The sequence below is a fragment of the Dipteris shenzhenensis genome, chromosome 27 (genome assembly GCF_047967505.1).
Source record: "Dipteris shenzhenensis isolate YYH24624 ecotype China chromosome 27, Dip_SZ_1.0, whole genome shotgun sequence".
NCBI lineage: Eukaryota > Viridiplantae > Streptophyta > Polypodiopsida > Gleicheniales > Dipteridaceae > Dipteris > Dipteris shenzhenensis.
The window spans coordinates 30,800,993-30,873,081 of record NC_141622.1 but is presented as its reverse complement, the minus strand read 5'-3'; the positions used below and the strand labels follow the sequence as shown (position 1 = coordinate 30,873,081).

The 72,089-nt window shown below is 43.2% G+C and overlaps 1 protein-coding gene across 1 annotated transcript; it reads right to left on the bottom strand.

Annotated features, from left to right (window-relative positions):
* Window positions 1–23,998: 23,998 nt before the first annotated feature.
* ETL1 (SNF2 domain-containing protein / helicase domain-containing protein) lies at window positions 23,999–63,575 on the bottom strand. The gene is made up of 12 exons (XM_087398429.1): window positions 61,964–63,575; window positions 61,610–61,727; window positions 58,995–59,035; window positions 58,643–58,893; window positions 58,342–58,522; window positions 58,023–58,235; window positions 57,721–57,897; window positions 57,464–57,622; window positions 56,413–56,490; window positions 56,185–56,321; window positions 25,025–25,243; window positions 23,999–24,879 (listed from the first exon to the last, which is right to left on the bottom strand). Exons 1-12 carry the CDS (start codon window positions 62,597–62,599, stop codon window positions 24,705–24,707), a joined length of 2,385 nt encoding a protein of 794 aa, XP_087254555.1. The 5' UTR covers window positions 62,600–63,575; the 3' UTR covers window positions 23,999–24,704.
* Window positions 63,576–72,089: the final 8,514 nt, after the last annotated feature.

Genomic DNA, 72,089 nt, shown 5'->3' with positions numbered 1-72,089 from the left:
ATGACTTCTTTGAGTTCAAAACAGACGTGGGACTCCACCCTCATCCTATCCTAGAGGCCACTAGCCCATCGAACTCCCAAAGCACTCCATCTGCCATGATCTGCATGCTTATCAAGATACCCTTGGAAGACTTACAAGGCGAAGAAACATCCACTAGATAGGCCACTCAAGAGGATCCAACCACGACAAGCATGCCTCCCTTGAGAAAGCACACCTTGGTGCCAACAACAAGCAAGTACAAGGTCGTGCGCTCCTAAGCACACTCACCACTTGGGGAAGCATGGCTCCAAGAACTAAATGCTTGCATGATACACTCGCGCTTTGCTTACGAGGGCCAGTACTACACCCTCTTCTACCATACAACAGTAGCATACACAACTTTCCAGGACCCAGTAGTGGAGGAGGCACTCAACTTTGCAGGCTTGAGCAGAATAGCCTCTCGTCTTCCATGCCACCTCAACATGACACTACTGGTAGAATTCCTCAAGGCATACAACAACAACACCAACATTGGGACCACTAGTTGCACGAATTCATGCACCAATAACTATGACTCCAGTGGGCAAATCCTCAAAGCAAGGGCAAACGGGTTCAAGAGGAGCCCATTCTCATTGAAGACCTCCAAGGCGATGAGACAATCGAAATCAGCCTCCATACAGGAGCCGAAGCTACGCTGACACCCCCGCTATGCCTCGAAATCAGCCTCCATACAGGAGCCAAAGCTACGCTGACACCCGCTCCATGGGTAGGCCTAGCGGAGACCTTACCATTTTGCAATGTGCCCTAGTATAAGGCATCAGGTGGCTATAGCCACATGACAGTGGAGTAATTATCACGTGCGGACCTGATGGAACTAAAACTTTTTGAAGCCATGGCATAGCTCCCATAGGTCGCCCGCACGATTTTACAGTGGAGGTAAGAATAAGCCTCACAACTCTCTGCTAGTCTCATCCAAGCCCAGCTCTATGCACATGAAAGCCAATCAACAATGGTTGCAGCCCAAGCAACAAGCCATGCTGCAATACATAGAGCCAAAGAATACCGCGCCAAAGTTGAGGAGCTTGAGCTCGTGCTCTTACAAGGCTCAAGGATGACCTCACCACCACAAGCGAATCCTTGGTCTAGACGCTCATGGACTAGGCCAACAAGGCAAAGTCAAACCTACACACAACGCTGGAACAATAGGCACAGGCAGAGGAATGGTACGCCCGAGCATAGGAGTACCACAAACAATAAGTACAATCTTTATAGGATCTCTTGGCACAAGAGAGTAACCTAACAGTCTCCCTCCAAGAAGAAAACGAACGCTAGTGCACCACCGACCAATCAAAGGATTCAGGATTGGAAGATTGAGTGCAACAAGAGTTCCGAATGTACAGGGAGGTCTCCACACAATTAGCCACATACACACTCGCACCACGCACCATCCCCCAAACCCTCCAAATGCACTTTGATGCAATATGCACACAAAATCTCATCTTCCACCTAGACCTCACTACTCCACTTCTGCCTAACATCCTCCAAACTATCCTTCGCCCGTAACCTCGACCATTGCTGCCCCATCTTAACCATGTCATACTTATCCCTTGATTTCCAACCCACTTCTCTATCTCTTCTTCGCCCCTCCAATTCCAAAACACTATCTGCCCATCCCACCTCCTCAATTTTCAAGCCTGGTGCTACATCATCACACTGAGTCCCTTAATTATCCCACGGACGATGAAGTGATGCAACTCACAAAGCCCAAGGAACTCACACCATGGGTTTGCACACCTGCATGTCTGCATGTAGACATCAATTGGATGCAGACCTATGACTGAGCCTCAACCGTCCAATCTCAAGGGAACCTTGCGGCCTACTAGTCCACAACCTACCACCCCCTCGGAATAATAATCCTCTTCAATAGGGTGCTACAGGCTCTCCAAGACTCACTTGAGTCTTGTGAGCAATTTTGAAACAATTCACATATCCTACCTAGAGTAAGTCATTGAGGAAGAGGGAAATGAAGCAATCACCCTCTTTAATACCACTGCCCCTTGTAGAAATTCCACTATCGCCTCCTCTAGATCCCGCCCTACCCACCCAACAAGTAGCCCACCCTCCCCTCCCTCGGACAACACTCCCCAATTACTCATCTAATGCCTCTAACACCACCATTGCACAGCATGGACCCCATCTCCTCCAATGCTCCAGTCGACCTTCCTGACGAAGCCTTCAACACGCTGCTCAAAGCAACCAATTTTGTACAAAGAGCTGACGCATCAACACCCGCAGGCACAATGGAGCCGAAGCCCATACGATTGTAGATGATGACGCTCTGCCATCCCCGCTAGTTTCCCCCCTTGAAGATGTCCACTAGTGCCTAGACATATAGTCCTTTCACGAGCTATCGGATAGCGCACTAATGCACCATTGGAAGTGCCAGCTTGAGGGCTGACACCTCCACCTCTATGAAATTCTTGAGGTGTGCCCCCTCACACAGTTCATCACATAGTCCTTCGACGACTAGTGCTGCACGCATCCAAAGTGCATGAGAGGAGGATACAGCCTTGGCCTCCGACACCCCAATCCCCGCGATCGATGCTGATGCTGGTCTACATCCATAGTGGCGGCTCCCCTTCTTAAAGATGGAAAATTTTGGCGCTACTACCATAGTGCATCCATTGATCCTCGAGTCCACCCACTCTACATGTCCATGGAAAGATGATGGACTTGGGCCACATTTCGATACCTCCAGCAGAAGGACCCAAATGTGTTTTACAAATTTCCCAAGTACAACTTCCCCAAAGAGATGACTCAGGAGGGATTTTGCTTTCACCTCCAGTCATTTAACAACACATATGACTCAGTGCCAGATCTTGCTGTTGTTGTTGTAGTATATTTCAACCAACTCCTCCTCTTACTCCTCTGCAATCTTCCTGCCCACAGTGACCCCATCGATGACTGCATCCACAATCTGAACAACCAGATTGTCTTCAACCTTGATATTGATCCGACTCAATTCCAGGACCTTCACCTCTACCTCTGCATCCGTCGCAATCTCCACAGGCATCACCTTCGCACATATAAGGATATGCATGCCACCCATTTTCGAAAGTATCGCTCGTACCTCACTAGCCTCACATCATGACAATTGGATCGCTATGCCATCCTCCAAACTGTCCTCACCAGCATGGCTGAAAGACGGATCAACGATAGGAAAGGGGGCATGTTAACATCCACAGAGTATAGCCGCCGAATGCAAGGTAATTAGTAACCAAGCCGCGTGATCTACTTCAACAGACAAGCTCAGGGAGTTTGACCCTCAAATACCCCAAGGCCAGTGATTACAAGCAATGTGCACACGGAAAGAGTATAGCTCAAACTCTGGGAGTTGTCCCCAAATACCCAAAGTCCACTCCAAAGTCGAAGGATTCAAGGATTCCAGGCACAGTTGTATGGTCTAGCTAACACCAATACCAAGGAGTGCAAGCAACATGTACATTTTAGGTCTACATCCACGAAAATAACCATGAAAGGAGTACAGCTCAAACTCAGGGAGTTTTATCCCCAAATATTTTGAAGCAAAGGATTCCACGCAACATGGAGGGTTGTCATGGGGTGTCTCACAGAAGTTAAGCCTCGCCACTCCAGGTTTTAAGTCACATTCACAAGGTTCGAGCCCCAAATGGTTTAAGGCGTGAGGAAGCTGAGGGAGTTTGAGCCCTAAATCACTTAAGCCTAGGAGGCGCGACGTTAACACAAGTGCTATTTGGAGACTAGTTAGGACCACCTCCTAATTCTAGGTTGGTCCCAAGCGCTTTAATATGGTTAACACAAGTGCTATTTCCACTAGTAGGGAGAGATGGAAAGAATAGCAATATGCCTTGGCACCCTACAGGCCCTAGAGCCCTTGGTTGTAAAGAGAGGGAGAGTGCTAAAAAGGAAAAGGGTTGGCCCTCCCTTCAAAAGCTGACTTGTATAAAAGGCCAAATGGTTGACTTTGGTCTTCATTGTTGTTGCACAAGTTGAATACAAGCTCCCTCTTCTCTTCCAAGAGAGTGTTTTGGGTGTTCTCTTGTTTCCTTCATATTGCCCTTGTGGTTTCCACTCTATCCCCCTTCACTCCCTTCTCCCCTTCCCCTCTTCCTCTCTCTTTCTCCCTCCCTTCTCCCTCTCCACTCCCCTCTTCCCCTTCCCTCTCGCTCGCGTGGAACCACATTACAACAATCCGGAGGCCGCTTGCATGACACTTGTGGATGACTCGTGCTATGCATTGCTCCCACAAGGAGTAGCTAGGAGTGGAGACTCCATCGGCATATCTTCAACATCCCCACAACACATGAGTCATTGCCGAGACCCACTACAATGTCAAAGGTCAACCATGGTAAGACTTGAATTTTTGGCACAAGATCACAACCACCAAATACTCTGCTAGCAATGAGGTGCACAATAATTTAAAAAGGTGAGGTTTTCACTTGCTTGGAATCCCCATGGGCTTCAAATGCTCAAACAAAAGTAGGTGTGAATGGGTCATTCAAAAAATCAAAGAGAAGATTTCAAAATGGCAAGGTCTTCAACCCACACTTGCCAGGAGAAAGTTTGTTTATGAATCACTACATCTACCCTTCAATAATTTACTTTATTTCTTGCTGGTTCCCCTCAAAGAAAGCACTCAATCAGATCAATACACTTCTCAAAACTTTCGTATGTAGAGGTGACATGGGGCAAAGAAAGATGGCCAAGGTGCACTGGAGATTTTACACAATGACCAAAGAGAAAGGAGGATTGGGTATAGTAAACATGGAAATGTCAACATCAATTCATGGCACAATGGATCATAAAGAACTTTGAGAAACCCCAGACTGACCAGGCCTTTCTGGTGAGAAAAAACATTGAAAAAATCAAACCTGCTAGATGCAAGCACTAGAAAGATCTCCCTAAACGCACAACGCTCTTCAGTAGGGAACCCTTTGTGGCTAATGGATCTAAATTATGGAAGGGAATGTGAAAAACATGGGAACTTCTCAAGCCACATCTCCTTTGGAAAGGTTTTTCAAGGAAAACAGGAACCTTTTGTAGCCAGGACTCTGCCTGGTTCTCGTTCATCTTGAATTTATCCCCTATAGAAGAACACTCCATCAAAGGGGCCACAGTAGCTACAAAATTCAGACTAAACCGGTTCTATGCCAGCCTAATCAAGGAACGATAGAATTTGTGGGATGTGGAATCTCTAGTATGGATGGGAGGAAGGGCCAAGCCTTTGATTAGAGAATTTAGATGGGCAAAGAAAAACCAACTCTGCCCGGTGCCCATCATTCAGGAGCACCGAGAGGAACTAGTTGCACATCTCAACCAAAAATGGATAAGACAGGACTCAATGGCAAAATGGGAAAGGAGGTTTGAAAAGATGTGGGATAAGGAAATCCCAAAAAAATAATCGTGCTTGCTATGGCTCATCGTGCACAAGGGAGTCTATATAGTGGGGTAAAGCCCGAAGAATTGGGCATGGGGATGGGAATTGTGCACGATGCAAAATGGAGATAGAGGATATTTCTTATCTTTTGATGAACTGTGGACACAGAGCAAATAATGGGTGTTCCTATGCATTATGCATACCTGCTCTTTATCTCACCAGAAGGAAGCATCTCGTATGTGCAATACAAGCGACATGTGGCCTGAACCGATCCAAGAAGTGCTACCTATAGAGTTTAGAATGAGACTAACTTGCAGAGCCAGTAGCAGCTCAATGCTTCGGCTCAGGAAACGCTAGTGCAATGTGGCACTAAGAAACACACAACAAACACACCAAGCTTGACACTATTGTTGTATCTATTACCCCTCTATTACCTTTCGTCTTGGCATGTTTGTCCCAAAGGAAAAATATTAGATTCTCTGAGCAGTGATGGTCATAGTTTCTAAAAGGAACAATTGTATTTACTATAGCAATTCACTTTGACTTTCTAATATAAAACCCTCCTTTTTGGAAAAAAAAGTAATATAATATGAGAAACATACTATATAAAACTTCTGCCTCTTTTGTCAACCTTTTAGTGCTCAAACAATATAAAACTAAATTTTACTATTTAAACTCTAGATACACTAAAATGATGACAAGGTCCTTTCCAAAGCATAAAACTAAGAGTAAGAAAATAAGAACATATGAAGAGCAATTGAGCGGGTACCTATGTTAATTACGATGGATTGTTTGTTGCTTGGGAACTAGGTATAGTCTCTCATGACCAACTTAATATGTATGAGGTCCCCAACTGGCATGCCGGACAATCCTACCCTCCAAACACTTATCGAAGGGGAGCAAGCCGTTGATCATCTATGGAGACCTGTGCCAAGAAAGCCCTATGAAGACTCTTGGATATTCTCTCGAGAATCACAAAACAATACCATACTTGGCTCTTGATGGGGAAGCCACATCCAATACTAGGAGCTGAGTAGGCCAATGCGGCAAAGACCAGGGCCATTCCTTGAGCTACTAAACAAAATCCATGTTGGAATACAGATAGACAATGACATTTCAATCTTAAACTAGACACACATGAGGTTTATACCACAAAGAGAAACAACACTGCACCTATTCTACACCAACGCTACAAAAGATCTGCACAACGACTTTGTTTTCGAAGCAATATCCCCGATGTGTCAATGAAGATTACCTATCCGACTTGAATGTGGGCTCGAACTCTAACCCCAAAATTGTTTGTGTCAGTATCCTACTTACTTCTAAATTCCATTGTTATATTTATGTTGAATTGGTGGGTGATAACCTAGCACTTTGTTTCAAATCATATTTGAATGTTAAAATAGTACATGACATGTTTGTGGTGGCAAGATATCACGCACATGGAGTACAAATCAATATAAACTAACTAAAAACCTAATTAGAACACTTTAAATTATATTCTCTATAGATAATCCAAGGAGTTTTCATTTTCTTGGCAAACAAGAATCAATGGAGACAACTATGTAGGTGACATCAAATCCATAGCATTGTCATATCATATTTTGAGAAAAGGACATCGTCTAATTCTAAGTAAGATTCCTTTTTTGACACAAGAAATGTAGTACAGACCAATCATTTTATTATAAAATTTGAGGGATTTATCCTTTGTATGTTGCTTCAAAAGATTTGAGCATCCAGTCATCCTCTCTAGCATCATCTAAGCTTTGCTCTTGCCACATTTTGTCTCCTCTTTATTTGTCATGAACATCTATAAAGTTGTGTATTGAGCAAAGGAATACATCATATGATCCATAAAGAGTAATTAAATATATCAATTCCATGATGGAGAGAGAATAGTAGAGGTAACATCATGACAAACTGTGACAAGGAACAATTTTTACTATAAGTAGAAAGAAAAATAGTATGTGCAAAGCCTTCATTACCATGCTTTCAACCATTTTGATTCAAAAGTTTTGAGAGAGAGAATAAAAAGAAGAAATAATAATAGAACAAGAAATGAAATTACAATAAGAGAGATAATCCCAATTACGATCATATATTTTTGTGATGTGCTTGGACAATAATAGCATGTAAGCTACCAAAACCAATGAGTTTTTACATAGAGATATCAAATCATAACTTAAAGATGAAAGTTTTTTGGCTAGTTCTTGCTAATAAAAAAGGCTTTTTTAGAGTCAAGTACAAGACAAGCCAACATGTATTGTTTCTTTTTCTTGTTTTCCTTGCTTTTTTTTTCAAATATTATTTTGAATAATTGATCCCATGGTTATACAAATTTGTGATAAGTCAATTACAAAATACTAGGAAACAAAGTATGCAATTTAGATCCAATCTCTATACAATTTATAAAAATTATTGACTACATAATAGAATCATGTAAGATAGACAACATCTACTTTTTGGAATCTTTATTTTTTAATTTTCCTTTCTTCTTGCCAGACATAGAAAACTACATAATATCATACAAACACTTCATACCAACTGAGGGAGTATTATATTTAGTTTAATTGTGATTTAGCCACTCATTGTCTTGAGAATCAACATGTATTGTTGCAAGGTAATGTGCATAGTGAGATAATGTGTAAATCATATAGGGACACACCCATTTTCATTTTTTTGTTATAGACCATTTTCTTCAAGGGAAAAAGTCAAAATTGTGAGAGATAAAGACTTAGCACATTTCTATATTATGCCTTTTATATGGGGAAAGATTTCGACTCTTGTGATAGAGAAAATGTTCCTTCTTACAACATAGAATCAATTATTTATGCAAAGGCTAATTCCCTCTCACATTTGTTCACCCTATGAAGGATCTTTGTTTTTGTAAAGGATCCTTTGCATCGAAAACCCAAACCCATGAAAAAACAACTTTTCTTTTGCAAATATTTGGATTTTCTTTTCCTTACGCTCAAAAGTATCATTGTCTATCTTTGTCCCTACAAAGGTGCATGTCATCACCAAGTAAATGTCATAGTGTTTGATTACTTTTGAACCAATCTTTTCAAAGCTCATGCACATAAATGCTACTATATGCCAAAACATTTAGTCTTTTTTTTTATAGCTAAGCATACTGATAGTGTCGTTTGAGAATTTTAAGACTTGTAGTATGTACCCTTATCAAAATTATCATCTTCAAATTCCATGATGTCATCTAACACAATTGAGGATAACTCTTTTGCATGGGCCACCTCTTTAATCAAATAACTCATTTTGAGTTGTACTATTATCCATGGTAGTTGCTAAAAATAGTTACAATTCCATGTGAGCAATTTGTCATATCTTGCTCTTATTGAGATAGACTATTTTCCTCCATGTGCATGCTACTTTTATTGTTTGAAGCCTTGATAATTCCCTTTTTCCTTTGACATATTTAGCAATGTGTCTTTCTTTTCCATATTTGTAGCATATCACATTTGGCCTCTACTTATTCAAATTTTGATTGTTGTAGTAGTTTTCCTTTGATGATTATTGTGGTCATAAAAGGGTAAGAGTTTTAAAGAGGAGACAATATTAAAAAGGAGAGACTATTAAATTGGAGCTAAATGAGTGTGATGTGGTGGTAAGGATGTAAGGCAAGCTTGTTAGACAACCTTTTATAGACGGGAATTTATGGATGGTAAGTGGTAGATCTAGCATTATTGCATTCAAAATTGCCTGAAATCCCATTGGCATTAGTATGAATCCCCCTCCTATACTCTCTTTTTGGCTCAAGTCATTGTAACCCCAGTACAGACTTGGAATCCTTCAAAGCATTGCAAAATCAAGATATGGAGACTAGTTCTAAAAGTGAAGAAGAAGTGGAAATTTATTCCAACTCTTAGATAGCTGAGAATTTTTAGGAACAACTTCATGCTTTTGACAAAAGCACAATACAACACATCTTAGCAAAGAAGTCAGTTGTTACACATAGTGACCCTTAGAATGTTGTCAAGGTCAAAACTAGGGGTATTCTATAAAAGAAGGTTTGGCATCTACAATAATTTCCACCATAGAGGATATGGTAAAAAGACTTTTGTGTAATTAATGTCCACCAAAAAGGCACGAACTAGGGTGTTCTTATAAAGAACTTTTGGAGCTACAATGAGACTCATCTTCCACCATAATTATGTCTAGTGATACACGTCTCGTCACTTTTAATGCTCATCGAGCCCATCCCACCACTCATCCTTTATAAATTTTATTCAAAATAATTTAACTATCTCCATAGAATTATTTTTCATGTAGTACTTTGATCATCATTCTTTATTTTACATGAATCTTTAATGCAAGAAAAGCTACATGTTGGGTTTTGCCTAGGGATGCCATTTTAAGACAATATGCCATGGAAGAATTGCAAATTTGGAGTCATGATTCCCTTGGTGCATCCCAAATATGCACTCATCAAGCCCAAAACTTGTGCATTATAACCACCACAAACTATATCACTAAATGGGCCAAAGCCAATGCACTAAGGTACAACACCATAGAGGGAACAAAAATGTATTTGTATATGAATTACTATGTAGATTTTATTACCCAAAAAAAATTTGTTTTGGACGAAGGATTCTTAGAAACTTGATAGTTCAACAGCTCACCGAATATTTTCAATCCAATGTACATCTACAACAGATGACCCAAGATGCAATAATGACGAGGAAAATTCTACTTATCAAGATTATAGAGGCAATATTGATAAATTGGCATCCAATCCACATCTTACAAATCACATGCAGCATAGTAATAATGGACCTAAGATTTGAATCATTGATTCAAGAAATTGTGCAATGAATGAGATAGAGTGTCCTATTACCTCAAATATTCATCCAACATCAAAGAAAGTATGGCATGAGTGGTATACCTAATTGAGGAATTTCATTCTACATATGGTGATATACAATACAACGTAAACTTGTAACTAAAGAAACGAAGCCTTTGGAAGGGTTGACTAATCCATGTAATATAGTGCACGTGCCTAACAATGGCATCTTATCCTGAAAGACTTAGAATGCAAACCATTGCCAAAGAGGATGCTCATTTGTTTAGCACCATCTTGTGATGAATACTTCCTCAACTAATATATACTAAGGCTAGGAAGAAATTTGATGCAGATAATGTTTAATTAGGTTTGTCTATAATAATGTGAGGTGCATTAATCCACATGAGTAATGAGTGCAATTTTATTCTAATGACTTTTCAAATTAAAAAAAATATAGATTGAAAATTTTGAAATTAAAAAAACTGTAGATCCCTTTTTAATACATGTGCACTCAATCATCCCCTAGAATACCACCTATGAAAATGAGTTCACCTTAAATCTCATGTTTGAAGCATAAGACCTTGTCTCATTGTAAGGGAATGCAAGGGATCTGACCCTGATAAAATTGTTTTTGGACCTAGATTGTTGATGGCACTTAGAAACACTTGTAATCTAGAACCCATAGATGCTCAATGCAAAGTACTTGACATTTGTGGATTCTCAACCTCAAAGAATTATCACTTGAGCAATATTTGGATAACTACAAAGAGCAATTGGTAGCCCCAAACATAGCAAAAGATGTTGCAACCAAGTAAGGGAATCATGCAAATTATAGGCTCCTACTAATAAATAAAAGAGGATAGAAAGGCAAGGATTGATGTTTTGCATGAGGGGAAGGATTCAAGAAATTGGTTCAAAGGATCAAGAAAGTATTGAAAGTTTGATTAGTTGAACAAGAAATTTGTCAAACAAACAATCTTGTTGTGACATAGGGGCGATCTTGGTTGACCTCAAGCAATGATGAGAACATTGAATTTACTAAGGTCATTTTCAAAACATATTGGTTGAAACAGAATTAGTTATTATAGAAAGAGATTATGCTTTAGAGCAGACTGCTACTTAGGTGCCAAGAACATAATTCTTGCCTTTCTACTCCCTCTTGCAAGTAACTCTTTTCTGGAGCTTCAAGAGGTTGAACTATAATTAGTTTTTATAGAAATAATTATGCTATAGAACAGATTGCTTAGGACCACAAGAAATAAATTATTGTCTTTCTACTCCCTCTCATAAGTACCCTAATTTTAAGGTCCATTTTTAGAACATTTTGGTTAGACCACGAATAGTTTGTATAGAAAGAAATTATGCTTTAGAACAGATTGCTTAGGTGCACAAGAGAGTACTTCTTGTCTTTCTACTCCCTTGTGCAAATAACTCTTTTCTCTTGAGGAGCTTATTGAGGTTGCTAAAAAGATGCCCAATGGGAATACCCTTCACCTTGATGACATGGTGTTCAAATTTTATAAAATATTATAAGATGGATTTGGTCCAAATTTACTATGGCAATTGTCCACTACTTGGGCACTGGGCCATCACTAAAGGGGGAGATAACTCTAGAATAAAAAATACAATGCCTCTTCTTATACCAAACTACTCATACAACAAGGTTTTGAATTAAATAAGAGACCATTGCATCAAAATGATGACTACTTCCAACTATTTTAACACTTTTCTTATAATTCGCCATCACCATACCCTCAAAATTACAAGTTTTCAAAGAAGGTACAAATTTTAAAATATTTTGAAGATCTAATCTTCTATTTTGCCTCTATATTATCTAGAATGACGCATAACTAACCATTCAATTTCTTTCTCATCTCATCTAATTACAATGGTATTGTTCTATAACTTGCATCATTTTGTAATATTTTGGCAATTTAAAGTTTCAAGGAAAAAAAGTATCCAAAAGCAAAACACAAAAGATCTACTAAGCAAAATCTATGATGAGTTGCATTTCAAAAAAGTATAGGTTTCATGTACCCCTAAGAAGCAAACCCATTGAACATATATAGGCCTCACTATGGTTCATACACATCTCTCTTATAATATATTTATGCAAAATAACACATAAACTAGGGGGCACATATGCAGTTATCACTATGTAGGGAGATAGCAAAAAAAGTTTTAAAATAAAAAACGGACAAACAATAAGCATCGAGAACTTGCAACAAAAGCATCAAAATCCATCAACGTCCATTTTCTAAATGGACCTAATACCAAAATTTGGAAAGTTCCATCATAGGAGAGTATCCTTTGATTGGATTATGGAGCCAACTTTGATAGGCCCATAGGATTCAATAATGCTCTCTCAAGAATATTGATAAGTTGTGTAGGACCCATTGGTCCTTCACTTGGGGTATGTAGCATTGATTACTCCATAGAGACCATCTCAACTTATCTAATAGACAAAGACATGGCCATCAATATAGGTATTTAGAACTTCTTCTCTCAAATTCTTTGGCATCCCAGAAATGCCTTATAGTGAACATAGCAAAGCCTATAAACTGTATGACCCAATTAACAAAAAAACAATTACCTCAAGAGCTGTAGTAATTGATGAAGAGTTTGATTGGAAATCATCAACTTCGCAAGAGATAATTGTATCCGCAAGCCAAATACCCACAGAGAAATAAGGGCTTCCAATTACATGGGCTACAAAAGTACAAATGCTGAGGAGAAAGAGGACAACCACCATGATTGACAAGCTATTCAATTTGAAAGTATCAACCATGCTCTCATGACAACTCTACATCGTGTCAATCTTAAGATCCTTTTTTTAAAAGTAAGGTATTAAAGTCTTTGTTATAGTGGTCCTATAGGAAATATCATAATAAAATAACTTTATGTTAGGAGGTCCAAACGTACTAAGTAAATACAAAGTCTTTCTTCCTTTGTAGTCCTTTTCAATAAGAACTCTACATAAATCCGAAAAAAATTCAAGGTGATTCATAGACTTACATGAAAAGGTAGCATACCTATCCTTTTCTTTCATTTACATTGTATCATATTCCAACACATTCTCATACATTTTTGCCTTGGCATGGGTAGACTTTTACTCTTAAGTTTCCTCCAAAAGGAACGTAAAGTACCCCCTTTTTTTTAAACTCTTTTCAAGTAAGAATTCTACATAAACTAACATTACTACTCAATAATTTCCACCTAGGAGCTTTAAATCAACAAAAATGCTAGCATTATCTCACTGAAATCAATCAATCAAATGAATTAATTAAATTGATAACGCATACACGTGTGCTTCTATTCTTCTTCCCATCAAGTTATGTGTCTAAATCTTCCAAGTTACAAAATGGGACATCATGTTGGTCCTTTTGAAACTAGCATAAATGTATTTAAAAATCACAAAAGGTATACATGTGGCACTTAAAAAGGCCATTTACTAATTATGCCCCCATTATTTGGGTACTTTAAATAAATATGCTAGATTGCAAAGTTTTTCAAGAATATCTCATAATAATTATCTTTAAAAATAAGGATCCATATGGCAAATCTTCTTGGAGACGTTGCACGATACAAAGTTGGACTTTACCTTAAGCTTTTTTCAAAAATAAAGTTTTTTCTTAAAGAGAAGTTGTTTTCTGATAAAACAATACTACTCCTCCATGAAAACCTAAACTTTCATTCTTAATTCAATTGTCAATGTGCGGTATGTTTATGTGTTCAAGAATGCATTCAATCCATCAAGGATAATTATACAATGTGAGGACTATATATTGATGAATTTGAAATATTCATGAGGAAAAAAATACACATACAAAACCATTAATTGGGATTAGTTGGTTTCACCACCTTAAGTCCACTTTCATCGGCGAACAACCGAACGCTTGGGACCTTATTCAACCCCAGGATGTGATGAGTCGAATAATAATTATGAATTAAATGCCTTGATGATTATGTTCATTTAGACCATGGGCAAACCTTCTCAAAATATACTCCAAGGTACAAATTAAGACTTTTAAGTTTATTCTTCCCACTTTCTTTTTTTTTTATTTATAAGTTTATTCTTCCCAAAAACTTATGAAAATACAAACAAAAGAAACGATTGCGAGACAAAATGACATCCACCCTTGCAAAGAGACCTAAAGGATCATTATGCCATATGAGCAATACTTATACTTATACTTAAAGCATAAATTATCCCTTCTAGTTGATTGAAGTGATTAGATTTTCAAGCTTCATTATAGTTTTTCAAGTTTCATTACCTTATTTTAGCTTCACATTCATGGAATTATTCATCTTATGAGTTTTCCAAGGTTTCAAGGTGAGTTTTCATTGTCATGATCGCCATGTCCTAGAGTTATGTCTAAGCATGCTTTACACTTTTCAACATTCAATTATAGATTTATCATAGTTCTTTGGTTGAAAAGACAAAGCAATATTCATATTTAAAATAGTCATAACATAGGTAAAGCTCACACTACACCACAATTGAAACCACAACACAGAGGATCAAACGTAAAACAAAGGGGCATGCTCATCCCAATGCATGTGAGCCAAAAGTTACCAATTGAACAAGACACAACCATACTTTACTAAATGCATACTAAGAATCAGATAGAAAAAAGTTATCATCCCACATATGAAAGGAAGGAAAAAATAATACAAGAAAAATTAAAAATGAAAAAAAGAACTGTTAAAATACGATGGTGTGGACGTCGTATTATCAATCTTGTGACTAGAGAGCTCAAGGGATCTCGTGGTTGTATCCATCGAGATGTGATTAGGGAGGATAAGCACAAAATAGGTTGAATAAAATGCAAAAAATGCTAAATGCATAGATTAGTTAAAGGGAAACTAGGGTCTAGGGTGTAAGGCTATAGGATGACAATTGGCCTTCCTTAAGAGTTTGCATTACTTTAAATAGCACCCCCAAACTACAAAAATTCACGCATGTTACTTTTACGGCAAAGGAAGGACACCGCAAAATCGAATGCCAACTTTCTGAAAAACAATTAAACATACTACAAAGAGCATGCGACCAAGATGACCGCACAACCACTGCTAGAATGGTGCTAACAAAACTTGATTGGCTAGTCACCCCATTTTTACATCCATCAACTTCTAGGTACATCTCTCCAATCGATTCCTTAGAATCATTTGCTTCCTCTAAGCACAAGTTATCATTGCAGTAGGAGGCAATGCCTAGTGCTCATCTCTTCGTCAACATGTCAACCACCATAATCTAAATTTGGATTATAGGGGTCACCACCTTCGTAATCATAATATGCCTACCCCAAGATGACCGGCTACATTATACATTAAATCAGACACCAATCCAAATACCAATGATACAAAAGTATTAAGGGGTAATGACATGGTGGGAAAAGGGTTCTCATGGGAAAAACAAATTTCCCACGTTGAATGTCATACTAATTAGTAAAAACGTGGAATTTGTCGTTTTCACCCCTTAAACTCTTTTTCCCACAAAACCATTGTGCTCATGTGCTTCTTAGTTTTGTGGGGAAAAAATGGGAAGAAAAGGTAAGGGACCTTTTGCCACCTTGGCACCACAATGTCATAAGGATATGCCAACATACCAAAAATACCATGCGTCGCTTGCTCCTAGCTCTGTTGACAACCGAGAATTAGCAAGTAGGAAAACGATGAAACCAACTCTCGTTCATCTTCGTTACCCAGTCTTTACGTTGGAATGATACGACTGCCTATGCCAATTTTGCTCCGTCGATGGTTTCGATCCCAACCATCTGATCTCTCCTCTTCGTAATGGGAAAAGTGCATTGACTTTGACCGACGACAATCACTAATTGACCAATAACTGCAGCAAATCTTAAATGTGGTGGCAGACCACAATAGCTCCAGCTAAATGCATCACCATCATCGGATCAAAACAAGATCTAACGAGTCGCAAATCGTGCCCTTTAGCAACCGTTAAATCCTCTCCATGCACATCCACAAGCGCCACGATGGCACGACACGAGCTCCAACGTGGCACGGGCCACGAGCCATCAAATGTCACACCAAACATATCTCGGAAACCACGGGGCAGCCACCGACCGGGTGGCCCCAATTTCCTTCCGAGAATTGGCTCCACTCTCTCTTGAAGAGGTCGATCATGCATGAGTTTTTTTTACCCCTTGGCATCATAATTGCCAAAGACGACCTATTCTCGATGGCTTTGTGTACACCCTCAACATCATCCATCGAATAAATGCTGCTAGCCTCCATCTTGCCGGCTTTTGCTGAGGCAGGGATGCAAGAATTCATTTAACATAGTCAAATTGAGGTTTCTCCAACCATATCCCATCCTCCACTGAAGAATAGGTTAGCACCTGCTCATGCAGAAAGCGCAGCTTGCTCTGGTGGATGTGCGCAAAGCTTCAAAAACTTACCGATCACGCATTGGACCATCTCAAGATAGCGTTCAATACGAAGGTACCTTGCAAGGGCGGGGCGAACAAACAGAGACAAGTTTTCAATGTATCTGGTTATGGCTGCCTACCACACAGACCCAATGCAGACAAGGCGACTTTCCTATCCTATCCTATCCCGATCGGTAGAGAGTTCTAAAAACTGGAAAAATAAATCAAATATTTTTTAAAATTACACAACACATGAATAGGCGTCCAAGTCTCCACTAAAGCACTCTCCGGTGAAGTACTGGCAATCTGTATATTCATCTAAGTTCATAAAAGAATAGCATTCTATTAACTCATGTAAGGAGGCGACATAACAAATCAAAACCACAAGAGATATAGAGCTGAATAAGAAACCAACATGGGACTTTCTAAATCTAAAATTGTCACCCTTCCCAAGCCCTCCTAAGGAAACAAGAGGGCATGAATGCTCATGGGCACCCACATAGAAATCTTCACAACCTTTCAAATCTCAAACAAAGCACCGCTTCACCAAACAAAGAGGAAGGGATACGTGTGCCAACAACCAACAAGGCCACATGTGATTGCGATTGCGATTAACCTTTCTTTAATGGGCAAAAAATATTATGGAAATGATATTTGAATAATTTGTTGAACTAGAGTGCTTGGCCAGCTGGGTTCTTGATGAATACTTCTCTCTTTTGCTATCTTGTTGAGGTTCACATGAGTCACATTGTCGAAAATGATGCAGAAGATTGATGTTCAATTGCATGCAACCTTTTCTAGAGATTTCGTTATCATCCAGTCCTTCTTGCACTTGATGTTGTTCATGTCGACAGTAAAACGTAGTTTTTATTTTTCTATTGTCATTCCACTTCGAGCGAACGATGGGGAGATGGATTTCAAAAATGTATAAATAATAAATGAAAACCAAATTGAGCCAGAAGCATGCAACTGTGACAGGAAAAATCCAAACCGAAAGCTGCATTGCATGTACGACAAAAGTTTCAGCACCATTTGCAACTTCATTGGATCCCTTTTTTCGAAGGCACAAATGTTTATTTTTTGGGTCAAATTATGTTCCTACGCTTTAGGAAATAGTACTTCCGCGCTCTAGCCGAATGGCCCTCGAGCGTGTTGTAACCTAATGGACCTACTGTGTTGTGGCTCCTTATGTAGTACTGCTCTAAAGTTTGTGCTTTGTCTACAGTGTCTGTTGTTTCCAAAACTTTGATTTCGAAATTTTCTTTGAAGGGCTTGTAACGCTGCAAGTCCTGTTTCATTTTCGCCGGTGGTTTTTTATTGTGCTGTTTGATCCTCCGTGGCAGGTCCGTTGTGCTCCTTATGTATTTTCTGTTGTTGGTGGGCTTGCACGTGATGCAGTAGACGACAAGGCTCGCGCGATTCCCTTGCGCGGGCACTTCAGTGGAGGCTCCTCCTTCATCTCGAGGCTCGCGTCTTTCAATGTCGTACCTGCGTAAGCATTGACAATTACGTTAGTCATCGAGGTTTTCGGTCTTTTTTTTTCCGTTTGAGGTCCGTAATAGAATGCATTTATTTACTTGCCCTGGTTTTTCTCTGTTGGCGTGAAAGGATCGTTTCTAGTACCGAAGCGCTCCTCATATAAGTCCCTGTTGAAAATATACATAAGCTTCTCCATTGTCGTCACCGGGTGCGTCGCGTCGTGCGTCCCTCCAAATTGTTCCATGAATTGTTCGAGTATAGCCATTCCTTGATCGCACGTCGTGTCCCTCAGCAACTCCAAGGATACGTTGTACCCGTAATGCAGCAGCTCGCACGCATACGCTGTGATCCCTTTCGTCTTCGTGTCTAGTAGCTTTTGCCCCTCCAAACTTTCCATCATCCTATCGGTCTCATCGAACTCAATGTCAAGCTCGACAAGGATCTCTTTGAGAAGTCCTGCAGGAGAAGTGCAATCCATGATGAGTTTGTTGTTCTTGCAACTCGTTAATTCTTTTTCTCAATTGTTGGGGTTTTTTTAAATTTTCGGAAGCATTACGCACCATTTGCGAATCTCAAGCCTCCCGGCTCTCTTTTACCTGGCAAACGCCTATTGCAGTTGTCAATGAAGTCGCGTAGTTCTGCATACGTGTTGAAGCCATTGATGTAAGCTCCCGGACGTTCTCCTGCATTGTTTGCTAGCCGGAATTGCTTTGTGGTTAGGAAGAACCTCCTCTTGTGGAGGATTTGTTGCCTTCGCGTTGCTTTTGTATAGCTCAAATAGCTGCTTGCAAGCATGACTTATTACACCGTCTTTTCAAATGAGCCGTCTTTTTAAATCTTCAAGAAGAAAAGATTCTTTCATGCTCGTGGAATTTACCTTGTCTGCATCCATGTCTTATGCTACAATGTCTTGAGCTTTCTGATTCTCAGCACCTGTTCTCGACAACAGGCAAGATATTAAAACCATTTTCCTTGCACGCATGTTTGACGTAACATATTCATGACTTGTCTCTGCCTTGTTCAATCTCTGGTAGTGAATACCTTTATGCTCGTGGTTGTGTTGTCGGCTGTGAGAACTCTCGTGGAATTGGTCTGAATATGTCTTGATGTGGGCAATGTAGTATGCGCAGCCTCGTTCTCTCAGTCACTCTGGACAACATCACGTATGCTAGGCCAGAACACTCCTCGGAATATGAGCAGCGCTTTGTTGGACCTTTAGGAGAAGACACTCGTTTGAAGGCTGCAAACATCTCGAAAACAGAAGTGTTGCAGACATGATTAGTATGTTGGTCGAACCAAGCAAATGTAATGTTCCCTTGCGAAAACAGAATGTGCGAAGAAGTGTGCGTGCTCAAGATGAGGTGTAAAAAAAAAAAAACCATACGTAATGTATGGTGGAGAGCCGGCACATGTCTCTCCAAAAATTATATATCATAGGGGAACGTGCCATCCCCCCGTTTCGAATAGTCACCTCCAGTGTTGGAGGTGTAGCGCATTAATGCGGACCAGAGCAACAGACGGTGCAGAAACATTTCAGAATTGAAATGACCATACATTCTACTTACGTGGAGTATCCTTTGTGACATCCACAGCTCGATGAGAAGTCGCCTATTTCTTTGCTGGAATGTTGGAATCTGAAAAACAATCATGATTAGTCAATATGCATTCCTCATGTTCTGCATGTTTGGATATGTTAGTTAGCATATGTGCAATTTCCTAAAGATGAAAAATTCAAGCAGAAAAGCTATACACAATTCAACGATCAAAGATGTTCAAACCATCAAGGTAATCATCTTCACACATCTTCGAGCAGTTGTAGTTACAATTTTTGCCTTTGCAAGATTACAATCATTTAATGATGGTGAGGTCACTTAGCATGCCCAGGTTTACATAAAGGCATTGATGACATTATAAAGCTAGACCATTCCCATGCCGCCACAACTCAACTAAACGAGGGAGGCACAAAAGACATAAAGCCAAGGTCGATATCTATGTTATCATGCATCCTACAACGAGAACACACATGCAACGAATTCTGGACATGAAACCCAGAAAACAAGTGGATTCGCATTGAAGCTTGAGGAGTTCAAAAAGGGCACTGCGAATGAGATGGAAGGGCTTCAAGTTTGGGCTAGAGGCAGCAAAAATTGTTAGCTGAAGTCTGTTGGTTGTGCACTCAGAGAAGAATCGTTCACAGAGAGTTAAAGAAATAGTGGGAGATCAGGGAAGTTGCAACAGTGAAGCACTAAAAATCTGTTTACGATTGGCTACTTTGAATCCAAGCACAAACAACGATTGATGATCTAATAAATGAGTTGAAGGCAAGTAAGGAAGTAGAAGCAAACCTGATGGTGATGATGAACAAATAGCAACACACTTGAAATTACAATGTTTTTTTATGTTTCGCCTATATTTAAAGGTTTTGCCTTGGCTTTTTACGCAGCTTTTCAAAAGCTTGCCAGCACTAGAGGCTTTTGTAGAACTGTCAAATCCTAGGAATGCATGTGGCACATCCTAAGCCCTTAGGTCCATTGGCCTATTATTAGCTATTTACAATATACTTAGCAGCTCCAAGCATCCAATGTAAATATACTTAGCAGCTCCAAGCATCCAAGCATCCAAGCATTCTACTTGAATGAGTTTTCAATAGGATCTTGTGGGAATTACGAAGCCTGTGAGGTGATATTCTCATCGTGCTTGGAGAATTGCTTGTCGCGTGTGACCGGCCGTTAATAAAATTCGGCATCTCTTCTCTATATACATAGAAGCCTGAAGCTGTCCTCCATCGCCATAGCTGCTTTATTAAACCCCGCCATGGCTCTAGTCTTTTCCACCTCCGATCCCTGCCAACAGCTGCCTCCCTCAGGCTCCTTCCACTGCCCCCGCTCTTCCTGCTAATGCTGCTTCTCGCTTCTCCAATGCAGTTTCACGATCCGCAGGACCGATTGTATGCAGAACGACCAGGCGCATCAGAAGCAATATCATAAAAAAAAACACAGCATTCTACCCACCAGTACACTCTCTCGACTTCCTCACTCCATCTTACACATTCTAACCGGCTCTAAACTCCGCATGCTGAGTAGAATCGGCAACTCTCACTCAATGTAGCAGCGTGTCATCGTTTCTTCAGTACACTCCACTATTATATACCCAACTTTGATCACTTCAAGATCATCGTACAAACCGAATCGAAACTCTTTCGCATTTGCGATGAAGCTCATCTTTGCTATCAGCTTAAAATTTATTTACAGTATAATGTATTTTCATTTTCCTGTGACTCTAAAGCGTGCTCCAGCAGTTCTGCTGTAGCACTTCCAGATGACCAACCTTTGCCACTTCACGTCAAATATGTCTCCTCCCGTGCTGTTCAACCTTTTCCTACAAACGCAGCAAGCGGTAAACACACCTTTTCTACCTCTTTTCTACGAAGATGTTTGGTAGACTTTAGAACCACAAAGGGTGTCCACTCACGTATATATACTAAACAACGGCTGCAGTACTCAATATTAACACGGATAAGAATGTTCCAGCGGACTCGAGCGTACAAGGTCCGATTCAAGAGGTTCCTCTGCAGGTAATTTTCAGCTAATTTTTATGCTGGGATGCGCGCTTTGACATCAAACCCCGGCCTCAACCATTTCAGTACCTCACGTAAGGAAGGAGAGCCAATTATGCTGCCTGTGGTTCTAACCTGTTTTTTCGTGATTTCGTTTCACACATCCTTGAAAGAAAGTTAATCGCATACAAGCTAGTTTGTCTGGTGTATCTCAACGGGATCTCAACACAGGTCGGACTAGGTAATGCAAAAAAAATGTGAGAGTGGATTGAAACGATCAGGGCATTGTTCCGTAACATGACCCTCGGTATTTCTGCCTACGACACGGCCTGGATTGCATTAGTGCCAGATTTAAATGGCGGACGAGGACCTCAGTTCCCAAATTCTATCGAATGGCTTAAGAGGAACCAGCTTTCCGACGGCTCTCGGGGTGATAAAGAGTTAAAGAAATAGTGGGAGATCAGGGAAGTTGCAACAGTGAAGCACTAAAAATCTGTTTACGATTGCCTACTTTGAATCCAAGCACAAACAACGATTGATGATCTAATAAATGAGTTGAAGGCAAGTAAGGAAGTAGAAGCAAACCTGATGGTGATGATGAACAAACAGCAACACACTTGAAATTACAATGTTTTTTTATGTTTCGCTTATATTTAAAGGTTTTGCCTTAGCTTTTTACGTAGCTTTTCAAAAGCTTTCAAAGCTTTTGGGCTTTCAGAATTTAAAAAATCTAAGGTGTATGCTTTTGGGCTTTCAGAATTTAAAAAATCTAAGGGTGTATATTGTGCCATGTGGAAGCACAGGATTTCAGAATTTGAAAAAACGTCCTAGTGCTGGCCAAGTAAATGGCCAAGTAAACAAGAAATACTTGTGACACTTCGTCTAGTTTGCACCTAGCTATGTTGCACCTTACCTACAAATTGCACATTGTAAGGGTATTGTAATTAACTCTATGCAACACAACGGTTATAAATTAGACTTGCATAGCATCAATTGGTGGCATATACTCCTTCATGAGCTTAAACCATGGTTATTGGACAATGATCCAACCCAACAAAACACCTTAGAACTACTGCATAGCACCAACTAGATGGTATTACTTTATTTCATAAGCTTGTACAGGCTGTGCCATCCAAATAGGCTTTATAATCATGGATTGAGATAAAGCACACTTCCTATGAATGTGTGTGTCTGTAGGTAATAAATGTTTAGTGTCTGGGTTGCTTTACTCTCAGCAGAAATATGCAAGGGAGATTATGAAGGCATTTGGTATGTCCGAGTGCAAGGAGATAGCTACACCTATGGAGGTAAATGCGAGGTTGTCTATGGAGGATGCCTCACCACCAACAGACATCGGGAGGTACAGAAAGTTGGTCGGCAGTCTCATTTATCTGTGCAACACTAGACCGAACATTAGTTTTGCTGTTGGCGTTTTGAGCAAGTTCTCCAATAAGCCCCGAGAGAATCATTGGAATGCAGCGATGCGGTGCTCAGGTATGTGAAGGGCACTCTTGATTATGGCATCACTTATGGTACATGCACTTCCTTGGCTGGTCATTGTGACTCGAATTGGGCTGGAGATGTTGATTCCAAGAAATCAATCTCTGGATATTGTTTCTCTTTAGGTTCAAGTATCTTCTCTTGGATCAGTAAGAAACAACCAATAGTGGCATTGTCTTTTACTGAGGCTGAGTACCCCATAATATAGATGTAGTACACACAGCTAATAGCTTTTCTGTGCAAATCTTTAAGCAAACACAAGATGTGGTGAAGCTTGACATAGTACTTTCATCACATTTCAAATGAGGAATTACCTTACCCTAAAATCCACAATCGCTTTACCTTACCCCAAAATCCACAATCGCTTCACATAAACTTAAAAAAGGGAATATCTGTTCAGTCACTTCGTGCAAATAAATTTTACAATAACAAAATGCTGAAAAGCCGATTTATGTTGAACCTTTAGACTCTTGAGTAAGCACATATGCCAAGAAATCATTACAACCAGGATATCAAGATACAAGGAACAAGAGAAAGAACATCAGTTTTAAAGACTATCTTCAGGCTTCGTTACAAGCAGATTTTCAAATTATCACCTTTAGAGACACAGAACAAGGTGCACATAAAAACTGGTCTGATCTTATCATAGACGGATTTGAACTTCTGGTCCGTGATATATGTAAAAGGGAATATCTGTTCAGTCACTTCGTTCAAATAAACTTACTATAACAAAATGCTGAAAAGCCGATTTATGTTGAACCTTTAGACTCTTAAGCACATATGCCAAGAAATTATTACAACCAGGATATCAAGAGACAAGGAACAAGAGAAAGAATATCAGTTTTAAAGACTATCTTCAGGCTTCGTTACGAGCAGATTTTCAAATTATCACCTTTAGAGACACAGAACAAGGTGCACATAAAAACTGGTCTGATCTTATCATACACAGATTTGAACTTCTGGCCCGTGATATATGTATACAGAAAGAAAGCCCTTGAAAATACGCATGAAATGAGTCGTGGGGAATTTGACACGTTTACAACATAGCATCACACTTTTAGAGAAAAGATTATTATCCTAGTGTGTGGCATCATGCCAGAGACTCTCCTCATATGTACCACTAGTCCAAGAAATACATTTGGCCTTATGGTCATTGCCAGAAGAAGCTTCAATCATCAGAATATTGAACAGAGTTCATCAGTTAAAAACTGCTTCAGGGTTATGCAAAGTTCATTTCATGTAGTCATGAGAAGGGGCATCTAGGCATTCATAACAAGGAGCATTGGGGACTCTTATAATTGCTGAATCGTAGGAAGCACAATAGATTAGCACAGTTTGGCATGCTAGATGGGAAGCCAAAGCTCAGAGAAGTTGCCGATTCTGGTCTTCTCATTTGTTAGAAATTTGAGTCCAAATGCTAGGGAAAGCATACACTTCAAAGATGTAAAGGTATGGAAGATCCAGAGTTTTATTGTTATGAAAACCCTGGGTTGCTAGAGAATACTCTCTTTCCATGTCTGATTGATAATCTATCAAGATAAGTATCTTTCCGGTCCTCATGGAGAACTTTGAAATCTAAACAGATCAGGATGGTGCAGCATCAAGAATCGCAGATAAAATAGCACCCATGGTCAAGACATCAGCTTCATTATTATCATTGACAGCTTCTACTCCTGATTCCAGAACTGCAGCATCCAATGTTAACTTCCGTTTGGCAATATTGTAGATGTCTTCATCAACAGTCCCTTTTGTGACAAGCCTGAAGGGGACACAGAGTCGGAGTGAAGTCATTTTATAATTCAGTCCTATCAAACAACAATGGCTTTCAAAGGGCAGGATCAAACAACTGCATGCAACATGAAGGGCATAAACATCTTGATCAATCCATCCAAAAGGGTACTCACCTGTAAACAGTAACAGGCTTCGTCTGTCCAATACGATGGCAGCGATCTTCAGCTTGCCGATCCATCTGAGGATTGAAGTCCATATCATGAATAATTACTGTGTCTGCACCTGTGAGATTCAAACCTTGACCTCCAGCTCTTGTGGAAAGTAAACATGCAAAGATCTCAAGGTCGTTGTTGTAGTTATCAATTATGTTTTGCCGCTCTGCCACTTGAGTACTGAAAAGCACAAACCGGAGGAAGCAGGTTGGTTATACAGTAGTGCGAGTTCGAACTGGAGGATAGTTTTTTTGGGGGGGCAGGGGAGGGAGGATGTTTTTTTTTGGGGGGGGGTCGGGGGGTGGAGAGAGGCACAGACCTTCATTTACCCTACACACTCTTAGTCAGTGAATCCAATGACTATATTTCTCTTACTAAAAATGGCAAATTGGATGGAACAAGTTATGGTATATGGAAATTCAAGCCTGAGAATATTTTCAAAGCTAGAAACCTCTTGGGATTATTAAAGGAAAAAGGAAGAAACCAGAAGAAAATATGGCAAGTTATGATGAATACTTTTTTAATACCTTCTGTCTTCATAAATGATCTATAGTGCTTCTAAAGCTCAGCTGAAGCTTCAATAATTTTGAAATTATCGTGAACAGTCAAGTTAATGAGAATTATCTTGTTGGTAAAAGGGTTATCAAATATGTTAAGGATACACTGACTAATATAATAGAATCAACCATCTAAAATTATGAAGGTGTTCTTGTTAGAGGTGACATCTCCCGCGCCCGGGAGAGGTAGAGAGAAAGAAAGAAAGATGTATTAATGTCCGCGGAAGGCCTCGTGTGTGACCGGCCTTCGGGAATCTAAAGGGAAGTAATCCTCGTCTACTGAGTCATAAACCTCATAAATAGCCACAATGCAAGCTTCGGTCTCTTCAACCACTTAACAATACTTCGAAATAAACTTCAACAACAACAATGGGGAGGTTAGAATGCCCCTGCTCAGTGAAAACAGTACACAATACGGCCACTCGCCCCAAATGCCTTGGTGCCCCTTTTGGTATTTATTTAATGCTCTGAATGAAAATGCTTTACACCAGGGGCTCACCCCTATACTGTTCCTCTTTGCAAATCCTTTGAATATCCTCTAGGCATCTATTCCACAGTGCACCACAAGAATCCAACTATCTTAGGCATCCACTTCTGACTTGACCCAACTGAAAGGCATCCAAGCATCCAAACCACTAGCAAACTGTGCTCAAAGCAGCCTCAAGGCTTTCACGTGCATCACACTGGCCCTTTGGATTTTCCTTAGGCACACCATTTGCTTCTGAGTGCTTGCTTAAGCCTGTGGGGGATCAGAAAGGACTCCAAACACAAGAAATACACTGCAGTAACTTCAAAATAAGAAATGACAATCAAATGGAAGACAATAACCAAATACCTGATGTTCATGGCAAAGAGGCGAGCTCAGTTCTCGCACCTATCCCCTGGCCAGATTTCCAGCAAGATGCAAGTGTCTTCTGGCCTCCAGGAGAAGAGAGAAAGAATAGATAGAATGCGGAAGGCAGGCAAGGAAAGAGCTGGAGAGGCTATGTTTCACATATCTGCCCCGAAGTGTTTGCCTCGAGATCCGTGCCAGAAAGTCCGCCTTGAGAAGCATGCCAGCCTCCAAATGTGTGCCCAAAAACCCTCGAAGTGCGTACCTACCTCGAAACACAAACCAGCAATCCGTATAGCAGTCGTACAAGGACTGCACAACAATAAATGCTCCTTGGGAGTCGTGCCAGGGGTCCGTACAGTTGTACAAACTGCCCGTACAACTGCCTAGGGATGCATGCCTGCAGCCTCGGTAGGCACATAGAAAATACTCATCTATCTCAATCACTCATAGTATGCATAGCATACATATCGGTTGCTCTCTTGGTATGCCTACTGCTCTCCCCATCCCGATCCTCAACTGGTAGGATGAAACGTGCATCTGCCCAATGGCAATCCTCAATGCATGTGACACTCTTGTGTCCTCGAGATACTAGGATCTGATAATGAATCCCTCCTCCAATACTCTCAAGAAGTGGTCGCGGTAGAACCAGGACTTGGTAGGGAGCTCTTGCCCCCCTCCCCCCCCACCCCCCACCCCCCACCCCTCCCAAGTCCGAGATGTATGGAGTTGAAGGAGATCTAACCTTATGATACAGTTAATCTCATCTCGCGAGATTGACTCAAGGGGCCCATCCATGCTATACTGAAAAGGGGGGATCCTGTCCACCTGAATACCGTGTCTGGTAAACCATGTGGATACCCGTGCATACCATGTGTTTGCTCCACTCTTTGCTAGTCGTCTGGATGACGCCATGGGTCAGTCTTTGTAATCTCCCTCGAGGTAAGTCCCAGACTCTGTGGATGAATGTCACTGTCTGAAAGATGGCATCATCGGTAGAGGGGTCGTGGCGAACTATGCCTATGTGGCCTCTCGAAAGAGCATCTACTACCACATTTTTATTGCGTGGCACATGGACAATCTGAAAATGAAACATAGAAAGAGAATTGGCCCATCACATGTGCTTCTCGGACAGCTTCCTCTGGGTGTGGAAGTACCTTAGGGACTGATGGTCAGTCTGCACATAAAAATCAGCACCCAAAAGATAGTGCTTCCATGTGGTAAGTGCATGAATAACAGCCAACATCTTTGATCATACACCTGCATGTGGTACTCTCTATCATTAAGAACCCTGCTCTCATATGCCACAAAGGCTGCAATTTTCTGATCCTTCCATCTGAACGTGACCCCTTCCTTCTATAAGGCATACAGAGGTGATGCTATCTCAGCAAAATAACGGATAAACCGCCTGTAGTACGATCATAAGCCAAGAAAGCTTCGTACTTCATGGATATTCCTCAAAGGTGGCCAAGTTCTGATGGCTTCTACCTTAGCAGGATCCATCCTCACTCCATCTACTGAGATAATGTGACTCAAGAAGTGAATTTCAGCCATGAAAAATTCACTCTTCTTGGCATTTATAACTAGCTTGTGCTTGCGCAGCTCTTCGAAAACTGTGGTCAAATGCTTCTCATGATCTACCTCACTCTTAGAATACACAATGATATCATCGAAGAATGTGCCAACATACTCCGGATGATTTCTGAAAATTCTGTCCATCATCCTGTTGAATGTGGCAGGAGCATTCGTTAACCCAAAAGGCATCACTAAAAACTCATACAGACCAAAGGTTGTCCTAACAGCTGTTTTGTGCTCATCCCCTTGCCGTATGCATATCTAGTGATACTCACTTTTCAGATCAATACGGCTGAATATTGTGGACCCTTCCAATCGGTCCAGAATGTCATCTATTCGTGGAATTGGAAATCTATTCTTGATTGTGACCTTGTTCATAGCCCTATAGTCAATGCACATCTGCCATGACCGAGAGGAGCTTGGCTGTATCAGCCCTTTTTCCAGCAGCTCCTTCACTTGGCTCATGATTTCCTCCTGTTGGGCTGCACTAACCCGATACAGAGGCTTTTTGGGTAGTGAACTACCTGGAATCACATCAATACCATGATCTTCCGGCCTTTTAGGTAGGTGGCAATTCCTGTGGAAAAGCATCAGAAAAACAATCCTGAAATTGCAAAAGAAAATCTGTCCTGTTTTTTTCCAGCTCTGAAAGGCTTGGACTTTCCTCACTCAAAGAGCCCTCTTTTGCAAAAATCAAGTAAGCTGAAAGATGCTTTTTCATTATATTTGTAATAGCAGAAGCTGATACAACATGGACTGACTCTCCCTTATGTTTTACATCAAGAACATGGGTCTTGCCCCGATAAGTGTCAGCTTCTTGTTTCTGGTGTCAAGCACACCTCCAACTCTGTAACACCATGGCATCCCCAACAAAATGTCACACTTAGGTAGTGGCATAATGTAAAACTCTTCTGTGTCCACATAGTTCTGGACATGCAGCCGCAACCTCCCGATGATCGGAGTGACGAGAGTGACCAACACGGGATTAGCCATGTTTGCTTCACACTAAGTCCCATATCTTCTGCACGTATACCCTACTTTGTTGCGAGATCAGGTGAAATGAAATTCGCTCGGGCTCCCACATCAAAGAAAATAAGACATGATTGATCCCTGATCTTTCCCGAAGCCCTACATAACTCCGTTTTCTTTGATTCATGCATGCCTCCAATAACATCAGGCAACAGACCAGCACTCGGCTTTGGCTTTTTCCCCCTTGTGTCATCTTTCTTTTCCTCTTTATGCTCATGCTTCTCCTCTGCAAAGGACTTTCTCTTCCAATGAGGGCATTCATGGGCTCCATGGCCTTCCTGCTTGCAAATAAAACACTTGTGGGCTTCAAACAGTGCCTGCTTCTCCTCGGGAGACAATCGAGGTCGTGATGAAGGCTGTCCACGCCTCTGGCCTGCAACAAAGGCTGATTTTGCTGGTTTTTTGAACCGCTTAGCCTTTGTGTCCTGAGCTGTTTGTGAACCCACTGATCCATCCTTGCATCAAAGCATATGCTGTATTTACATTCTCTATGAGTTGGGACAGATTTGTCACCTGTATTTTTGTTCAATAATCCCTTATCTCTTTAGGCAATCCACGACAGTATTTCTCAACCTGCTCGGAGAAGGGAACCTGACGGTAAGAATTGACAGGTAACAAGGCATCCCAAAATTTCTTGTCGTATTCATCCAAATTTCTGCAACCCTTTGCATTAAGCTGATGCCACTGAGTCATAATGTCCACTTCAAACGTGGTGGTCAGCCATGCCGCTGAAAACAACTGCTTAAACTCAACCCATGTCGTGGGAGCTTTTCCTTGCAAAAGTAAATTAGTCCACCATTGAAGGGCATTACCCTTCAAGAAAGTGGTGGCTTTTCTTATTTTTGAGCTCTCAGTGAAGTTACTTCCGGTGTACGCAACATCAAATTGTTGCAAATACATCAAAGCTTTCAACCGGTGATAGGACAAAACGTGTATCAAGTTTTTAAGCACATAGTTGTACACATCTAGGGTAGGTGTGGGCTTTTGGCATTTGTGGATTTTTCTTCCACAAGCATGATGGACTGATGTATATTTTTTTGAGATGATAAAGTATGTTTTGCAGGGACTTCATGGGAAATGATGAAATGCAATGTGGTTGTACCAGACTTCCAAAGCAAGGGTGTCTAGTGTGTGGTCAAGTGAAATGTTTTTGGGGTCATGTAAAGTCAAGTCATGAAGGGTGTTTTTATATTTTCATAAGTCAATGTGCACTTGCATGTTACAGGAATTTGGTATGTTATGGTGTCCATGTCAAAGGGCTTTTCATGTGTGTGTACGGGGGTGCATGCAAGTCTTAATGTGCATGCTAATGTGTGTGGGGATTGTGTGACTAAAGGTCCAAAATGTGCATTTAATGTGATTTGGGGGGGATTGTCTTGAGAGTGGTAAAATGTCACTGATGAGGTGGCAAATTAGGCTGAGGTGGCCGGACTGATTAGAAAGGCATCCTGCTCATGCAAAGGTGGCTACGTGATGGATGAAGGGATGCTTCTAGTCGATGAGCTGGACGTAGATGAAGGTGACAACTTGCAGGAGGAGGATCGCGGGCTCGGGAGCACTCAGGCATGGAGAAAACACTGCACCAGGGGGTGTATGCTAATGGTCGTATGGAAGATGCCTAAGGGTAGCCTTGCATCGGGTGACGTGCGTGGGTTGAGGGCTGGAAAGAGCCGTACAGGCTGCAAAGGAGCTTTGTACAGGCTGATGCAGGGGACCATGTACGGGAGGAGCAATTGAATGCCAGCTAATGCTGCTAATACGGCGACGTACAAACGGGCATTAAATTCTACATACGGGCTGGTACAGAATCTCAAGCGTGGGCTTGTATGGGCTGCAAGTACGAGCTTGTACGGGCCTTAATTGCTGATTGGTACGGGCTGGTAGTATGGTGCCTTGATTGCAGGCTGTACGGACACGTACGGGTCATTAAAGATGTCTTCTACGAGCTGTACGGTGGATGGTCGTCATTAAATGCAGGCTGTACGGACTACTGTGCATGGTTGTACGGGGTGTAAGTACCTACTGTCGTACGTATCATTGTACGGCTGCTTGTACGGTGAATGTACTTGCAGGTTTACAGATGATTGTACCCGCTAGTTCTTCTTTTGGATAGCTTGTGGGCACAAGGGTCATAGGCTGGCCGTTGCCTCAAGTTGTGTACTCATGGTTGGGCAGTGTTAAATGCTAACAACCTGGGAGTGAGCAAAGCAATGATTACAGAAGAATGCACACAGAGGTTATGCTTGGGGGTCTTGCTGGCCATTGAGCAGAGGGCTGTGGGTTCATAGTATTCTGAGGCTGACTGCTTTCTGAGTTTTTTTGGGGGAAGTTCAATTCTAAGTTCAGTCTGTTTCGGGCTGTGTAGTCTTTCCCCTCTTTCAAAGAGTCTGTGTGTTCCTGTATGTGTGTTCTAGTCAGATTGTGTGGGAGATTGACTTGTTATTTGTGTGCTCTGGATATCTACTCTAGAATCTGGTTCATAAGCTCACCATCTACGAGCCCACGTTGCAGCTGATCCCTATGAAGTCTCACCTATTTGATGTGGTGAAGTACATAATTCCTGGTTGTCTTTCCATTTTTTCCTTATCATCTTTTTTGGCGATCCTACTGGGGATAGGAGGAGTTTTGAATTGAGATTGGGTACTCAAGACAAAATGGCCCAGAAGAATTGGCTGGGGAATGTTGCTTGAATTTCTGTGTGGTTAGGGATTGAAACTATGAAGACAAAGCCTGGCATGAGAGTGATTCATTGTGAGTTATATAGGGAGTGTGGACACAGGAGAGATAGATGCCTTGATGTTGAACTTTGGGTGATACGTCTCCGTGCTAAGGTTCAAAAGGCTTTGAAAGTGATTGCTCTTAGGAAGAAGAATGCCAGTCAGATGCAGGGTAAGCTTTCTTCAATAGAGTGATTATTTTTGCTTTCTTCCCAAAAGAGGTTGGGTGGTATTTCTGGTTGGAAGTGTGTTTGAGATAACTAAGTTAAGAGGAGAGATGGCTCATGAATTTCCTCAATTTCACGGGTTTCCCAATGAAGACCCACAGAGGTATTTAGAGTGCTTGGAGTTCACAGCTCTTATTAAAGACAGGAATGCTCTAGAAGTCCTTCAGATTCTATCCTTTTGTCTGTTGGGAGAAGCGAGAACTTGACTACAGACTTTCTCTGCGAGGATGCGTGATGATCAGGGTGCTCACAGAAACCCGACTTATCCAGAGGTGAGGATAGCTTTCCTGGACAGGTTTATGTGTGTTAGGGATCCTCATGGCATTTGGAGAGAGCTATGTTTATTGCAGCAACAGCCGACTCAATTAGTGGATGAGTATGTCGGTAAGTTCACTGTGTATAAATGGCAGGTGGCATTGTTACCTGAAGTTCCTCCCAGAGTCATAAAAAAGGATAGGTTTGTTGCTGGTCCGAAGCCAGAGATTAGGATAAAGATTGAATGTAAAGAGCTGGTCACTTATGAGGATGCTCTCAGGGTAGCAAAAGAGAAGGAGAGGAAGCAGTCTGCAGATAAGATTATCACAAATGATGCAAGAGATGCCAATGGTTCAGCATGTGCCTCAAATTCTCTCTCATGTGAAGCCAAAATAACAGAAGCCTGAAGTCAAGAAGGAGGAGAATATAAAAGAAGAAATTCATGAAATGTCGGAGCTTATGAAGAGTTTGAGTTTGAATTTGATGAACGGTAGGGTAAGAGGTAGATCATCGGGTGGTTATGGCAGAGGCAACATGCCTTCTTCAAATAATTCAGACCCGTGGTAGGCAGGACGAGGTCAAGGGTCATTTGCACTTTGTATCCAGTGCTTTAATTGTGGAGAGTGGGGACATTACAGCACACACTGTGATAAGCCTCCTCGTGCTGGAGGTGATGTTTATCCATTGCCAACAGGGTTGAATAATAGGGTGAATGATGTTGGGGTAAAGGCACTGGCCACCCTTGTAACAGTATTAATCTAGTACTACTAAGTACACTAAGTACACATTGTACTTAGGTACTTAGTGACCCTAGTCTTATCCATATATATATACTTGTGTGTACTTGGGGAGGTACCACTCAATCTTTTATCCCCACCTACTGGTGTGTGACTACTGTGAGTGTGTCTCTCTACTCCCTACTCGATCTCTCCCTCACACTCTCCGTCAACTGGTATCAGAGCCTTGCGGGCTCTCTCCCTCTGCTTCCACTCCCTCTCTCCCTAGCCTACCCCTACCGTACGGACAAGTCCGTACGGCCGTACACCGTCCGTACAGCCGTACGGACAGATCGCGGGCATCGTTGCCAGGACGTGGCTGCAAGACGGATCGCGGGCATCGTTGCCAGGACGTGGCTGCAAGACGGATCGCGGGCATCGTTGCCAGGACGTGGCTGCAAGACGGATCGCGGGCATCGTTGCCAGGACGTGGCTGCAAGGCGGGATCGCGACAGCCAACGCGTGGCTGCACGTCGCAGCCAAGGGCTGCTGCAAGGCGGGAGCGCGTGCGGTGGCTGCAAGGCGGGATCGCGACAGCCAACACGTGGCTGCACGTCGCAGCCAAGGGCTGCTGCAAGAAAGAGCGCGTGTGGCGTAGCCAGTGCGCGACTTTGCACTACGCAGCCAAGGGCTGCTGCAAGGTGGGAGCGCGGGCTGTGTAGCTGGACAACGTAGCTGGAGCGGCGTAGCTGCGGCGCATCTGCAAGTCACAGCGTGCGAACGACGACCAACAGGTCGACCAGAGCCAAAGCTGCAGGACGTAGGGCGTGGCTGCACATCGCAGCCAAGGGCTGCATCTGCGCAGACCAGAACTTCAGGGATTTGGCATTAGTGACAGCCTGTGAGAGCTGTGTGACTGAGTTGGGCTTCCAGTAACAGCTCCGGGTTGTGTGCAGGCCTTTTGTGTCTGGGAATTGATGCTGGGACAGCCCGAAGAGGGTGATTATGCTGTGAAGGTTCTTGTGGATTTGCAGAGCAGCTTACCAAAGTTTCTGTGCTAGAAGTGTGTATGCTTGACACTTGGGCAGAGGTTTATGCTTTTGTCAGTGTGTACCCGCACATGCCTTGTGAGCAGTAGCAGTTGATGCCATTTACTGTGTTAATGCACGGAATGTGCAGCAAATTCAAGGGGCTTTTGATGCTATTATGCTTGGGACAAATGCTTTAGTTTGTTGCTGCAAGTACATCCACATTTGGTACAGATTTAGTCGATTTTGACCAAGTTTGACTTTAGTCAAATTTGGGGCTTTTGTAGCCTGACCAGAAATCTGTGAAGTGGGAGCACTCTACATGCATCAGGCTATCTCGTAAAGCACTACTATGCTTTGAAAGTGCAAATTTGACTTACAGTTTTTTTTTTTGGTCAAAGGTCAATCTTTTAATTGGGGTCAAATCTCTGATTTTCTTCATGCTTTCAAAGGGCTTTTAAGCAATCTCACTTCCAAACTGTGAATTCAGTTGGGGGGAAGTTTCTGGAGCATATGGAGGTCTAAAATCAGAGATCTTCATCCACAATCTGAGATTCACTGTTTTTTTGACAGTCCGGGACTGTCAACCAGCAAGTTTGACCAGATTTCACTGTCAAAAAGGTCAAAAAAGTACTGCTATTTTTTCAGAAAATAGTTCTGGGATTTTTCTGGAGCATTTTGAAGGAGCTGTACCGCACTTTCGCCAGCAAAAAGACAGGAACAGATTGCTGTACTGTTTCTGCAGCAAGTGGGAGAAAGACTTTCAGTTGGTTTTATGCCACTGAAACAGTACCCAGTTCATTTTCTGATCGTACTTCCGCTGCGGGGGGAATTTTCTTGGAGTAACTAGTGCTTAATTGCACGACTACAGGGAGTCAAACTCTATTCTCTTTACCATGAGTTCCGGCAGTGATGTGTCGTCCTTGTTTCAGATAAAGAAGCTCGAAGGAGCTAAAAATTACGACATATGGAGGACACAATGCTACAATGTGTTGATGCAGAAGGACCAGTACAAACCTATAAAGGAGAAGGGTGTTAAGCCCTCCAACATTACTGATGAGCAGTGGGAGAAGATGGACGGCTTGGCCAGGTCGACCATTATGCTTACAGTTATTGATTCACTGGTTGTAGGCATCAGGGATGAACCTACTGCGTGGGAGATGTGGCAACGTCTTGAGGATACTTATGCCAAGAAAAGTGCCACGGGAAAAGCTTACTGGCTAAAAAAGCTTGTTGGTCTTCAAATGAAGGAGGGGACAGCTATGTCCACTCATATTATTGAGTTTAACAGCATATTCAGCCAGGTGATCAACCAGGGGTTGAAGCTCGATGATGAGCTGAAAGCTACACTCATCCTATGTTCTCTACCTGAGTCATGGGACACATTCAGGACTTCTACCAGCAACTCAAAAACCATTCTGGTATTTGCAGATGTGGAGAGTGCTCTTCTACAGGAAGAGATGAACAGAAAGAACAATGCTATTGGGAAGTCAAATGCTTTGAATGCACGCAGCAGGTCCAAAACACGTGGTAAAGACAAAGAAAGAGAGAGGAGCAAGTCCCGCTCTAAGAGTGATCTTGTATGCAACTATTGTGGCAAGAAGGGACATATTGAGAAAAAGTGTTTTCAAAAGAAGAATGACCAGAGAGCCAAAGAAGGCAAGGCTCAAGGCAAGTCTAAGGGCAAAGAAAAAGAAGAGCTGAATGTTACTTATGTTAGTGACAGTGACAGTGGACATGAGATATGTTTCACCTCTTCACTGGAGGCTCATACACTTCATGCTGGTGATGGATCAGATATGTTTTCCTGGATTATAGATTCAGGTGCTTCCTTTCATGTGACATCCTACAGAGATCTGTTTGTCAGATATGCAGGAGGGCAGAAGGGAGTTGTCTTTCTTGGTGATAACCATGCATGTTCTATCATTGGTATAGGTGATGTCAGACTTGTTCTTGAAAATGGCCAGCAGTTAATGCTTAAAGGGGTCAGGCATGTTCCTGAGGTGAAGAAGAACTTGATTTCCACAGGGTTGTTGGATGATGATGGTTATCTTACCACCTTTGGTAATCAGAAATGGAAAATCAGCAAAGGGGCAATGGCTATTGCCAGGGGTCCTAAGGTTGATACTTTGTACTCACTTCATGCTGGACATTGTCCGCATTCTGATGTAAATGCCACCGAGCTGCCAAAGATTTCATTGTGGCATAGCCGGCTTGGCCATATGAGTATTAAGGGAATGGAGCAATTGGCTCATTTTGGTTACTTGCCGAGTCTAAAATATTCAGATTTGCAGAAATGTGAATTTTGTCTCTACGGTCGTCAAGTACAAATACCTCATAAGAGAAGGTCAAATCAGAAATTACAGCTCTTGGAGCTAGTACATACAGATGTGTGTGAGATGCCTACACTCTCTTTAGGAGGTTCAAAATACATACTGTCATTCATAGATGACGCCACCCGCAAAGTGTGGGTTTACACTCTCAGAAAGAAGAGTGATACGTTCAAGGCTTTCACTAAGTTTGTTGCACTAGTTGAAAATGAGACAGGCAAAAAACTGAAAGCCTTACGATCTGACAATGGTGGCGAGTACTTGTCCAAAGAATTTCAAGAATTCTGTGAGGCAAAGGGTATCCAAAGGGTTTTGTCTGCACCATATGATCCTCCACAGAATGGTACAGCTGAAAAAATGTTCAGGACCATTCAAGAGAAAGTCAGATCCATGTTGTCACATGCTGCATTGCCCCACACATTTTGGGCTGAAGCTGTAAAGACAGCTGTGCACCTTATTAACAGGTCACCAAACAAGAGACTATGTGGTGGTGTGCCTGAACAAGCATGGACGGGCAAGCCTCCGTCTTACAAACACCTACGGGTCTTTGGTTGTGTCGCGTATGTGCATGTACGCAGGGAGGACAGAACTAAACTGGATCCAAAGTCTCTTAAATGCATATTCCTAGGTTACGGTGACAAAGGTGAGATGGGCTACAGGATTTGGGATCCCAAGAACAGAAAACTTATACGCAGCAATGATGTCGTGTTTGATGAAACCATCATGTTCAAGGAACCTGTTGTACAGCAGGAACCTTTAAAAGTAACTATTGATGATGACAGGCATCATGGGCAACACAGACAGGCTGTAAATCAGCCACAACAGCAGCATAATCAGCCATTAAATGATGCTGCAGCAGATCCTAATGGACAGCCAGTTATGGCAGAAAACATCCCAATGGATGAGGCACAGTTAGGTAATCTTCCTGACATGCAAATGCAGCCAGGAATCATGGAACAGCCACCTTATCTGGGTGATGAACAGGCTGGACAGCCAGCTCAAGATGATGGTCTTTGGGTTAGAAGGTCAACCAGACAGACGCGGCAGCCAGAAAGATTTGTTCCAGGCATTGATTATTTGATGCTCACTGATTGTGGAGAGCCTTCATGCTACAAAGAGGCTAGGCAGAGGGTAGACAAGGTTCAATGGGATCTTGCTATGAAGTCTGAAATGGACAGTCTTCACAAGAATGGCACTTGGGAATTGGTACCCTTGCCTCCTGGTAAGAAGGTACTGCCATGCAAATGGGTTTATAGACTTAAAGTCACACCTGGTGAAAAGCCAAGGCATAAAGCCAGACTGGTTGCCAAAGGGTTCAAGCAGGAATATGGTGTTGACTTTGAGGAGATATTCTCTCCCGTTGTCAAGATGACAACACTCAGAACTGTATTAGCATTGGTTGCACATGCAGATATGGATTTGATCCAAATGGATGTCAAAACAGCATTTCTTCATGGTGATTTACATGAGGAGATTTTTATGCAGCAGCCAGAGGGTTTTACAGTGAAGGGCAAAGAGAAGCTTGTATGCAGACTGAAGAAAAGTCTTTATGGTCTAAAGCAGGCACCCAGGGAATGGTATCATAAGTTTGATACATTCATGCGAACCCAGGGTTACAGGAGAAGTGACATTGATCACTGCTTATATACCAAGAAAGCTTCAGATGGCAGTTTACTTATCCTCATTTTGTATGTGGATGACATGTTAATTGCTGGAAAATCTCATAAGGAAATGAATGCCTTGAAAAAGAGATTGCACCAGACCTTTGATATGAAGGATCTTGGTGATGCCAACCATATATTGGGTATGCGCATACTTCGGGATAGGGAAAAGCGGTTGCTATACTTGTCTCAGAAGGAATACATTGGCAAGGTCTTGCAGAGATTTCACATGGAGGGGGGGAAGAGTATTGGTACTCCATTACCTCCTTATGTGAAAATCAGCGCTTTGGACAGCCCTCAGACAGATGCTGAGAGAGCTGAGATGTCAAAGATTCCGTATGCATCAGCTTGTGGCAGTCTCATGTATGCTATGGTTGCAACCAGGCCCGATATTGCGTTTGCAGTGGGAGTGGTTAGCAGATACATGGCTAAACCTGGCAAGAAGCATTGGAATGCAGTGAAAGGTGTCATGAGATACCTAAAGGGTACACAGGACTTGTGTATATGTTTCGGCAGTCAAGATGCAAAAGTGCAGGGTTATACAGACTCTGATTATGCCGGTCACCCTGATACCCGGAAGTCTACTACCGGCTATGTTTTCACTTTCACTGGAGGTGCAGTGTCGTGGGTATCTAGAATGCAGCAATGCGTTGCTTTGTCTACTACAGAAGCTGAATATATTGCAGCCACTGAGGCGTGCAAGGAAGCTATATGGCTATCTCGGCTAGTGGCAGATTTGGGCTACTCTAGTGATACTCCATTGTTGCATTGTGACAGTCAGAGTGCCATACAGTTGGCACGAAATCCTGTTTTTCATGCAAAGACGAAGCACATCGACGTGAAGTATCATTTTATCAGGGAGGTGCTTGAGAACAAGCAACTTCAGCTTGTGAAAGTTCACACTGATGACAATCCAGCAGATCTGTTGACAAAAGGATTGGCTGCTGAGCGGTTTGCACAATGCAGACGGCTTATGGGTATTGGATAAGCAGACCAACTGGTCCTGTACATAATGATGTATATTGCTGTTTTTTCTTTTACTCTCTCTTATGGGCACACTGCCTTTAAGTGGGAGGTTGTTGGGGTAAAGGCACTGGCCACCCTTGTAACAGTATTAATCTAGTACTACTAAGTACACTAAGTACACATTGTACTTAGGTACTTAGTGACCCTAGTCTTATCCATATATATATACTTGTGTGTACTTGGGGAGGTACCACTCAATCTTTTATCCCCACCTACTGGTGTGTGACTACTGTGAGTGTGTCTCTCTACTCCCTACTCGATCTCTCCCTCACACTCTCCGTCAAATGATCATAGTGTAGAAGTAAAAGATGCAGGTCAGCCTAGTACCTCTGGAATCTGTAAAGCCACTGCAGAAGAGAAAGGGAAAGGTAAGGCAGTTACATTTGGCTTGTTGGAGTTGGAGGAAGTTAAAGATGTCATGCCATTAGGGAAGAGAGAGAGAGAAGAGGAGGTTGGTCCCAGTGCAAAGAAGGGGAAGCAATCTGAGGAGATGATCACCTACCAAAGGAAGAAGAGCAAGAAGCCCAGAAGGAAGTACAGAACTGCAGATTATCCCATGGGGAAGGAGCAGGGAGATTATGATTTGGTGGAAGATCTTTCAGCGAGGAAACCGGACATTACATTTGCTCAAATGATTGGTCTATGCCCAAAGCGAAAAAAAGAATGGAGGCGGGCTGTAAATCCAGCAAAGAAGAACTCTCATAAAGGTACAATTAAGCTGATATACCTAGATGAATCCAAGAACATTCCCAAACTCATTCTCTAAAAACACAACATAGTGCAGTTTCAATCTCATGATAATCACTCACAAGGTTGAAAACCATAAACTCCATCATGCATAGCAGGGACTAGCTACTATGACATTCCCACTAACGTCATCAGCACCCAACAGTGGGTGTAGACCATAGTATAAAAATATGCTCTCACACATACAAATCCACACACCCACACATACTTGAGCATCCATTTATACAAAGTCTTCGTACTGAGTTTCTGTCGACACTCCGGTGGTGAAGGGCAGACTCATCCATGACGAAGGCTAGCACTAAAGGAGAATACTAATCAAAAGGTAGTGCAAAATCTCTTCATTTAAGCTACAACTGCTTGTGAAGTCTAAATGTTTTCATTTTAGTCTCTCCCCAACAAGCATCTAAATCTAAATCTTGCTGATAGGGCAACGCACCATTTAAACTAGAAAGAATTATCACAATACCAACAGGCCGCAACTTGGACGAAAACTTCACAATACAATTAAGTTGATGTCTGTCTCAGAGTTGCCGGATCTTTTACCTGCTGTAGAAGCCTGGCATAAAGGAAAGGGTTTTGGAGAGGCCTATATAGATGGAGGTGCACAGATTTGTGTGATTACCCAGGCTTGTGTGGAAAGATTAGGATTAAAGATATCCCGCTTCTCTAGTTCTCGCATCAAAATGGCAAACCACTCCAAGGTGAAGACTTTAGGGATAGTACCTGGTCTGGTTGAGGCATTCAGTGTTTCATGTCAAGTGGATTGTCATGTGATGCCTGCAGGGTTGGGAGCCTATCCTTTGATTCTTAGAAGGCCATGGTTGAGGAAGGTAGGTGCAATTCAGAATTGGCACAAAGGAATCTTTTTTGTATATACGAATGGGAAGAAAATGAATTTCGATATGGTAAGCAGGACTGAAGTTTCAGATTCAGCAAGTGAAGAGGAAGAGAGAAGTGAAACCAGCAGTGAGGATGAGAGTTCAGTGACTTCAGAAAGTGATGAAGGAAAAATAGCATTGGTGGATTGGGTAGATGAGGAATCACAGGTGGATTTTGTGGGAGCAGCAAGGTTCAATGAGAAAGAAGTGGATAGGTTTGAGGTTATCGAGGATTTAATGCAGCCCAAATGTTCTCAAGAATCAACCCAGGTGTTGATTGAGCAATCATTGAATCCTGATCTCAATGTCGAGGAGAAAGAAGAATATTTGAAGATGTTGCAGAAATACCCCAATTTGTTTATCACCTCTTACGGGGATTTAAAGGGAAGCCTCTGAGGATTGAGCTGAAGGAAGGTGCCAAACCTGTTTTTTAGAAAATAAGGAGATTAAACCTGGAACAAAGAGATGTGCTGAAGGAAGAGGTAGATAAGCTTCTCAAGGCAGGAATAAATTATCCTGTAGTTCACTTTGATTGGATAAGTCCTGTGGTCATAGTGCCAAATGGTGTAGACAAATGGAGAGTCTGTGTTGATTACAAACCTCTGAATGCAGTGACAAAGAGAAACCACTATCCTCTGCCTTTTCTGGATGATATTCTTGATAAAGTGGCGGGTCATGAAATGTACACCTTGTGTGACGGATATTCAGGGTACTTCCAGATAGCCATAGCCCAGGAAGATCAAATCAAGACTACTTTCATTACCCCCTGGGGCTGTTTTTGTTACAGAAAAATGCCTTTTGGAGTTACCGACGGCCCCTCGCACTATCAGGAGAATTCAGATCTAATTTTATCACTCTTCCTGGATAAATTTTGTAAAGTGTTTATTGATGACATCTGTGTGTACAATGGAAGAAGGGAGCACTGTGGAAAGCTGGATTAAGTATTCTATGAGATTGATAATAATGGTGGTCAATTAAATCCTAAGAAAACTCAGTTAACTCGGAGCAGCATTAAAATATTGGGACATATTGTATCTGAGAATAGGATTGAGCCGGATCCAGGTAAAGTAAAAGCTTTAGTTATGCTGTCCTCTCCTGAGAATACCAAGCAATTGCATACCTTTCTCCAGAAGGTGAAGTATCTATCGAGATTTATTCATATGTTATCTCAGATTTTGTATCCTCTTCAGCAGGTGGTAAAATCTGAGCCTCTGAAATGGACGACAGAGAGTGAAGAGGTGTTTAAGGCAATTAAGGAATCCTTGACTCATATTTCAAGTGTAAAGCCACCAGATTATTCCAGGACTTTTTATGTGAATCCGTCTGTGGGACCAAATGCTATTGGTGCTATTCTTTTGCAACAAGGAGAGGGTTCCAGATATATGAGGCCAATCTACTATGCCAGTAGGATGAAGAGTGAAGTAGAAAGGAAGGAAGTATTCAGCGGCTGAATTGGTCCTGGCTAGCCTCTTGTATGCCTGTAGGAGATTTCGGTCTTATCTATTGTCCAGGCCTTTCGTGGTTCTCACCTCATGTTCACTACTGCCTCATATGTTGAATAGTGCAAACATCTCCAGGAGCATGATTAAATGGATAGTAGAGTTACAGGAGTACTCTTTTACCTTCTTGGTTGAGAACTCTACCAAAGCTTCCTTGGCTCATCTCCTCACCTATAAGGAAGGACCTATTTTAGTTAAAGATGTGGAGAAGAACACTGACATGAATGAAGAAAAAGTACTAGAGGATGCATTTGTTTCACTTTGATGGATCTTACAAAAAAAGTATAAATAAAAGTACAGGAGGAATTGTCATTTATGATCCTGGAGGAAATGAGATTCGAAAAATGGAAATTCAGCTTGAAGCCAGCAGTAATAATGAAGCTGAATATGCAGCCCTCTTCGAAGGTTTGAAAGTATGCATTAGTCTGGGTATTAAGAGACTCATGATTAAGGGAGATGCTCTGTTGGTTGTGAAGCAAATTTTAGGTGTTTGGAAGGTTAAGCATGTTCATTTGAAGAGATGGATAAGTGCGGTGAAGAAACTGTTAAATCAATTGGATGCCTGGACACTCCAGCATATTGAAAGAGGTAAGAATGTAAATGCACATGATGCTGCACAGGAAATTACAGCAGCTTATGTTGATGCAGTAGGAGTGCAGGAACCCTTATACAAAGGAAGGGAGACATTAGCTTGTGAGGAAAGCTTCCTGTTAACTGGTAAAGTGCCTGAAGAAGTTCCGAAACAAAGAAAATACAGATTTATCAAAAGCTGTACTTCTTATTGTCTAATAGATGATGTTCTTTACATGAAAGGGGCTGATCTGGTGCTCATAAGAATTCCCCGGCATGAGGAAGTTTTTCATATTCTACAAGCTAATCATGAGGGAGTATGTGGAGGACATTTTGCTTTCAAAATCATGCTGAGAAAAATACTTACAGAAGGATATGTGTGGCCATCCCTCCAGAGAGACATAAGACATTGGTGCAAGTCATGCCTACAGTGTCAACAAATGAGTAAGAGGATATTACATCCAGAACTCCGAAATATCATGCTTGCTTATAATATTTTCGAGAAATGGGGAATAGATGCCATCAGTCCTCTACCCATGACAGCCAGGGGAAATCGTTATATGTTGACAACTATGGATTATTTGACGAGATGGGCTGAAGCACGAGCAGTACGGGCTGTCAACGCAAAATCTATATGTAAATTTGTATATGAGGATATCTCCTGTAGATTTGGTGTACCACTGGAGTTGCTTTCTGATAGAGATCCAGGTTTCAGGAGTGAACTGATGGATTTATTATGTGGAAAGCTGAAGATTAAACACAGATATGCAAGTCCCTATTATCCCCAATGAACACAGATATGCAAGTCCCTATTATCCCTAATGTAATGGGATGAATGAAAAATTTAATGGTGTGTGTACTAATATCATGGGAAAGATCATGAGAACCTATGAGGAGTGGGATCTTGCTTTGCACTGGGCTTTATGGGCTTACAGAGTTGCAATAAAAGAAGGCACCCAGTTTTCACCATTTCATCTTGTTTACGGGAAAGAAGCTCTATTGCCCTTGGCAGTAGAAATTCCTGCATTACAGATGTTAATGAAGATAAACGAGGATTCAAATTCTACTTTCCAAAACCGGTTATTGGATTTGCAGGAAGCACAAGTAGACAGACAAAAGGCGGTGGAACATTATGCTTTACTTCAAGAGGAGAATCAGAAGAGAGCAAACAGGAAATTTAGGGATAAGAAAATCAAGGAGGGTGATTTAGTTTTGAGATACAACAGTAGTCTGGATTCTACCTTCAAGAAGAAATTTGTAACCAAATGGGATGGACCTTTTCGTGTGACGAAGAAATTCAAAAATGGATCATATCAACTTGAGGATTTGGATGGTCAGCAGCATAAGAATAGAGTCAATGGCTTCAGACTAAAGAAATACTTTCATAGGATCATGAGTGTGGGCGGCTGTAGACCTACTGTGATGAAACCAGACAAGCCGGAAGACCTCATGGATGAGGATATCTCTGAAGAAATGAAAATCTTATATACCTCTATCTGCAAGACATGAATGTCTGCAAAGTTGGGGATGGGCAAAATGATAGGACAACCCTGTATCAAGTTTTTGAGCACTGTATATACCTGTGGATAGGCACAAAGTTGTACACATCTAGGGTAGGTGTGGGCTTTTGGCATTTGTGGATTTTTCTTTCACAAGCATGATGGACTGATGTATATTTTTTTGAGATAATAAAGTATGTTTTGCAGGGACTTCATGGGAAATGATGAAATGCAATGTGGTTGTACCAGACTTCCAGAGCAAGGGTGTCTAGTGTGTGGTCAAGTGAAATGGCTTTGGGGTCATGTAAAGTAAGTCATGAAGGGTATTTTTATATTTCCATGAGTCAATGTGCACTTGCATGTTACAGGAATTTAATATGTTATGGTGTCCATGTCAAAGGGCTTTTCATGTGTGTGTACGGGGGTGCATGCAAGTCTTAATGTGCATGCTAATGTGTGTGGGAATTGTGTGACTAAAGGTCCAAAATGTGCATTTAATGTGATTTGGGGGGAAATGTCTTAGAGTGGTAAAATGTCACTGATGAGGTGGCAAATTAGGCTGAGGTGGCTGGACTGATTAGGAAGGCATCCTGCTCATGCAAAGGTGGCTACGTGATGGATGAAGGGATGCTTCTAGTCGACGAGCTGGACGTAGATGAAGGTGGCAACTTGCACAAGGAGGATCGCAGGCTCAAGAGCACTCAGGCATGGAGAAAACGCTGCACCGGGCGGTGTATGCTAATGGTCTACGGAAGATGCCTAAGGGTAGCCTTGCATCGGGTGACGTGCGTGGGTTGAGGGCTGGAAAGAGCCGTACGGGCTTTGTACGGGCTGCAAAGGAGCTTTGTACGGGCCGATGCAAGGGACCGTGTACAGAAGGAGCAATTGAATGCCAACTAATGCTGCTGATACGGCGACGTATAGACGGGCATTAAATTCTACGTACGGGCTGGTATAGAATCTCAAGCGTGGGCTTGTACGGGCTGCAAGTACGGGCTGGTATAGAATCTCAAGCGTGGGCTTGTACGGGCCTTAATTGCTGATTGGTACGGGCTGGTGGTATGGTGCCTTGATTGCAGGCTGTACGGACACGTATGGGTCATTAAAGATGTCTTCTACGAGCTGTACGAAGGATGGTCGTCATTAAATGCAGGCTGTACGGACTACTGTGCATGGTTGTACGGGGTGTAAGTACCTGCTGTCGTACATATGATTGTACGGCTGCTTGTACGGTGAACGTACCTGCAGGTTTACAGATGATTGTACCCGCTAGTTCTTCTTTTGGATAGCTTGTGGGCACAAGGGTCATAGGCTGGCCGTTGCCTCAAGTTGTGTACTCATGGTTGGGCAGTGTTCAATGCTAACTACCTAGGAGTGAGCAAAGCAATGATTACAAAAGAATGCACACAAAGGTTATGCTTGGGGGTCTTGCTGGCCATTGAGCAGTGGGCTGTGGGTTCATAGTATTCTGAGGCTGACTGCTTTCTGAGTTTTTTTGGGGGAAGTTCAGTTCTAAGTTCAGTCTGTTTCGGGCTGTGTAGTCTTTCCCCTCTTTCAAAGAGTCTGTGTGTTCCTGTATGTGTGTTCTAGTCAGATTGTGTGGGAGATTGACTTGTTATTTGTGTGCTCTGGATATTTGCTCTGGAATCTGGTTCATAAGCTCACCATCTACAAGCCCACATTGCAGCTGATCCCTATGAAGTCTCACCGATCTGACGTGGTGAAGTACATAATTCCTGGTTGTCTTTCCATTTTTTCCGTATCACCAGTCCTGCATCCCACTGAAAGTCTCAAACTTGACTACTGCCCCACCTTCTTTGAAGTTCTTTAGTTTGCCCTTACGCGCCAGATTGTCATACACTGGTGGCTACAAGTATGGGGGCTGCATCATTCCAGGTACATTAGTTCCAGTTCCCATACCATGCAGGATTCCGTACCAGACATCTGCAGGGGTCCCAAGGTTAGTCCACCACTGAAGGGCATTACGCTTCAAGAAAGTGGCGCCTCTTCTGATTTTTGAGCTCTCAGTGAAGTTACTTCTGGTGTACGCAGCATCAAACTGTTGCAAATACATCAAAGCTTTCAACCGGTCCTGCGTCCCACTGAAAGTCTCAAACTTGACTACTGCCCCACCTTCTTTGAAGTTCTTTAGTTTGCACTTACGTGCCAGATTGTCATACACTGGTGGCTGCAAGTATGGGGGCTGCATCATTCCAGGTACATCAGTTCCAATTCCCATACCATGCCAAGTCCCGTACCAAACATCTGCGGGGGTCCCAAGAAACCACCTTGCATACCAGGCATCCCTGTCTGCATTCCGGGATGCATCCCCATGTTGGCATATGTTACATTTGCACTCTCGGGCTGCATCATGCCTCCCATCATAGGCTGTTGTGTCAAGAGTGGCAGCGGAAGATGTAGGCAAACTGAAGCTACAGAATCACACAGAGAACACTAGAGACAACAAGATGTGCCACAAACATATCTGCAGTAACTCAGCCCATAAACCAGGGCAGTAACTGTAATACAAGGAGTCCTGAACAGGATGAGAAACAGGAGCTGCAGAAGGGGCTGAACTGGAGCAGAGGATAGGGGCACAAGGAGGCTGGAGCCTGAGAGCACGTAGGCTGGAGGAGCCTAGGAACGAGGAGGCTGGAGGAGCCTGGAGCGAGGAGGCTGAAGGAGCCTGGAGCGAGGAGGCTGAAGGAGCCTGGAGCGAGGAGGCTGAGGAGCTGCACCAGAAGATAATCAAAATGAGGAAGGGGAAAGCCCTTATGTAGGGGAGGCCAGGGTAGGTGGTTGGTCCAGTTGGCCTAGGCCGACCAGCTGGTCGGCCAGCCAATTGGGCCGACCAGCTGGTCGGCCAAGAGCTGGTCGGCCAGGAGTTGGTCGGCCTGGTCTGTCCCCCTCTGTCCCCCACTTCGGCCCTGTCTCGTGGGTGCCCCCTCTGAGTGTAGGAATAGCCTCCGACCAATGGAAAATAGTGTCAGATACAAGTGTGGAACCGGGAATGAAAGAACCTCACGAGGGGCGGGCACACCCACAAAGAAGCCCTCACTCAAAGCAGTGTGCACACAAGTACACTATAGACAGGAGATGCATATAATGCTAACACCCCCTCTCAGCTCCTGTCGAAGAAGCAGGGAGCTGGGTGAGTCCGCAAGAAGCTGGTACTGTCGATGACGAGCCGGACTGTGAAGGATGGTGAACGGGAGAGTCCCCCTCGAGAGTATGTTCCCGGTTGGGGCCATGTAAAGAAACAATCCAAGACTCGGAGTGTAGTGCAAATGAGGAAGGTTTGTCGGTGAAGAGAATCCGGTAGATGGGAACCTGTACGAGAGAGTAAATGGAGAAGAGGATGTCTGTCCCCCTCTGAAACTGCGACGATGTTATCCTTCCAGTGTCATAGTTAGTACAACTTCTGATTTTCGGAGAAGTGGGGAAGGATTGGGATCTGTATCTGGGTGTGGAGATCCGTACTTTTTAGACAGAACTCATGATTTCTTGAGTGGCTCAGGCCCCCCATGTGTTTCAATACCAAGCAGAGAACTATCGAACCCAAAGATCAAGAGCCAATAAGTTCTGCCAGGAACCCCTGAATAAAGTCGTACGCGTGAAGACGGGAGCCGACCCGATGTGCAATGAAGGAAGGGGGGGAGAGGCTCTTGATGAAGCAGTAGGCTGCTATCGATAGTCCAGGGTACAAGGGACAAAATTTAAAAAATATAAATTCACAAAACCCTCTTGCAAGATGCCGACTGGGTTTTCCCCCCAGCAGTAATGAACCGTTCTCCTGAGAGTCTTGTGCAAGTCTCTCATGTGTTCTTTGTTTCCAGTTCAGTTTTGTTAGTGGTTTGCTCTTCCCTCTTCAATGTTGTCCATTCCCGCTGCACTTCTCACATGGTATCAGAGCCAAAGGTTGGCTTAGAAGACTTGTGCTATGGAGAGGACCTGTCACCAATAAGCTGCAGACGCTTTTTGGGAGCTGTTCGAAGTGGAGGTTGAGAAGGTACAAGCTGCCTTTTGGAGTACAAAGAAGGACATTTACTTTGAAGGGTGTTTTCAGAATGAAGTAGTGGATCGTGTGAAGGCTAGCTTCGTGGAGGTCGAAGGAAGAATTCTCTTCAATCCTCTCAGCCTTGTCTTTCATCTTTCCTCCTCTCTTTCTTCCTTCATTACCCTTCTCCTACCCTCCTCCCCGATCTTCCCCGTTCTCTCCCCTTCTGTCCCAATGGCTTCTATGTAGGAATTGGCAAAAAACGAGGTGAAGATTCCCGTATCACCCACGCTCCCTGTAGACCATCAACTGGACGGGAACAATTTTGGTGTTTGGCGTGTCATGATGGAGTCTGTATTACTGTCCTATGACCTGGCAGACTTCATTTTGGCAGGTGTCAAAAGGACAAACCCCCTTGAAGAAAGTTTGGGTATTTTGGATCAGAAGGAAGCCAATAATCTGGCTCAGATCTGGGACCAAGTCCATGCAAGGGTACCTTCTTTCATCTTTCTGAACTGTACTCCTTAGATTATAAATCATGTAAAGCACATGACGGCAGCCAAGCGTATTTGGGAACACCTAGCCTTCCTATACAACAAGACTTCCCCTATGAAGAGGGTTTCAAAGTTCACATGTGGATATTGGATCTTGCGAAGTTTTCATCGATGCGGGAACATATCAATAAGCTTCAACAATTCAACAAGAGATTCTTCAAGCCAGGAATGAAATATCATCTAAAGATAAGGCCCTTACCTTGCTTTCTCATCTCACTTCCCAATACCCTGCCTTTTATTCTTCCGTAATCACTAGTGGCAGGATGAGCACTCTCACTTGGGAAGAATTGGTGACTATGGTGCTGGATCAAGAGAAGCAGTTTCTGAGTCCCTCCCATGGCGATGGCTCTGATGCTCTTGCAGCTCTGTAGTCAGGAAAGATTCAAGGTCATCAAACGCCTGATACGAGGACCAAAATAAAGGAGGAGGCACTTAAGGCGGAGCGATTGAGTAATCACTGTGGCCAAAATGGCCACTATTGCAGGAAGTGCCCTCTTCAGGCTAACAACAAGGGTATTGGTTCCTCTGCTACTATAACCTCCTGCTTTTGTGCACATTGAAGTTATTGATTCTCTCACTTCCTCTGTTGGAGAGGGGGTTCTCGCTCTTCAAGCCAAACATTCTCGGACCTGGATCATCGATAGTGGGGCATCCTGTAATACGAGTCCTTCTCCAGCTGGGCTCAAAGATTTTGTGATCTCCGGGGGGGATGTTTGTATCGGCATAGCTAGGCTCATCATCCCCAAAATCATGAACTCTAGAATCTGCATCTCCTGAAGTCACCTGATCATACGAGATCGTGGGACAGCTTCTAGAAGTCTACAAAGCAAGCGCAGACTTTCCAAGACAGCGACTTCGCCTCATCAATGATAGGCCGCAGGATGAAGATGTGGTCTAGGGTGGAGTGTTGTCTCAAGAATCATGCCTGGCCTAGAGCCCGCTGCCCATGTGTCTCTGTGTAACTGCTGATCTTCCTCTCTAATAAGGACCTGTAAATCTTGGCCGAAGTGTGGCCAATCACAAGAGTGCAGTACTTCCCAATGTCCATAGGATCCCATGCTTTATGTATCGGCACAATGGTGATAGTGCTCCAAGAAGGTGGGAAGCCATGGCATACAGCGTGGTAGAACATCTGCGCTAAAAAAGGAACCAAAACCTCCAACCCATGCGTGAAATGCTCAGTCCATAGTCCCTCATGATCCAAAGCTCTCCAGTTATGGAGGGTGTGCCATCTATACATTCTATGCAATGAACAATGACAAGCAATGGGTCTGGGCAAAGAGGACATATCAGGTAGTATCTACATCAGGACATCATCAAGTGAGCTAGACATCTAGATCTGTGATGGGAATAGGCGGCTTACCTCGAATAGAAGCCCCCACCCAATGGCAGGATGGTCAAATCACCTCATCCATTCTGTGTGAGACAAAAGCCCACCTCGTATGACACATTAATCACTGTGAGATCCGCAGTGTCTCGTGTGTCATCAAATGGCCCAACACTTGCTCACATGTCAGGTGAGATCTCATCTCCTTGCACTCATCATCGAACCATGAGTTAGGCATCTTCCCAGTTGGGACATGTGCTGCGAATCGAGTCGTAGGAAAGGATCTAGTAGCAACGTCCTGTACCACTGAGATAAGATTGTCCGAGGCACAGGCAAGGTTTGCATCATAAGGTGGAAACTCATGGGCCAAGTGGCTCACATAGACTAGATTAAGAGCATAGTCAAAATGGATCTGGACACCAGTGGGTTTGGGAGGGGCTCTCCTTGTGGCTGGTGTAATAGCTGAGATGCTAGTTGCTAGGGAAGAGTGAACAGTGCCAAGTGGGAGAGGAAGTACAATCAAGTCATGTATTCATGATACAAAGCCTAGGAGACCCATCAAATAGCCCACTGTACTTGTTCCCCCGCCATGTGAAAAGCGAGTAGCGTCCCAGATGATGGCCATCTCAAAAGGCCATCATATATAGTCATATCATGGTGGACAGCCCCAACTTAAGTATATGTTGCCCCCCCCCCAAACAAAGTTGGGACCTCCAGTGACATTCGAATACACTTCACACTTTTTTGTAAAACCAAGGTTATTAACTCTCTCTCTCTCTCTCTCTCTCTCTCTCTCTCTCCCCCCCCCCCCAAACAAAGTTGGGACCTCCAGTGACATTCGAATACACTTCACACTTTTTTGTAAAACCAAGGTTATGAACTTCAACACATCTAGAGCAGTCACACATAGAAAGCAATTCACCTTTGATAGGTTGCCGCCAGAGATCATTGCGACCAAAATATACCTAGGAGTGCTTTTCTTTGGCTCGATTTTCACAATGAGACCAGCGATGCAGGCTTGATTGAGCAAGGGGTATGCCACGCTTGCCAGGCTTGGGAACCGGTGCTTTCAATCTCATTTCAAGGATCCCCAGACCAAGTCTCTTTTCTTGGATTCTTTAGCCTGCATAGCTGCAAGTATGGCAACCCATGTCGGGCCTTTTCCATTAGAGTTGAGCTGGGCTTTGGGTGGAGAGGCTCCAAGTTCTTTTACTGGCGTGGATGATCCACGTAAACCGTCAGTCCCACACCAAATCAACTTGGCTGAGTTCGGAGTCCCCAGCATTACATGTGATCACATATCTCCATCAAGTCACGAATTTAGATTCCTCGACCTCAGGCTGATGCAGGTCACCATGGTTGGCCTTCTCAATGTCCATGACATCAGCACCTGAGCGTGATTAGAGGTGGTAGTATGAATGTATATGTAAATGGTTTTGCGAGTCTTGTATTTCACATGGCTAGACTGCCTATTCCACCAATTATCACCATACTAACCAGGTCGTGCAAGTGGAGGAGTTCAAATCACAAAAATGAAAAGAAAATGGTAGCCATGCACGCCACTATGAAGAAGAAGGCTGCTGAATTTGCACAACAGATAACTAAGGGGAAGGCAGAGATGTTAGAGCAGTCAAGCAGGGTACATCAGGCCCAAAGACACAATTCATATCCAATGTCTTTCATAGTCACAACAAACGTGTTTCATTGGGAAAGAAACGTTTCGAAATGCTGGCCAAATTAGTGGTCCTTTAGATTGGAGCTTTTTCCAAAGCCTTGTGATTTGGGGTTTTAACAAAGTGTACTTGCATTGCGCCGCTGACCTGCTCATCCCATGACCCAACTTGCTTGCCCTATGAACCATCAAGCCATCAATGCCAAGCCATTCATGTGCCCTTGCCCATGGCGTGCCCACCAAACAGCCCTGACAAAAAAGCTTTAACGTTCAATTGCATTGTATGATTCAGTCATACAGTTCATTCTTTGACAATCAGACAGCCCTCACATTCAATCACTCTAGACTTCAATCCGACTTGTAAGTTCAACGTTGAACTTACTATTCAAAGTTATTGCTTGCATCCGTATCATACAATTCACTACGCAACGCGCTAAACTTGTCATACAATTCTCTACACTCACAGTATATCGAATCTGTAAGTTCAACATTGAACTTACTCTTCATCGTTGCTTGCTTGCCATATGATTCTTTATGCTCAGCCTTGTCTACAATTCTCCACGCCACGCTCACAGGCACAACCTCATGCTGAGCATTGCTTGTTGTTGCAGGAAGAACGCTTTCTTCTTTCCTGGTGCATTATGCTACATGCATAGCTTTGCTCCTGTTTATTGTGACTGAGTAATTGGAGCTACATGTACTATGCACATGTGGCAAGTCACAACTTCAGCGTATTGGTATTTCTATGTTTATGGATATGTTGTATTCATTTTTGGGTGTTGATGCCCACTTAGAGGCTCCACCCTTTCAGCTCATAAGCTCATTGTATCAAGTTCTTTCAGTCTCATAGACCCTCCAGCCCCTTTCGAAGACCTTCAATGAACTTCTTTCTTTCTTTCTCACTGTCTTTTTATTTAACCAACTTTAGTGAAAAGTTGAATGGCTCCTCTTTTTGGGCAGTAGCATCAAGACAATCAACATGACAAGGGATTAGAGAAACCATTGCACGACCAACCACTTGCATGACAAAAAACAAGGCTAAGAGGCTCCAAAGGCCAACTTGAAGGAATGTTTAAAATCAAATAAAGACCACAGCTCCATAGAGAAAAAGTAGTAAAGTCAAGACAGTTAAATTCAACCCAAGAGGTGCCAGTTAACCTCCAAGTGAGGTCAATCTTCAAATTTTTTGGCATTTTTGAAAGACTTTATTTTTCCAAATATGAAATTCAATGCCAATGTGCCCTCCATGGTGGAAGCCACCTCTTAGGCATCAATGAGGTATGATCGCGGGCGTGGGAGTGGGGGTGGAGGTATCATATCATGAATCCTCAAAATTTTCTCTCACATTGCAATACAATAAGCAAGCATATCATTAAGAATGTTAACATTGCAAGGATGCCAAAGAAGCTTGTAATATATGGCCAAGGAACATGACCATATGACGGAGCATGTCTTTTAGATTTGAACGACAAACTAGCAAACATTGATGAGATCAAAAGAGGCAATTAGTTGGTCTCTATCATTCTTAATGTCCCGCTTCATCAAGTGGTATCGTCGTTACACCTTGCAGCATTCTCTCAAGTGGTCGACTTTGATGAGCTGGTTGGTCTATTATCGCAAGTGTGAGAGCTAGTGACTTGGATTTCCAAGGGTTTGTTAATTTAAACTAGGAATAATATGTGATGATAGATGCTACGTGTCAAATTTCTCTTTAAAATCGGGCTCCACGTGTATTCCATGGCTTAGCAAGAGACCAAAGTTCTCTATCCTAAACGCAACAAACAAAGCAGCCACTATGGAATATATACATCGGTGAGGTTTCTAGGAAGGTGATGCCTTACTTGTCACACCACAAAGTGGCATCCCAATTTATTGCAATAACCAAAGTTGCATTACCCTTGCAAAAAATGCATCTCTCATACCCCACATGGGACAGCATTGAAAATCGTTATCACTAAATATTTGGATGCACATCTTCATTCACATGGAAGACAACATGGCATATGTCTTCAAAATGCCTCTACAAGACAACTTTAGACATTTCTTGAAGCAAGCATGGCTTATAAGAAGATCACAGGGAGACCTACCTAGGTTCATCTACAAGAGTGACAATAATCAAGTCCATTCATGTAATGCAAATGAAATAGCCTTTTGAAACTGTGTGATCAGATGGGATCATATAAAGCTTGCTCCTCATCTCGAAAAACATACTTTTCTTTTAAGATCTAACTTTCACAACATAGGTGTTATGAGCATGACGGTTTCTGTCTTTTGCTCCCATTGACCTTTTTGATCATTTGCAACTATTAATCAGAGGGCCATCAAGGAGCCAGGTTATATAGAACCTGCACATGTAATTGGAGCTCTGGTTCTGAGCAATACTTGATTACTCTTTTCCTACTATATTTTGTACTACTCTTTGCATTTTTAGCACTTAGCACTCAGCAAGGGCCTTAGTGAGCCCTTTGCCTCAGCCCACAGTGGGTTGTATGGGTTACATATATCTTGTATCTTGTCTCATAGACCCGCGAGGTCTCCTGAAGACGTTAATACACCTCTCTCTCTCTCTCTCTCTCTCTCTCTCTCTCTCTTCCTCGGTTTGATCCCTCTCAGAGCTCTATCACGGAGTTCTTTCAGCCAGATCACATGGACCCCCACGAGACGAGGCCTCGACATGACAGTGACCCGAAGCCTGTGACCCGACAGCTTAGACAGAGGGTTGACACACAGATCACACTTGGGGAAATCCCCTTCTTGTTTAGAATCGGAGCCCGACCGACGAGGGTCACTGGTTAGACGCAGAGCTACGACCAAGAGACGTGCCAGGACTGCACCTTTGAGTGGCCGACAGCACTCTATTGCCAACTTCATGCCTCCATTGCCTCATCCACCCTGATGTCCTGCTGATGATGTTGATGATGATGCTGAGATTGATATATAGTCGACCATCGACATGACTATGTTGTACTTAGGACTTAGTACTACCGTTCTGCATTTTTTGCATTTTGCATTGGTGTGGATGCTCATTAACTAGCTCGACTAAAACAACTCATTTGTACTAGGTTTTTCACAGTCTCATAGACCCATCGGTCTTCTGAAGACTTTGATACACTCTCTCTCTCTCTCTCTCTCTCGACCATGCCGCCTGAAAAGGTCACCATGCAAGAATTTCAAATGTCCCTACTGAGCACTTTGCAGACCCACTGGTTGACAAATGAAAAGAGGACAAAGCTGGAGTATTATCAAGACAGCATAAACCCTTCATGTTGGTCTACATACATGTCCATGAAGGCCTCTGCTCAACCCTACATTACCACACCTATTCCCTTCTCTATTGCAGAAATATAGCCAAGTTTCGCACCAGATCTCATATGCCTGCTATAGAAAAGGGAGCTTGGATGCATCAGCCCAGACACACCAGAGTTTGTACTCTCTGCGATATCGCAGAAATATAGCCAGGTTTCGCACTAGATCTCATACGCTTGCTAGAGAGAAGGGAGCTTGGATGCATCAGCCCAAACACGCCAGAGTTTGTACTCTCTGCGACTTGCAGTCAGTTGAGACGGAGGCACATGTAGCTTTAAAGGGCCCCCGATATGCACATATCAGGGAGGACTACCAGCAGATACTAGAGGACTCCCTTCAGTTGACATCAGTTCTCTCTACTGCCTCTATGACAGCATTGGGATCTTTTGTCACCTGTCTTTTTACATGTCATCAGGAACTCATAGATTCATGACCCATCTTTTTTAGGAAACTTTCTTTACATTGTATTGAGATGGTCCCATGGGTCATTTTTGGCCCCCCGCAGACATTAATAAATTCTACTTCTACTTCTACTTCTACTTCTCTCTCTCTCTCTCTCTCTCTCTCTCTCTCTCTCTCTCTCCCCCCACTGCATAATGCTTCAGTATTGTGTTGTTATAAGCTGTATAAAGACATTAGAGGAAGACACAAAAAAACTCAAACTCCTCATGGATTATATGATATTTCAAAAAGAAGGAAGAGAGTATGAATCTTGTTAGGCTTTATGAGTAGGTTAGTCAAAGAGAGCAATACCATTGCAACATTGTATTTTGAACGATGCAACTTGGATTGTGTTAGAGAATAACATTAAATTTCTTAAAGGATGCAGCCAAAGATGTCTAGCACACCCCTATAAAACACCACATAAGCTAAAAAAGCTGAAAGTGAAACGAAAGAAAGAAAGGGGAAGGGGGGGGGGAGAGAGAGAGAGAGGCACAGCATGCACAGGGTGTCCATAAGTTGATCTAAGAATACACAATGCAATATGCACAGTTTTCCCATAAATGTATAAGTTTGTGAATGACAGTGTGTGCGCAGGGCAAGTGCATACGTGTGAGAAAAAAGCGATTAATGAATGTAAATCCCACAGTGATCACATGAATGAGTTAGTTTCATTACCTGCCATCAAGACGTGTGTATTCCAATCCCATCACGTCCAAAGCCCACTCCAAAATGTCCATCATTCCAGTCCATTGACTAAAGATGAGTACACGATGCCCTTCCCGCTTTAATTTTGGCAGTAGTCTCGACAATGTCTGAAATGGTGTGTCAAAAAGAACACACCATCAGCTGAGACTAATATAAGCCACTCTTGACAGAATTATGAGACAATAGATAGCAAACAACCTGACATTTTGCTGAGCTTAAAGCATAACTGTTGGAAAGAGCTCCTCGCCTTCCAATGCCCCCATGAGATGCAGAAATCTAGCAAACATCAAATGTCAAAGTGCTCAAATAAACTTGGCTGCTCTGACTCAACCAGCATATTAACACTTTTTCAAGACCCCCTCCCGCTCCACACACACACAAAACACAAACACATCAAGTGTGACTGTGTGTGGATGTCCGATGCATACTTTTATAATCGTATGCATGTTTGCATAGATGCACACACATGCGTGCAGTTAACAGTGTCTTTTGGCAGCCTGGATAACGAAGAGAAAAGGGAGGGAGGGAAGAAAGGTGGGGGGAGTGAGTAGAACAGATTTGACAGCATGCCTTGGTTTATAATGATTTCATGACCTGAATCGGAATTTCAGACTGCTACTCAGAGCACAGGCACAAAAAAGTGGGTCTAGTCTCTTGGAAGTAACAACAAGGCAAACGGCTATCCCTACTAGGGCACATGACTGCCCTGCTAACTGTGAAGGTAAACTGGTAGCCACTCCACCGTTTATCAGTCAACCAAATACACCAAACTTGATCGGCAATTTGGTGGAGTGATGTTCACTCCACCGTTTATCAGTCAACCAAACGGTGAAGTGATGTTCACTCCACCGTTTATCAGTCAACCAAATACACCCAACTTGATTGGCAATTTGCATCACTTGGGTGATGAGCAATTGCAAATTCATTCAGCAGCTAGCGGTAAAACTGCGTTAAGGGGTGGGCCATTGCCAACACATCTCTCTTTCCTCATCAATTCCCCATCTATGTGGAATATTATCTTTGCTTCTTCAAACAACAGATCACAAATTTAACTTATAATGGCTGCTGTTTCCCTTCAGACACACCTGATATAACTATCAAGATCTGGAGCCACCTTAAATATAAATAAAATGGAGGAGCATGCAAAATGGACCGTTGCTATGTACTTTTGATGAAAACAGTTTTACAAAAAACCTCAGAAATGAATTCAAAACTTAAACAGCATTCCTGGCTGAAGTTTTGATTTTACCCTATGCAATGCAAAGTCACTGTACGTCAATAATTCTTCTTTCACCCGTTCCAGTGTACATTCAAACCCAAAAGCCCCTATAGGATGCAATTTTCTTGCCAAACTGTCAACATCTCCTTCAGTGTAGATGCGCCTCACAAGTAAAGGGTGGTTTGCAATCTAGCAAAGCATTACAGAACAATCAACCATGATGTTTTCAATAGCAACAAACAAATGAAATGGAAAAAGCAGGCTACATAAAAGTTTGAGCAATGAACCTTTCGAAATTGCGTGAAATAGTTGGATATTTGACGCCGAGGGAGAAGTTCAGCTCCATTACTCAGGGTTGCTGCTGCTGCTTTGGCTGAGCGAGCCATGTGCGCTGCTGCTCGATACTCTTCAATGGCCTCCTTATAAGCAGCAGCTTGATCTGGCAACAATTCCAACATCTTTACCTGCACGATAAAATTGAGCGACTATGAGGAGTTGAGATTATCATAAAAATGATGAGCACATAATATTCTGCCATTTAGCTCCCCAACAATGTTGAATCCAATAAATGCCTTAATAAGATATTTACCTCCTGAATCTTTGGCACAAGTTGTTTCATGACGTCTGACTTTAAGCGGCGTAAAACAAAAGGCCCTAATATGGCCTTGATATGAGCGATAAGGTCCGTGTCCTCTGTTGGAGCATCACTGCCAATGGCTCTATTCCCAAATATCTTCTTCAAATCGAAGTCTCCAGAATCAAAAACCTCTGGAACCATGAATTCCAAAAGAGACCACAATTCCTGCCAGTCCCCCAGAAATCCTTACTCCGATGAGCATAGCTCAATAAGCATATGCACAAAATCAATCCTGCTAGTCTCCTTTGAAGCCAGACTTATACATATGTACCTGAAGGTCATTCTGTAATGGTGTCCCCGTCAGCAAAAGGCGTTGCTTAGCCTTTTGTGCTAGAGCCCAAAGGTTTTTACGTCGTGAACTCCCTCTATCTTTTAAAAGATGAGCTTCATCCATAAGCACACAGCTCCATTTGAACCGCCTTAAAAGTTTTCGATCGTCTTTTTGCTGTGGACTGGCATGCCACATTAGAAGTCCAAGTGTTCATTCCATGCGCACAGTTACCAACCCACCCACAAAACTAAGGAAATAAAGAAACAAACACAGAAAAGGATGCGCAAAGGCAGTAATATACCTGTGTCTCTCAAATAGGGAATAGCATGCAAGCATTACATTGAAAGGTGCAGACCTGCCCGCCTTCCCAATATAACTCAATTCCTTGAATAACGCAGCGCGTTCAGCTCCATGGTATGATATGACAGAAAAATAAGGGCACCATTTCTTCAGCTCTCGTGCCCAATTCTCCAAGAGAGAAGCTGGGCAAATAATCAAATGTGGACCAGAATCCTTGTCCAAATAATTCAGGAGGGCCAGAAATGTTATGGCCTGTACAAATGGAAACATACCTTATTCAATCATCAATATGATCTACACAAAGAAAGTTAAGTTTACTCATTTATGTTGATACAATGAAAGACTTATATTACCTGAATTGTCTTCCCCAGACCCATCTCATCAGCCAGAATAGCTGTAACAGCAATAACCCTGCATCAGCAGACTCCAAGACTAAACTTTAAGGTGACAAGGACACTGATTCTTTTGCTACTTACAAAGGACTTACACTCAATAAGTGAGAGTATGTACAGCGCAATCACCAAAAAATATCAATGAAACTTGAAAGACCCTCCAGGACATCTCATACTACTGCTAAACTGGTGACCATTTAACAGGCTATCACTATATATCCGCAGACCTTTTGCCGTCACACGCTCTGCAGGTTCCTGTCCAGCTCTTTTACATCACTCACTATTCAGGAGGAGCAACACTTTCCCTGCACTTTCCTATCATATCAATTTGAGCCTTGCTCGGTGGTTGCGTAATCTAGGATGAGCCTGTTTGAGCCTGTAGAGCAGTACTCCCTTGTCACCCCTATAAAGGCCCCTCTCATCTCCCCTTAAACACAATGGGGAGAAAGTCCGGAATTTTGGGATTACCTTCTCCAAATAAAATATTCAAATGGACACAATGCCTTCATCACTCATCACTCTCACACACTTTTTTCAGGGGGGGGTTGAAGTCCAGTGAGAGTTATATTACAATTTGCAACCCCTTAAAAGAAGGGGGAAGCAATAACAAGATCAGAAAAGGTCAAAATGCACCAGATTCTCTCTCTCTCTCTCTCTCTCTCTCTCTCTCTCTCTCTCTCTCTCACACACACACACACACACAAATACAAGCATTGATAAACACACATGCATATACACATAGGAAGTGATTTATTTAATGGTGTCCAGTTTTAATGGAATATACTCAACTGCGCCCCCCCCCAATGTTCCAGGATGGGTCAGTGGACACATTGGCAGGCTGCTTTGATGGCACACAGGAGGCCGTTGCCCTCAGGGGGGGGCAGGTCAGGTCGCAGCTGTTTTGGGCCTGCAAAGGGCTGCTTGACTGTGGCTTTGGCAGCCCTTTGCTGTGCTCTGTGTAGGCCAGCATGGGGGGCCAGTAGGCCACCCTTTGGGGCAGGTTACCAGGCCCCAGCAGCCCTTTTATAGGGCAGGAGGCTGGGCAGGCTAGTCGGCCCTGTGGAGCCCTCAGTCGAGCTGTCTAGGGCACGGGATCAGCCCCTTTTATGGGGCTGAGGGCCAGCCCTTATGTGCAGAGGGGGTCAGCCCTAGAGCTGGTGGGTCGGCCCACCTCAGGGCAGTTCACAGCAGCGGGGGAGGAGCCCATTTATAGGGCTGTGTGTCAGCCCCCATGGGCTGTAAGGGTTGGCCCACAGACAACCAGCTGAGGGGGGGTAGTTGTGCAGCAGAGGTTTTCCCACAGTTCGGGGGTTTTGTCCTGAGATCCCTTGCATTTGTCTTGCTCTCTCTCTCCTTTCAGTTTAGTTCATGTGTGGTTTGCTCCTGTCCAGATCCGCTGCACTTCTCACATTTCCCCCTAGGGCTTTCATTTTGGTCCATTTTGGGTTAAGAGTACATAACCCTAAATTTTATAGTAACAACAGTTTGTGGACCCTCTCAACATGTTGCTCACTCTACACTCTGCTCTCTGCCCCCATTCCCATCACCACCATCAGGTTTATCCCTGCAATCACCGTCTCATGACTCCTGCTCTTTATCAGACTGGTTGTCCTCTTTCAGATCTGCCTTTTGCTTCTTGCAGGCTTGCATTAGAAACACTTGCTTCTTCTTGGTGCAGCTATTTTGCCACACTACCGACAGTAGTCTAAATATCACTGCCACAAACACAAACTCTGCCAGCACACAGGTACATGATCATGACAAGCCAAACCTGTCATGACTCAGCATTAATAGTACTATCCTTCACAAAAAGGCATGCTGGGCTGAATCTGACCAACTAGGCACCTTTTCTCCAGACAGTATATCTCAAAATATGCTCATACCTTTAAAGGTCTGTTTACTCGGGTTGAGACCTCATTCGTGAGGCATAACTACCACGAAGGTCCCCCTTTTTCCAGCAAGCAAACTTTCTAGTATATATATCTTCCTTGGGCTCATTAAACGCTTGCTTTGAATGCTGATTTCACAATGTAGGTACATACATACAAGCAGCAAATTTGATATAGGTGCTGACCTCTTTCCTGCCCTATCATCTGCTTGTGCCCCTGAACAACCTCATGTGCTTGCGAGACACATTCCCTCAGACACTAATCAACTTCCCTCATTTTTGAATTAGCATCCCTATCAACGATCCATGCCAAAAGTACATCGTCTATAAACTCTCAAGACACCTCCCTGGTGCTTCGAACAAGGAATCTCTAAGTTATGGCATTTTAAACGAGATTGTCTTAGTAAGGCCCATTGGCAGCTACATAGAGATGTCCTTACTCGAAAAGTTACTCCTGCAGTTTAGCTGATGCATTTTGCAGGAATGCCAAACGAGGCTTCACCCTACAAGATATACATAGTTGAACTGTGAGCTACAAACTACAAGTACAGACATTACTGTTTCATCAAACAAGCTATGAGTTTCGAGCCTGTTAAAAGCGATTTACCAGTAACATTGGCCAACCCATCTACTCTTTCAGCCTCCCGAGACATAAACCTCTGAAAAGGTAAAAGTCTGAGACTCATACCTCCTCCAACGTTTTTGCGATATAGTAGCAACAGGAAATTGACCCCCACCAATTGATAAGGTTTCAAAATTAGCTGTAAATCAGTCTCCGCAATGCCACAAGCAGCACAGACATCTGCCTGAAGACAAGTACAAGCCGTTTAGAACACTGCAAATGCTCATAACAAAACATTAAGGATTCTTGACTCTTTTCCACAGGAACGTGAGCCAGCGCAAAAGTGTTTGTATCATTAAAGAGTGCAAAAGAACGCCACTCTTTGAGCTTCAGTAGGCACCACTTCGCAAAATATTTCAGAAAGATGGGGGGGGGAAATGCATTCATGCATACTTGAACATGGAAGGCTCGAGGACAAACCTGTGAAACAATCTTGGCAACCGAAACATCCACCTCTGCGTATCTATCAGCACACTCCATATTATTGGATGAGCTTCCAATATTCAATTCTTTACGTAGCGATGCAGCGATTTCATCGCACTTCTGCAACGTGTTGCCAATGAGGTCAACTTCTGGCATTGAAGTTTCCGTCTCTTGGGTATGTATATCCGGGTTGACAATGGCCAGTTCTTCATCTTGAAGCAATCTCGCTATCGCCTCATCATCTGCCAGACTCACACCGTTCTCTTTTTGCTCCGGCGAAGAGTTCAGTTCAATCCCCTTTCCGAGCTCTTGTTGTTTTTCTTTCAAAGGGTCAAACTCCTCGTCACTGCTGTCATCCAAAACTACGTATCTTCTGGCTTTGCGTTTTCTACCAGAATTTCTTATGGCGAAAGCGTCGTCTTCCATATCCTGGACGGCGGCAGCTGCCTTGGCTTTCGACTGAAAGGCAAAAGACTCGAGAGAGGGAAAAGAATTTACTGACTTGGTTCTGCTTCGTCCATTGTCGACACCAGCTTTACGTGGCAACGAGGCAGCCGGGGGTAGCACACGCGAAACCTTGACCTTAAATTCTTCACAGTCGTCGTCGGAGAGCTCGTCGAGAGCAGGCTTCATGCTGTCCCGGTTGTCCAAGTGCCACGTTCAGCAGTCGCGTTATATGGCAACAAAAGGTTGGAATACCAATGCGGTCGCGTAAGAGGGAAGTTTCGACTAGAGCACGAGAAGATTTGATTGCAAGAAAGCAAGGGGCAGAAAGGGAAAAACCCAGCAGCAACCAAGGGTCGCGAAGCGGACAACGAAGGGCTGAGGGGGAGGGGAAAAGGGCAAGGCTGTAAATTGATTATGGGACGTTGTGCTGCGGCAGAAAGAGCAAATTTATACTCTTATACAAACTGAGGTCGGTGTCGTGTAGCGGGGAACGGGGGCGACATCCAAGGCGACCAAAAAAGGCTGCGACAAAAGGGAAGACCGCAGTCTACAGAAGAATTAGAAGAAGAAGAAGAGGCGTAGGACGAGGAGAAGACAGTCCAGCCCTTCCCTGCGCCATAGCCATCTTCTCGGCCAGCAATGGAAATTCTACAGAAGAAGAAGAAGTAGAAGAAGAAGAAGAAGCAGAGGAGGAGGACGAGAAGAAGACAGTCCAGCCCTTCCCTGTGCCATAGCCATTTTCTCCATGGCGCATCTTCTCTCTCTCTCCTTATGGGGTTTGCTCCTCTGCAAAGCCTTATGTACAGCGCTCAAACCCTCCTGCAATTTGTGGGGCGCTTCTTCTTTTGAATCATCGCTCCAGCCTCGAAGCCTCGGACCCATGTTAGTGGCGGAGTCTTTCATGCACCATAGCCATCGCTGGTTCTTCCTAGATGGCAATCATAGCCTTTAACATGATGGGCAACAAAGTCATCTCGGAAAGATGGGCGAATCAACTTTAAGTCCCTGCAAGTCGAAGTTAGCGCTACAGATGCCAAAGTTGTTTACAGACCCTTGGTCAATGCCAATTCTCTCTTCGGTCATTTGGCGCACAGAGAGGCTGTATACTGACTGGAATGGGGCAACTGGCTACAGCAGGTAAACAATCGACCTTCGCCTTCTGCCCAAAATAATGTAGCTTGATCCAACAGCTGAGGTTGCTGCGGCCTCATACGCGCTTATGAGAGACAGACAGAGACAGAGACAGACCTTGCAGTGCTAGGCATGTTGCAACATTTAAGTCATTTGCACTGCAATGCTTGAGCAAAAGACACTGGCTGTTGGCACCTGCTTCCGAGTTAACCTCAGCAGCTACCTGGGGCAACATGAAGCACACGGCCAGACAGCTAGCTTTTGCTCTCAGCGCCTCATGCCCCAGAATCTGCTCAAGTTCAAGCAGGGATGGCATTGGCCATTCCAGGCCATCAAACCAGACCGACACTCGTCATCACTTCGATGGTATTGTAAACTCTCTTTTTTTTTAACTTGTTTTTTGGGATTCTTTTCCTGCTGCGTTTTGGGAATTGTATTAAATAACAGGGCCATCCAATTGCTAGGATGGGTCCTCAATGCCATATTTTAAGCTTGTCAAATGTGGTTCTGTATAGGGACATCATATCTCTCTCCATCAAGCAAGCAAGCATGCATAATGAGACCCCCGTGTGTGTCAATCCACCATCATGCTAACCTGTTTTCCCTTCCCCATGATCACAGCTCTCTCACATTGTCCAGAAAAGACAAGCGTTGTTTAAGGTTCAATGGTACTTGAGGGTAACAGAAAGGAAGCCTTTTTTTTAAGAAATGAGTGAAAGTGCATGCCTCAGTCTTGGCCATAAGTAAAACATGCTTCAGAAGAGTGGAGAATTCCTGAATGTTGAGAATCACAGCCAACTGATTAGCTTGGAAATTAGTTACGTCTTCTCGTATATACTTTTTTATAAAAGCACTTGGGCCTTATTTGGAAGGCATGATAACCCCTCAATATGAAGGAAGCGGGAGTGTGTAAGGAGATCCTTAAGGAGAGAGCACTTGCACCTCTATATCAAGGAAGCAAGCAACTGAAATGTTGAGAATCACAGCCAACTGATTAGCTTGGAAATCAGTTACGTCCTCTCATATTTACCTATTGATAACCCCCCTATATGAAGGAAGCAAGCACGTGTAAGGAGACCCATAAGGAAAGAGCGCTTTAATCAACTGAGCATGATACCCCTCTATATCAAGGCAGCAAGCGTATGTGATGTTAGGAGGCACACAAACATTAAGAGACAACTGAGCCTGATTCTAATACCATGAATGGTCAAGCCAGCTGAGCAAGAGGTGCTTATTAAGTACTTTTTCATAAAGCCTTTCAGCCCAGACGTCTGAATTTTGCTGATTTAAGGTTCTACATGTTTGCCGAAGAGAAAGATCCAAAAGGATAGACGGTATGAAATGTTTCTCTTATCTTGACCATCTTTTCTATACATCATGTCATAGTGATCAATTCATGGAAAGGGCACTTCCTGGATGAATGTGGAGAAGGCCTTCTCTCTTTAGCTTTGTAAGGTCTGATATAAAATTTACCTTGATTTAGGGCCAACTTATTGAGGAATTTGTGAAGCCACTGAAGAAACTAGAAGTAACACCAGAAAGTCCAATCAGCACTTAGGAGCTGCTGCTGTTCTCCGTCACCCCCCTACCTCCTGTGGCCCTCTCCCCGCCCTCTATGCTGCCCTCCCTGCCCAGAGTCCGGATTTCCTCACCCGGCCTCCTTTATCTGCCCTCCCTGCCTGCATTCTGCCCTCCCGCCCCCCCCCCCTTGCCTCACCTCTTTGCCCCCCCACCTACTCTTCTACCCTCCCCGTCTCTCAGCTCTGCCCTGAGCCCCTCCCAGCCACTCTTCTCTGACGCCAGCCCCCTCCCTCTCAGCCTCTCCTTCAGCTCCTCCCCTCTCAGCCTCTCCTTCAGCCCTTCTCCCTTTGCCTACCTCCTCTCAGCGCATCCCTCTCAGCCTCTCTTTCAGCCCCTCCCCATTCAGCCCTTTATTTAGTGACGGACCGAGTCTTATTTGTGTTTGAGTCGACCTCACCTTCAATTGACGGATAAATATCCATCTAGCCAATCCTCGACCGCTTCCACCGGCCGGCCGCCCACGGGAATCTGCATTGTTTCAAAAGACGTGTTGCTGCAGCTCCAAAAGGAGGTGGAATTTGAAAGCTCCACCACCCTCTTCGCACGTATCCGTGGGTCCCAACATTCCAGATCACAAGCCAGGGACTGGATGCTAGCAGCCTTACTTGAAGAACTCACTCCCCGCCTTTCCAATGTTCGACTATTGGGATGAGACTTCTTCCAAGTGGCTTTCTCCTGAGGCAATCCTCAAGGCTAACCCCTTGGGACTTGGTCCAGGAGAATTTTTCTTTCACCCTTTACATTGGGCTTCGATCATGTACAGGACAGACAGGTTACTTCTCTCTTCATCAGATTTTCTGGCCTTCCACAAGTTTATCATCAACTTCTTACCCCAATTGGAGCCACCTTTAGTTTGGTCACGAAGATCCCCCCTCCTCGGTTTGCCTTCCTCTACAGTGGAGGCTATCATGTCTGGTTGGGTTCCTACAGTTAGGGTCATCGTGTCAGACCTCAACATTACAGATGGCCATATTATGCTTTGTCTTTTTCGGCAAACAGTTGAGATTGCAATCAGGTGCACAATTTGCGGGTCCTTTGGGCATTTTGCAAGACATTACCTATAGAAGACGAAAAGAGCCAAGAAGTCTTCTAGTGCAGCCCCTCATTGGGCTCCTTCGCACTCCCATACATTCAACACCAATGGCGTGTTTGGGTTGCAGTTAGAGTTGCCATTCCTCCACCACCTTCAGATCAGGAGGGTCCTTCTCTTGCTTCGTACCTTACCCTAATTGGGGCTAATGATATTCTGATTCTGGTTGCAGCTATTGATGTCCCTTGACCTATTTAGGCCACAGCCCGTGATGCCCCAAGCCTAGCCTCAGAAGGGGCTAGTGAGGATATTACTTTAGATACTAGTCCAGGTTCTTTTCTTACGTCTGAGCAGCCCCCTTTCACTTGAGTTCTTCAGTCTCCCATCATGGATCGAGGGAAGGATGTGACTCCTGCCTTTCAGCTCCTTTGCAGGCAGGGATGTTACACACTCCGACGCCATGTTTGGCTCAGAGGAACTCTTTCTCTCCACTGGCTGATTTCGTGATGTGGTTATTGGTTTCCCTATCAACAAGCCCTCATCTTCTACAAGAGTGGGTGTTCTTTCCCCCGTGGATTTCCCTTCTCTACACTACTCTAAGAGATTTGCCACATAGGAGGAATTTCCACCACCAGGTCGAGTAAGGTTTTCCATCCTACTTCCTCTCGCCAATTGTTAGCTGGAATATCAATGGCCTGGGTGGTGCATCACATCACCGCTGTAGACATCTGATTCATAATCAGCTTCATCTAGGTGTTACTGGAGGATTCGGTGACATACTTTTTATTTAGCAGCGCAAATTGGATGCCTGAGATTGCTCAAGTTCAAGTAAATAACTTTTTTGTCATACTTTTTCTCTTGCTTTGGGCACAAGGGGGGGAATATGCATTTCAGTTTCAGGTTCCTTTCTTTCCTTGTGGTTGGACACAGTATGCCCTCTAGAGCACAGTGGATCATTTTGTTGATTGGGGGCATAAGATTGGTCTCCTCAACCTATATGCACATAACAATAGAGGGGATCGTGCCCTTTTTTGGAAGGAGTTATGCCTTGGGTCCCCATTGCAAACTCATGGAGTATTGGAGGGGATTACAACATGGTGGAGTTGCCATCAGATTAAAAATGGGGAAGAGAAAGTAGCATTCACTCTCTTGAGAGAGCAGCTTGGGATGCCTTCCTATTCCAGCTTGGGATGCCTTCCTATGCTTTGGCAGAGATACTAGGACAGATGATGCATGTCTAATTCTGCCTCATTCGCTCCTATTCTCATGATCAAAAAGGAGGCTGCAGATGCCCATCCATGTGCAAATTGATAATTGTATGTTGATGCTTGGGCATTAAGGTGGCTCGGTATGCATGGCACGAGGGGTTTCCACCTCATATCACTTTCCAGTGGATCGAATGATTTTTGAGCCTCATGCAAGATGCGGCTTCATTAGTATAAGGATCCCAGATGCCTTGTATGCAGAGGCGGGCCTCACAAAGGATGTTTTGTAGATTTGGGTATCTCATTTGCAGAGTGGAGTGTCATCTCCTTCAAAAAAGGCAGCAGCCCTCTCTAGTGTTAGTGAGATTCTCATACAAGAGATGGATCTTCAACGGCAGTTAGCATCCTTACGGAGGGAAGAGCAAAAAAGTCTATAGATGCTTGAATTCAAGAGTGCCTTGCTGCTGTATTGCATCAAGGGCTCAACTATGGATTTTGTTAGATCAGTGAGCATAGTATGCCTTCCATGCACGGTAGTTCCTTTGGATTCAGATGGGAGGAAGAGTCAATAAACACTTTTTCTCTACTCTTGGCCCCTAACATGGTAGAGAAAGTGTTTGACTATGAGGGGTTTTGCAAAAATATCCTGGTGCAGTCTTGTGTATAGCTATAGATTTTTATGCCTCCCTTCTTCCATCAAATCCTAACACCCTTGCCAAAGATGATGCCAGACATAGAGTTTGGTAGAGTATTCCAGCATCGGTGAAACCATCCGTGAGAGTCTCACGTGATGACCTTTCACCAATCCGGAATTTAGGACTACACTACTTGCCCTTCACAATGACAAATGCCCAGGTCCAGATAGGTTGACAACTTTCTTTTTAATTGCTAAATAGGACATGATTGGGGACCACTTTGCCATGGCCTTGCTGGGCATTTGGAACTCTAATAGTATGCTTGATTCACTTCAGAGGGTCTCATTCATCTTACCCCAAAAACAAAGGTTGCAAATTTTGATTTCCCAATGGAGGCCCATCACTCTTTTAGGAACCTTTTATAAGATTTTGGCCAAAGCTATCAGTCCATGTTTGCAGCCCATTCTTCCATATCTCATTCATGATATGCAAATGGGCTTTGTGCACTGCAGAAGCAATTTTCATAATATATTCTCTTTTGGAAGGCTTCACATGGGGTTAATGCGGAGCGGCCAGCGACTCACCATTCTACTTCTGGATTTCAAGAAAGCTTATGGCAGAGTAGATTAGGGCTTTTTGGAGGGTACCCTTCTATGCTTTGGATTTTTAGATGCTTGGATTACTCTTTGTACAGATCAGCCCATAGCCAAGGTGCTTATCCGAGGAGATATGGAAGAGAGGTTTCAGATTTCTAATTTAGTTCGCCAAGGATGCCCTCTTGCCTCCTTCTTGCATTTATTTGTGTAGCTGAAGCAATGAGCGTATTTTTGAGATCTCAGGCATACATTATTGGGCTGAGACTTCCCTTGAGACAAGATGAGGAGTTCTTGGGTAGTAAGCGAGCTGATGGTATTCCTGTTTTTTTGGCTGCCACTACACAAAATCTCACTTCTTTCAGGGCAGCCTTGTAGCAAGTACACATTATTTTTGGCTTAGTGATGAGGACACTCCAGTTTAAGGGTCTGATTTCAGTTTTACTTGATTTAGAGGGGAAGGGGAGTCTTCCTCGGTGCCCTGCATCAATCCATTCCCACTCCCTGGGGTCCCACTGCAAGTGCTTTATGGGGACACCTCCATAGAGTCAAGTTCTCCATGAATGCAAGGGAATGTGAGGTGGGTTAAGGTCAAGATACCATCCTGAAGCCAAAAAAAAGATACTCCACATGACCTAGAACGTTGGCAAGCTTGCATAAGGATATCATCTGTAGACTTAGACAACCCCTAGAATGAACATCAAAGACCAAGGCATCCCCATCTGATCCTCATAGTTCTATGACCTGAAGTGGGATCCTTGATCTCATAAAGGCCCTAGGACAAGTAGAACAAAAGTGAGGCTCATCACCTACAAGAACCCAATCCAAGGGTATGGTTGCATCAATTTGTTGGATGCTCCCTGCACTTCCGTTAAGGTGACTTACTAATTGGAGTGATACACTCATCTCGAAGGTTTTTGAAATCCTTCCAAAACCCAAAGACAAAGAGGGACCTCTCTCCCATCTAGACCATTGCATATAATGAGAAGTACAAAGTGGTCTGCCATGATGATCAATTATATTGCGATTCCACATCCTAAGAAGGGGGAACTCTCTGAAGAGTACTTTTGAAGCTAGCCCAAGCTTTCAAGATAGCAGCCATAAAAGGGGAGGAGGGAGCCTTGAGATGGGCTAAGGTAAAGATCACCTGGTACTATCCATCCATGCATCGAATGAAAAAATCCTTCCAGTTCTTGTCCTTGGAAAAGCCTTGTGACCACCACCTTGCATAATAAGGCTTTACTCTGCAAGTTTGGATCTATTATAATGAGGCCTCCTTCCCGCATAGGGAGAATCAAGGTCTCCTAAGCTACCCTAGCTCTGGTGTTTGCCAAACACAATCTGGTTTACTGTAAAGAAGATTCCTTATCAGCCTTTCAAGCTAAGTGATGCAATCCCTAGAATGGCACCAACAAGAGCAAACAGACCATGCCATGGCCTACAATACCTAGTTAATCACCACCACCCTGAAAGCAAGGTCAGCTGAACTTCAAAAAAAGAGTTTCCTCCTGATTCTCTCCATGCAAGGGCACATTGTTGGGAGATTTTTCAGATTTTTGCTAACTTGCTGAAATCCTTTTGAAAGACTCTAAAAATTCCCTCAGTAATAGAAAAATCACTCTTTTCTTTTGGGTTTCTATTCATGGATGGATTGCAGTGAACCAATGTTTGGGGTAGACTCTACTTGTATTCATTGCCTTTCTGTTGAGGGGCCTATTCAGCATTGCTTATGGAATTGGAGACAGTAGGCGAGGATCATTTGGAAGGGGATTGCTAGCTGATTGAGCACCTTTATTACTTCTTCTCTCTTCATGATTTAGGACTCAATGGCTTGTCTTCGCTTTCAAGGCCTTAGGTGTTTTATGAGAGACATGACTCTTCTTGGGCTCTCTGAGTTTGACAACATTTGGTTGAGTCATGCTCTCTGGATGATGTTTTTAGTTCTCCTTACAAACATGCACACGCCTCTTTGGAAACTTCATGCTTCTTTGGGCACTTCATGGAATGGCATGCATATCAGCGTGGCATATTTGGAGATCTAGATGCATAAAGGCCTTAGATGGTTCCCAAGTCCTCCCTACACATACATTGGCTAGTATTTGGACAGATACTATACACATCTTAGTGACTATTTGGGGGAGTGTGCAAGGGTCTTCCCAGGCAACCTCTACTAGAAGGGTTGTTTTCCTCCGGGAGTGGAGTGGCTTCCCATTCATCTCGGAGTTCTCCGCAATGTCGAGGTGGCACTTTCAGCCTCAATTTTTCCTAGCTCTCTTATAGGAGTTTGATTTTACCCTATTATTAGGGGTGTCTGTTTTCTCATGCATTGCATGATGTATTTCTCCCATGAGCTTTGCCCTTGGAGTTTCTTTCAAACTTAATAGAAGTCTTTTCTATGAATTCAAAAAAAAGAAATGAAGGGTAGTTGGAGCGGCTAGGCTGAGTAAAGGATGCAAGGCAAGGGTAGGAATGTGAGACAGTATCGAAAATGACACTTCGAGGCTGTTTTTACAAGCCACAAACTACCATGCTAGGCACCAAATTCCATAACACATGGGAATTCAAAAAACATTTTGGGAATGTTAGAACGTTGAAACATCCATTATGTCCACGATGACATAATATGGCTAGCGTTATGGAGGTCAGGGTAACCTAGGGTAATGTAACCTAACCTTGGGACGATTAGGACATGACGTACCTTTGTTACAGTTAGGGTTGCCTTAGGGTTGAGGCACATAGGATACTTTGTGCCTATATAAGTGTGAGTCTCAGCTCATTTGGGGTATTCTTGGGAGTGGAGCCTCCTAAGAATACCCTCTGAGGAAAGAACCCATCCAGGCCTTCCCTTACAACATTTGTGCAGAGATGGGGTTGCATGGTATGCGACACATAGTTCTACCTAGGAGATCACTAGTCCTGAGTGTGCCTCACCTCTAGGTCGGGGGTGATCTTTGCAAGGATCTACGGTTGGGTGGTGACCCACTAGCTACACCATGTGTGTCCCATGGGTCTATAAACTAACCTCTGGTGGTATTTGCAGGTAGCTCGTGGATAGAGGACTGCGTAGATTTCTCTAGGTTAGTTGTGACTGACCTATAAGCAGCATTTCACTTGGTATCATAGCTACTCTATCTACTTGCTTCGATTTGTTGCTTGCTTCCTGTACTTGCTTAAGTATTGCAATTTGGTTTTTTGGTTTTTGCAAATCAATGTGGAATTTGAGTTTGCTTGTGTTGTGAATTCACAACAGGAGTAGAGCTGGTGCATGCTCCTTGTGGTCTGAAATTATGTGTTGTTTCTGAGGATTGTCAGGATGTTTTGCTGTGTTAGGGTGATTTCAGGGTCAACAAATGCAAAATCTGTTTTCATTTGTGTCTTTCAAGCCCTAGATTTCGAGGTTCTATGGCAGTTTTGCTATTGAGTGCTGCAGCACTATGCGAACTTTCATCTTGTAGAGCTGTGAGCAAGAGGTAGGCGAGGGGATTGTTTGTGAATAGGCCT

What these genes read in the sequence shown, in the direction of transcription:
- ETL1 (XM_087398429.1), bottom strand. Translation starts at nt 62,599, where the DNA reads ATGAAGCCTGCTCTCGACGAGCTCTCCGACGACGACTGTGAAGAATTT. An exon ending in ATTTCACGCAATTTCGAAAG is followed by an intron (nt 57,623 to 57,720) that starts GTTCATTGCTCA and finishes ATGCTTTGCTAG; the next exon opens with ATTGCAAACCACCCTTTACT. An exon ending in TAAGCTCAGCAAAATGTCAG is followed by an intron (nt 56,322 to 56,412) that starts GTTGTTTGCTAT and finishes ACACCATTTCAG; the next exon opens with ACATTGTCGAGACTACTGCC.